At 36.5% G+C, this 72,089-nt stretch overlaps 6 protein-coding genes across 6 annotated transcripts; 2 read left to right on the forward strand and 4 right to left on the reverse strand.

The window, feature by feature from the left end:
• The first annotated feature begins 85 nt into the window (after positions 1-85).
• Positions 86-1,033, forward strand: LOC136174938 (olfactory receptor 52A1-like). Its single transcript, XM_065945203.1, has one exon. It carries the CDS (start codon positions 86-88, stop codon positions 1,031-1,033), a length of 948 nt encoding a protein of 315 aa, XP_065801275.1.
• Positions 1,034-7,438: 6,405 nt separating this feature from the next.
• On the reverse strand, positions 7,439-8,383 carry LOC136174303 (olfactory receptor 52K1-like). Its single transcript, XM_065944365.1, has one exon. It carries the CDS (start codon positions 8,381-8,383, stop codon positions 7,439-7,441), a length of 945 nt encoding a protein of 314 aa, XP_065800437.1.
• A 9,188-nt stretch (positions 8,384-17,571) lies between these two features.
• LOC136175271 (olfactory receptor 52P1-like) lies at positions 17,572-18,516 on the reverse strand. Its single transcript, XM_065945587.1, has one exon. The coding sequence runs from the start codon at positions 18,514-18,516 to the stop codon at positions 17,572-17,574; it is 945 nt and encodes a 314-aa protein (XP_065801659.1).
• An 8,147-nt stretch (positions 18,517-26,663) lies between these two features.
• On the reverse strand, positions 26,664-27,608 carry LOC136175801 (olfactory receptor 52M1-like). The gene has a single exon (XM_065946016.1). It carries the CDS (start codon positions 27,606-27,608, stop codon positions 26,664-26,666), a length of 945 nt encoding a protein of 314 aa, XP_065802088.1.
• Positions 27,609-41,275: 13,667 nt separating this feature from the next.
• Positions 41,276-42,214, forward strand: LOC136174943 (olfactory receptor 52A1-like). The gene has a single exon (XM_065945211.1). The coding sequence runs from the start codon at positions 41,276-41,278 to the stop codon at positions 42,212-42,214; it is 939 nt and encodes a 312-aa protein (XP_065801283.1).
• A 17,174-nt stretch (positions 42,215-59,388) lies between these two features.
• On the reverse strand, positions 59,389-60,984 carry LOC136175803 (olfactory receptor 52D1-like). The gene is made up of 2 exons (XM_065946017.1): positions 60,960-60,984; positions 59,389-60,341 (listed from the first exon to the last, which is right to left on the reverse strand). Exons 1-2 carry the CDS (start codon positions 60,982-60,984, stop codon positions 59,389-59,391), a joined length of 978 nt encoding a protein of 325 aa, XP_065802089.1.
• Between the last annotated feature and the right edge of the window lie 11,105 nt (positions 60,985-72,089).

Raw genomic sequence — 72,089 nt, forward strand, 5'->3', positions numbered from 1 at the left:
AAGAGAATTTCCTCTTCCTTCCCATCCATAGTTTGTCTGTAAAGAGGTATCAAGATCAGTGGTGAGGAAAGGATTCATGAACCTTATGGGATCTACTAACATGTCATATCTGAACCCGAAGACAGTGATCCTGATTGGGATCCCTGGACTACAACATGTGCAGTTTTGGATTGGATTTCCCTTCTTTAGTGTGTGCCTGGTGGCTCTTCTGGGGAACGTCATTTTAATAATCATTATTGCAGCAGAACGCAGTCTTCACCAACCCATGTACATCTTCTTGGCAGTGTTGGCAGCCACTGACCTAGGACTCTGTGTAGCCATTGCTCCCAAGATGTTGGCTATCTTCTGGTTTGGCTCCTATTCCATGGCTTTTGATGCTTGCCTCACCCAACTCTTCTTCATCCACGCTTTGCAGGGCATGGAATCTGGCATACTGTTAGCCATGGCCTTTGACCGCTATATTGCCATCTGTGATCCTTTGAGGCATGCATCCATCCTCACACCTCTCTTTCTAACCCAGATGGTACTGATGGTGGCAATTCGGACAACGGTGCTTGTTGGGATTTTACCCATTCTACTAAAACGACTGCAAACTTTCCAATCAGTGGTTATTGCCCATTCCTACTGTGAGCACATGGCTGTGGTCAAGTTGGCTGCAGAAGATGTCCACATTAACAAATCATATGGGCTTTTTGTGGCCTTTGCGATTCTGGGTTTTGACCTGATTTTTGTCTTCATTTCCTACATTTTTATTTTTCGAGCTGTTTCTCATCTTCCTCAAAAGGAGGCACGACTCAAAGCATTCAATACCTGCACTTCCCATATTGTCATCTTCCTAGAGTTTTATATACTTGCATTTTTTTCCTTCTTCAGCCACCGTTTTGGACATGTATCACCCTATACTCATATATTCTTATCTACCATCTATCTTCTTGTTCCCCCTGCCCTTAACCCCATTGTCTATGGTGTGAAGACCACGGAGATCCGCAACCGAGTTGCTCAGATTTGTATTCTGAAGCATGACTCCCAGTAGTAATCCAAAAATAATATTATACAGGAAAAAATATATTTTTAGGTTTAAGATGAAAACTTCTTGTACAATGTCTATTTTGAAGAGATTTTTACATCATAATGATCTCCACTAAAGAATGTATACTACCAAAACAGAAACAATCAGAATATGAGATAAACTTAGGTGAAAAAAATATATGTATCTCATAACTTCTCATCATCCCTTCATCTCTCCCTTACTTTCTTCATCTTTTTGCCTTCCTTCCATCATTCTTTTCTCTTCTTTTTCCCTTTCTTTTCTTGTTTACAAGGAAACAAGACACAAGATCCCTTGTATCTTCCTGTAATATCAACAGGCAGTTTATCTTTTGGATGTGCAAGATTGACAAAGATATATCCATTATTTAAAAAGATTAAATCTAATTTAATTTTACTTAAGCTTTGTTAAGAACAAAATATTTTGGTTCACACATGAGAAGTAACTACTTTAGATTTTTTTAGGGAATCAGAGAAGATCTCATATAGAATGTCATGGCAAATGTGAGATTTGAATGTTTCATTTAAAATGATGAAATTGTGTTAAACATAATTTAGTTTTTAAAACATTATTACTTAGTAGTTATGGAGGAGTATGTGCAGATATGTGTGAATCTAACTTTCTTGAACATTTGATTCATGAAAAGCAGAATCAAATATGTCTTCACCAGTTCTTCAGGCCAGAATACTGAAGTGGGTAGCCATTCCTGTCTCCAGGGGATCTTCCCAACCCAGGGATCAAACCCAGGTCTCCCGCAATGTAGGTGGATTCTTTACCAGCTGAGCTACTAGGGAAGCCCCTCATCAGTGATCAAAGTTATACAAATCATTCTGCATTATTTAGTTATGTATTAACATCCAAGTAATAGGATACTTGACCCCATTTAACAGCCCAAACACAGACATTTTTATTGGGTAGGTGAACAATTCAGCTTTTCAAAGTTCCCATTGACTAGCATTGCTTGTGATGGCTTTAGAAGGAGTTCATTTTCTGTCTGTATTGTTGCAACTCACTATGAACTTATTTTTTTCCAAAAGGTCATTAGGAGACCCTGACAAATTTTGAGATGCTGTCCATTAATCTGAGCCAGTTCTCTGATGATGCACATGGAACCGTTTCTTTTTACCCCACTATTTTTATCCATACAACTAAAAAAACATTTTAAAAAAACCCCTAATACTCTGATGTTTAGCCATCTCTCCCTTAGTCTCACTTTCACATCATATCTTACTGTCCAGTGTCTACAGCTTGAGAGCATATATGCCACCACATGAACACCAATAAGTCTTAGCTCAGGTTTGTCATTGACCACAGCTGTTTGTCTCCTTCCCCTTGATGATCAAGGTAAGTTCAGTTCAGTTCAGTCACTCAGTCATGTCCGACTCTTTGCGATCCCATGGACTGCAGCACACCAGGCCTCCCTGTCCATCACCAACTCCTGGAGTTTACTCAAACTCATGTCCATTGAGTCCATGATGCCATCTGATCATCTCATCCTCTGTCATCCCCTTCTCCTCCCACCTACAATCTTTCCCACCATCAGGGTCTTTTCAAATGAGTCAGTTCTTCACATCAGGTGGCTAAAGTGTTGGAGTTTCAGCTTCAGCATCAGTCCTTGCAATAAATATTCAGGACTGATTTCCTTTATGATGGACTGGTTGGATCTCTTTGCAGTCCAAGGACTCTCAAGAGTCTTCTCCAACACCACAGTTCAAAAGCATCAATACTTCGGCGCTCAGCTTTCTTTATAGCCCAACTCTCATATCCATACATAACTACTGGAAAAACCATAGATTTGACTAGATGAACCTTTGTTGGCAAAGTAATGTCTCTATTTTTTAATATGTTGTCTAGGTTGGTCATAACTTTTCTTCCAAGGAACAAGCATCTTTTAATTTCATTGCTGCAGTCACCATCTGCAGTGATTCTGGAGCCCAAAAAGATAAAGTCAGCCACTGTTTCCCCATCTATTTGCCATGAAGTGATGGGACCAGATGCCATGATTTTAGTTTTCTGAATGCTGAGTTTTAAGCCAACTTTTTTACTCTCTTTCACTTTCATCAAGAGGTTCTTTAGTTCTTTTTCACTTTCTGCCATAAGGGTCGTGTCATCTGCATATCTGAGGTTATTGATAGTGATCAAGGTAATGACCTATACTATTTCTTAGAGAAGGAATAAAAGATCAAAGTTTTACCTCATGATGGTCTCAAACAATAAACAGGTAAGTATGACATTGCTGCTGCTAAGTCACTTCAGTCATGTCCGACTCTGTGAGACCCCATAGACAGCAGCCCACCAGGCTCCCCCGTCCCTGGGATTCTCCAGGCAAGAATACTGGTGTGGGTTGCCATTTCCTTCTCCAATGCATGAAAGTGAAAAATGAAAGTGAAGTTGCTCAGTCGTGTCCAACTCTTAGCGACTCCATGGACTGCAGCCTACCAGGCTCCTGAGTCCATGGGATTTTCCCGGCAGGAGTACTGGAGTGGGGTGCCATTGTCTTCTCCCAAGTATGACATTAGAATGGCCCTATCAAGAGTTCTCCCAAAAGCAAACCAAAGCAAGAATTTTAGTGTATGTGGTATAACTGGGGATTGATACATGAAAAATCTTGCGAGAGAAGAAGCAAGTAAGACAGTGAAGAGAAGCTAATAAGGTAATCATGACTGAGCAGATTACTGCTGTGGATTACCAGAGTTTTTTCCTGCTAGGGGTACTGGAAAAATGTAAGAAACACACCTACAAATTGTTCCAATGGGGGCCCAGAAACATGGGATATTTATTTAATAATCTCTTACTCTCCATATAAGAAAAACACAGAAGCTTTAAGTATTACCACTAGCTGGGTTGAGTCAAAAGCATCAGAAATGATTGCCAGCAATTAATTTATTTTTAGTAATTCTAAAGACACTGTCTGTCATAATATATATAGTGGAAAGATATCACATTCTACAAAATTTATTATTGGCAGATGCTGACAATGGTTTTAATTACTTTTTGTAGATGAGAATATGAACTGATAAATGAATGGTTTGTGAGGTATTTAATTAGAGAAAAGTGCTTCTTTCTTCTATATAACTTACCATTCCATACCTGTTACCAATCCACTTTTTTTCTGGTATACTACCTGGAATGGATTGAGAGTTTTTTCACAGTGGAGCATGGGCCAGATGAGAACCTAACCTCTTACATTATGAGGGGAGAAAACTGTGCAGAATAAGCTGTGTTGTCTTGGAAAGGAACAGATGTGTTGGTGTGTCCTGGCTCTCTAATCAATTCCTATAAATTCCTGTATATGTAAGTGACGGTATATTGACTACCTTGGAATCTCTATAGAAAAAAAAAATTCAAAAAACTGAGAGTACACTACATGTATGATATTAATGTGGAAGCACTGAAAATAATCATCGGAGACAACGCTACAAATGTTTGGGACCATAACATAGAAACTTTGATAGGGGGTTAATAGTGGTTTTGCATATCAATTGATGATGTAATTGGTGTGTACATGAGATATATGTGCATACAGAAGTTCCTGTGAATGTATGCATATCTCAAGTGAGGTGTATAGATGAATACAAATATGCATATGTTATCATATTCCAGAAAAAAGTTTATAGACAAATAAAATGATTGCAAGGCTGTTTATGAAGGAAATAGCATGTCTATTTGTACATATTTATGTGAGTAAATATCATCTGTGTGATATTTGTTCTAAACAGATTTGAGGCTGTCTATACTATAAACACTAGAGGTATGAAGATGGGTATGATTTGCATGTATAGGTCCCTTGGTTTATGAGTTGGTGTTTAAAATATTTTTTAAAAAACTAAGACAAGGGTTTAGAACTGGTTTGCATGAGGTGAAAATTTCAAAATCTGGGCATGCCATTGCCCTTAAAGAAATGTCAATGTAAGAGGGATAGGGTGAGGAGGGAGGTGAGTTCAGGACAGGAGGGACATATGTTTACCTGTGGCTGATTCATGTTGACATATGGCAAAAGCCATCATAATATTGTAAAGCAACTATCCTTCAATTAAATAAATTAATTAAAAATAAAGGTAAAGAGTGCAGACTAAAACTGAACTATAGAACAGATCAAAGATGACTGAATGCCAAAGAAACTGGCAGTACAGACTTGCATGTATTGTTTGAAGATAAGCATTAAGGAAAACAAACTGAAGAAAGTCTCTTGAGGTGGTAAGAATTTTGACAAAGACCAAGGAAAATGTTTCCTAAGTACCCAGAGAAAGAGCTAAAACAGTAATGTGTTATTTCTTTACAAATAAAGCAGTCAGGTTTGGCTAGACTGATGCCTATTCAGTGATTTAGTGAAAGTATAACACCTGACATGGCAGTTTGAAGTCAAGTAATGTATAACTTGAATGCCATGCTGTGGAGTTGAGCCATTATCTTAAGGACAGGATGTTGAAGATTTTAACTTGACAAAATGAGACATCTGTTTGAAAAAGATGACTCCAGGTGGGTGAAGAGTTAATGAAAATTTTGAATATGAGAGAAATTGAATATAGGCAGGTCAGTTAGAATTTTGTAGCACAGAGATTGAAAGTAATGAAAATATAAGATAGGAAAAAGACAAAGGAGATGTGCAAAGAAATATTGGTCACTGGTTGGATAAAAGGTAGGAAATAAGTAATTCAAAGGTTTTGCATTTAATTTAATTCAGGTCAAAAGAACAAAAATGAAGACCACAGAGGAACAATCTAGTTGGCAAGGAGATAAGGAAATATTTTGGAAAGATTTACATTTAAGGTGCATATGAAGAGAAGAGTGGTTCACAGCATTGTTGCAATGTTTTCTGGAACACAGCTATAACTCAGGGTTTAAGACACAGATCTGGGTGTTCTGGTTTGTGAAAACTTGTGAGGTTGGACAGGTGGAAGGAAAAAAGTGAAGTTAGAGTAAAAAATAGCTTCTTTGAGTCACTTAAAAATTGGTTTATAACACTATATAAGATGTGCATGTACAATATTTTATTTCATGTTCTGTATACACTACAGTGTGCTCACCACTTAATACTTATTTTCTGCCCATCATCATACAGTTGACCTTTGCCCATTTCACCCTTCACCCACCCTCCTTCCTTCTTGTAACCACTACTGTGTTCTCTGTATTTCTGTTTTTGTTTTCATTTTATTTACTCATTTATTCATCTACATTCCTCATATGAATGAAGCAATATGGTATTTTTCTTTTTTCTTTGCCTTATTTCACTGAGCATAATACCTTCAAGATCCATCCATGTTATCACAAATAAAAAGATTTCACCCTTTTTTATAACCAAAAAGTGTTTAATTATAGGTGTGTGTGTGTACATGTGTATGTATATATATGTATATATACACACACCATATCTTTATCCATTCATCTGTTGATAGACACTTAGGCTACTTCCGTATCTTGGTTATTGTAAACAATGCTGTGATGAACATGGGATGTATATGCAGCTTTTAATTAGCATTTTCATATTTCTTTGATAAATACTCAGAATGGCTGGACCACATGGCAGATGGCCAACAGGCACATGAAAAGATGTGCAACATCACTAATTCTATGGGGAATATGAGTCAAAACCATAATGAGACACTACCTCATACCAATCAGAATGTCTATTATCAAAAAGGCAAGAGATAATAAGTGTTGGTGAGGATATGAAGAAAAGATAACCCTCATACACTGCTGGTAGGAATGTAAATTGGTGGAACACTATAAAAAACAGTATGGGAATGGAGGTTACTAAAAAAACTAAGGCTGTCTTTTTTTTTTTTTTTTTCATTTGTAAAGTCTTACCTATCACGTCCAATCTACTGTATATTTGTTCTATGTTCTGACACAGAGTAACTTTCTAAGGATGACACTTCTCTATTAACACCCTTCAGACAAAAAAAGGAGCTCAGTATTTATTGATATGGTCATGGATACTTATACAAATTTATTTCAATTAGGATTATTTTCAATGATATATAATTCTGTTGGTGAAATATCTGAAACATAAATGCAGAAGAAAAATCATATCAGCAAAAACTTTGGATAATTGTTCTTATCCACAGGTCTTAAGATACATGCCTAAATTCATTTTACCTCATTTGAAAAAAATAATTCCAATTTATGTTATGTGATAGAAGTAGATAAACAATAAAATTAATTACAAAATGTTCTCCTGTTTTATTACACATAAGCATTTAGGGAGGATTGCCTGTCATGATTTCATAACAACTACATCTTGATGGAAAGGACATGCCCCTGCTACATTCCCACATTGACCAATCCTTCTCTTGCCTTGGTTTATACCTTTCCTCACTAAGCCCAATTATGACAGGAATTATCTCTACCTACAACCTAACATGATTTCCAGCTCCATAGGTACCAACATCAATCTCCTTGACAATGGAAGATTCGTAGCACCCACTCCCGCACTTGCTTGGTCCGAGCCCCATAAATCAAAGGGTTGATCATGGGAGGCACCAAGAAGTAGAGATTGTCAATGATAATCTGTAGGTGGGGAGCCATACGATAGCCTAAAATCTGAGCCAAGACAGAAAAGATAACAGGGGAATAAAAGAGAGAAATGACACAAAGATGAGAGCCACATGTGCTGAAAGCTTTGCCCCGTGCCTCCCAAGAGGGTATCCGAAAGACAGCATGAAGGATCAGCCCAAACGACAGAATGATAAAAAACAGATCAAATCCCGCAGATGCTGCAATAACCATGAGGCCGTAGACAATGTGATCAGAGACGTCTCCACAGGCTATCTGCACCACAGCCATGTAGGCGCAGTACGAGTAGGCAATGATGTGAGTTTGGAAGTTTTCCACTCTTTTCACCAGGATGGGTGCTGGGGTCAGCACTGCCACGGCCCTTGCCAGGACAGCCAGTGCCATCTTCACAAGCAGGTTGTCACTAAGGACAGTTGTATATCTCAGAGGGTGCCGGATAGCCACAAATCTGTCAAAAGCCATAGCCAGAAGGACCCCAGACTCCATGACATAAAACAATGGGATGAAAAACATCTGTGTGAGGCAGGCATTAAAGCTGATTTCCTTGGCATTCATCCAGAAGATACCCAGCATGCGGGGCACAGTGACACTGACAAGAGACAGGTCAACAACTGACAGCATGGCCAAGAGGAGAAACATGGGCTCGTGAAGACTCTTCTCCACCCTGATGATACATAAAATGGTAGCATTGCCAATGACAGCAACAACAAATACCAAGAAAAAAGGCACAGAGAACCAGCCATGGGAAGATTCCAGGCCAGGAATTCCAGCCAGGACAAATATCAAGGGCTGAGCTATGGAGTTGTTGCAAGAGGACATCCCTCTCCAGACCTCCTCAAGGTCTGATTCCTAGAGAGAAAGAAAGAAGGGATATTTTGAAATCACTGCATCATTTGAAGATAAAATGCTGGGTACTATAGTAGTTTATGGTGATAGCCAAAATTTACCAGCTAGTGAACAAACAAATGTTGCAACTAATGGAATTAAGGAGGGAGATACTTCTCTGTTATTTTATCTGCAGGAGGGAGAAGCAGTCTCAGAGAAAAATTCTCAATAAAAACATACCAACTCTGTTGTGTAAATTCTCCTGTTGACCTGATCCTGTTTAATATTCAATGTATATAAACCTATAGGAGAGTCCCCACCACCCCCCCCAGAGAATAGGACCTGAAAGGAGACCCAAAATATTCATTACAGGCATGACGTGAGGATGTGGATGAGCTAGAAAGCATGGTTTTCACTCAAGAAGTTGAATTTCATCATCCGAAGGTCCTCAGTTCTTGAGATTGGCCTTGGTGCTTTAGAATTCTTCTCTGGAGTGTTTTTGATTATGACCAATAACCTAGGAAATTTGCTTATCTGATATCTGAAAAACATGGTTTTCTGGAGGAATAACTGATTTTTTGAAGGACAAAGGTAGAGTCAAAAAATACCTCAATAGATAATAATTTTGTATTAAAATTTTATATATATATATGTATTTATGTTTTTGTATAGTGACCATAATTTAGAAGCTAATGGTAACATATTTCTATATAAATAAGATTATATTTGTTAAATATGTTAATGTACATAACTATTTTAAATAGAAATGCACATTTACAAATTATTTGATGACAGCTATAGGTTAAAGATCATACAATACAAAATTTCACTATTAAGGTCTGGACTTCACATTTTATTAGAAGTATTCCAATTTTATAAATGGCAATCACAGAAAAAATAGAAGCTTCAATAGATGCTTAAAATACAGAGATGGAAAAACATAACACAAAGTTGCTTTAAAAAATAAAAGTACATGGCATGGGGGAGTGGGAGGGAGGCTCAAGCGGAAGGGATATATGTATATATACAGTCCGTGAAATTCTCCAAGCCAGCATACTGGAGTGGGTAGCCTATCCCTTCTCCAGTGGATCTTCCCGACCCAGGAATTGAACTGAGGTCTCCTGCACTGCAGGTCAATTCTTTACTAACTGAGCTATCAGGATACCCATGTATACATATAGCCGATACATACTGAGGCACAGTAGGACCCAACACAACATTGTAGAACAACTGTACCACAATCACAAAGTACAGCAATATTAATATGTGTCCTTTTTTGTTTTGACAAACTTGGATAATTTGTCTTTCTGCCAATTAATTTACTCTAAATACTTAGGATCCCAAAACAGAGTGGCAAAAAGCACAACTTTTATACATCATAAATTGAGTTATGAAGACCTAAGTATTTCATGTATCAACCACCTTTGGTAAAAGGCAAGCCACAGCCAAATGATAGACAGGTCTCCTAGAAGGTAACCTGGTATGGTAAAAATAATAAGGTCTTTAGATAAAGGTGGCTGTGATACAATTTCAACCCTGCCACTAATTTAAGTGACTTGACCATAAAGTGTTCAAGGCTTTGAGCCTCTTTCCTCATCTCAAAAATGACATGAGGTTTACCTTGCAAAACTTGCTGTGAGAATTAAGTCTATCATTAAATCCCAACATTGTATAAAATAAATGTGCAATGTTTCTGGCCTAATTCTTTCAATGTTTCTGTGCTCTACAAATGCAAATTTTCTTCTTTTTCAATAAAGTACAAAGATTAAGTGAGATACGCCAAAAATAAAGTCCTTTCTGCTTTGTGTTTTTCTTGGAAAGAACAGTGATCAGGATAATAACTAGTCTTGAATGTATACCATAAGAAGGAATATGTGATGGCCCTGATAAAATATGTAATTTTATCCTTAATCTTTCTTTTTTTTTTTTACCGTAGAAGTGTATTATTTATTTTACCATAGCTATTATCACTAGGTTCTAACGAAGTACAAATGACTTGGCAGCCTGTAAAATCCCATTTCCAAGCCATCTTTCTAAAAAAGCATTTTAGACAAGGTTGGAAGGGCCATAACCTTACATTCAACCTATGTACACTTCTACCATAGTGTGTTTCCATAAATAACCTTTAATCAGTACTTTATAGATCCTTACCAGAAAGTCATTTCCTCCTGATCTCAGCATTCCATCTCTAATAAAATAGGAGACCTCATCTGAAGGCCTGAGTACACTAGAAAGCCAGAACCCAGAAACCTGGCAGTGATAATAGAAAAGACAGTGTACTTTAAGCACCATGTCAATTTATCAGCATCCAAGAGAAGGCGATTTGAAAGTTTTCCTTTTGCTCATGGCCACTGAGGTCAGCATTAAACATTTCATAGAGCTGCCCCAAAGTAGCCTCCTCTAACAACTTTTCATAAATCTGTCAGGTTCAATGTGTTCAAAATAAGAACTGTGCATTCTATGTCTCTACTCAGTGTTATTGAAAAACATCTTTTGAAAGTGCATTGATGGTTTTAAAAATACACAAAGAGAAAAAAATTGAAACATACCTTTTCTAAGAAAAATGATATTAAAGAGTTTGTCTTTTTTTAAATTGAAGTATAGTTGATTTATATTGTTAAGTTAGTTTCAAGTGTACAGCAAAGTGATTCAATTATATATACATATATATCCATTTTTACATATTCCTGTTCCTTATAGATTATTATAAAATACTGAGTATAGTCCCCCATGATTTTTTGATTCATTACCTGCTATGGGGAAAATATATACTTAGTGTCACCAGACAGATACCTGGCCAAATAAAGGAGGCTAAAATATTTTTAAAGGTGCATTTTAGTTCAGTAGGGGAAAGAAACCTACCACAAACTCAGAAGAAAAAACAGCCCTGGGAAATTAGAATCTCACTATCAGTGGGAGTTTTCAGGTAGAATTTAAATGGTCATCTATGAGGAATAGTATAAATAAAAATTATCCATGTGGTGGTGACATTAGGATGTTATTTGGGCTAAGTACTGCCAGCAACAACTATATAAATATTAATCTGAGCAAAGGAAGCATAAATTTAGATTTAAAAATTAGGAAGATACTACTTATTATTTTCTAATGGATGTCATTGAGCAATTTAAAGATTACAGATCTCAACCATAACTGTATAAGGGCTAGTGACTATGGTATTTAGATGAAAAGATTTGAGAATCTCTTTATCCTATATGACTGTGCACATCTCAGGATTTTGTATTCTTTTCCCTCCCCATTTTTCTCTCTTTTCCTAGCATAGTACCTGTAGATGGTTGTGAATTTGGTCATAGGGGGACTGGGGCCAGCAAAGCCACTGTCCTCTTGAGGTGTGCAGAAGATCTGTTGATGTCCAGAATAAGATGACTGTCTGAGTTAGAGGTAGATTTATGCTGGTTTGTCGTGGACCCCCTGAGTCCTTAGTGGCCTCTGTGTTAAGCAAGGGACATTATTTACCTTTGCTATTCTGGAGAACAAATCCTAGAACCAATTAGTGAGGAGAGTGCAGATGGGTTAGAATTGCTCAGAAGCACTGCAAAACTAATTGCCGGTGTGTTGTGGCATGTGGTATGGTACGGTTTAGGAAGCCAGGGAGGAATAAGGATTGAAGAATTATTTAGAATGAAAATTAAAGAACACCTGGGACAACAACAGGCAGGGCTAACTGCAACTATAATTGTATGTAAATTACTATGGCTTGCTTCAAAACCAACAGTTTAAATCATTTTAATTTCCAGTGGCACTGGGACCTCCACAGACAAAACTGAAACTGAAATTAGAAGTCTTGATTCCCTAGATACAAAAAGGATCCATAAAAAGCTGGTAAAAAAGTACGCAGTAAATAAAATATTAATTGACTAACTTAAGACCATTGTTTGGTAAATGAGATATGTAAAAAGAAAACAGAGAGAAGTGAGATTCAAGTAGAAGAAAGAGATGAGCGCTATAAAAAAAAAATGCACAATACTAGTTTTAGGAGAGACTGAGTTTCAGAAAGACTCTTGGCAGAAGTCAAAAGCTCAACTTGAGAGTAAATATAAAAGCGGAAGAAATTGCTAACAACTATTTTGTTGCAAGAAGTAGTCAAATGTAAATATCCTGGAGACAATGACTGGGGAGCTATTTGTTCACTATTTCCTCACTGCCTGGCAAATTGTATAAGTTTTCAAATATTTTTTAAATCAGTAAATGCACCACACACACACACAAAGACACATAAATATACAAAGGTTCTTCATCAATCATCTACTCAAACTTTAGGCTTAGGGTAAGCAACAGTCATAAAATGTGTGAGCTTGTCAAAGTCTTCATTAAGCCAAGTCCTAAAGTATATTCAGGGTATTCAAATCAATTTAATTCTTTTAATCATGATGCCCATCAACATGGATCAAGTTATCATCATATTGTCCTTGAAAATTTTATAACCTCCTAAAAGTTTTTCTCTAGTCATTCCTTCTACTCTGCCTCAACCCATTTTCTTCATTGCAGCCACAATGATTATTTTAAAACACAAACTTGATTATGTCACTCCTGTTCATAAAATTTCCATTGTCTTCCTTTTGTTTTTAGGATAAAATTGTGAATTCTCAGCAAGCCTACCCCACGTTCTCATGATACTTTCTTAGCAGTCCTCACTACTCTTCATTCCACTCTGTACTCCATCCCATGAATGGACTTCCTTCAGTTCTTCAAATGTAAGATGACTCTGCCTACCTAAATATTTATCTAAAAATCTACCTTAAATTCACACATGTTCACATATACTGTTCTCTTTCCCTTTAACACCACCCCCACGTTTTCCCTTGCTTCCCTCAGCTAGTTATCTCCCATTCAACACTCACATAAATGTCTTTTTAAAGGAAACTTTCCTTGATTCCCCTAGACCAGATCAAAACTGATGTTAGTTGCCTTTATAAAAGTCCATGTTTCTACTTGAGAGCACTTGATATCCAATGTAGCTATGCATTTGAACATCACTTACTTAAGTCATGTCACCTCAAACAGAATATAAACCCCCTGACATATGGATTTCTTTTTTGCTCACCTCTCGTTAGAATCTATCACAACCTGGCACATTTTAGCCACTCCATAAATACTCTTTTGTTGTATGAATATATGAATAAGTTTTATATCTTCTCCCCATTGACTAGAATTTAATGCAGGGATCTTGGTTATATAGTTATGTGGTTGTTGTTATGTTATAGACAAATGCCCCAGGAAACAAGCTCACTCAGAAGGACAGTGTGGATAGTGGAGTACAGTTTATTACACTGGTGGGTCTGAGGCAGAGGTTCCTCTTTAGCCAGGGACCTCGACTGACTTTTGTGAAAACCTTATACACCTTAAGTGTAGTGCGCAAGCCCACACCCCCAAATTCCTTAAAACTAGGCTGAAAAGTATTAAAGGGTGTTACAATCAGTTACAGCCATGATTCACAGTCAGAAGTGTCAGCTGGTTATACACTGTAGCCTACATCAATGGGAGCCATAAAGATTACAAAGGTGATTGACTACATAGGGGATATTATATTCTTTTTGGCGATGGAAATCTTGGTATGGAATCTGGTGTTGATCAGTCCGGGAGGCCAGTTCAGCCACAGGTATGCTATCCCCATGGTTACCAGGCATGTAGTCCAAAGTTCACTGAAAGTGTAAGATGGAATTTCCTTCTTTTTCAAGATGGAGTCAGTTCGGCCTGTTCCTTTCTTCTTTCAATTACTGTTGAACATTTGCAATTTGAGAGCCATTGGTAGATAACCTATAAAAGCTAACTGCTTAGTTCATATTTCCTAATCTAACATATAAACAACCTTGTTTAACATATAAAGATATATTACCTCATCAGGAATCATATTTTAATTAGATTCAATGATCTATCTATCATACCATAAAATTTAGTTAAAAAATACATCTTGAAGGTCCAGACTTTTCAATTTACCTTCTGGAAACATCCAACATAATCACAAATAGTCTTAAAGATTAAATTTCCCTAGAGATTCTCTTAGGGAATCTATCCCTTTTGTCATCGAATTTTTCTCCATTATCTTACAAAAATATCACTAAAACCTATCTTTATGTTTTTAATTCAGTTCTTTAATTATAACTATCACAAAACTAGGAGCTCTGAAATATGACAAATGAATTCAACATCTTATGGCTTCATTGATTCAGAAGCATTCATTGAACACACATGGTCATAGGACACTGAGAGGTGTTAGAGATAAAAAGTAAATAAAGGACAGTCTTTAACCATGGGATTAACTACTTTCACTTTTTTAAAAATATATACTTCACCACCTTATCAACAGGTGATGTTGAGAAAATTACTTAATCTAAGTCTAAATTCCTCATTTGTGAAATCAGACTAACATTCTGATGATTATGGTGATAACTATATAATTTAAATCACATGTATGTGTGTGCAAACATGTAAATATATATATGTGTGTGTGTGTGTGTGTGTGTGTGTGTGTGTGTGTGTGTGTTGCATTTGTTTCAGTTGCTAAATTATGTTGGACTCTTTTACAACCCCATGGACTATAGCCCACCAGGCTCCTCTGTCCATGGGATTTCCCAGGCAAGTATCCTGAAGTGGGTTGCCATTTCCTTCTCTAGGGGATCTTCCTGACCCAGGAATTGAACCCACATCTCCTGTATTTTTACCACTGAGCCACTAGGGAAGCATATATATGTGTGTATGTGTGTGTATATGTATATATCCATATATTTGAATGAGACATATATGTCTCACAAAGTCAGGCATTCAATATATAAAAATTATACATGTCTGTACAATCCACAATGTTAACTAATGTATGTTTATTAAAAGCTTACTGTGTGGAACTATTTAATGTATCTTACATACTTTCACTCATTCAATCCTTAAAACTTTATGGAGAAGGAAATGTCATGACCCTGTTTTATTATGAAAACAAAGCCTAGAAAGTTTTAGCAAAGTGCCTGGGTACATGCAGATGGCAAGTGGTAAAGCTGAAACATGAAGCCAGGCACTCTCATTCTACAGTCAATGCACTTAACCTCTAACTATACTGTGAGTTGAAGTGGCAGAAGTACAACGTATCATTTCATTTTTTACAATAATGATAGGGAGAATTTCTGTTTAGTTTGATTCAAGGAAACAATCTTTCTGAGGAGTTTAAACAGGAGCTGTATCTTGAAGGATAACTGAACACTCTCCAGGTAAGAAAGAGGATGGGACAGAGAGAAACATTCTAAGCAAAAACACAAGATATGAAGAGAACTACTGTTTGAATAAAAGTGAGGATTTTAATGAATAGTATAAAGAGTATAAGCAATATATAAGAAGGAAAAGAGAAACAGTAGAAAAGGTAATTCATAAAGCTCTGCTTTACCATCCTGGAGCTTCCATGGGTCTGACACAATTACTCATTTGTTTGTTTTAAATTGTTAGGAGGATAACTATGGTCTCAATGTAGAGAAGGTACTGAACGTAATAATCAAAAATTAGTTCCTTGAAGATACCAGTGGAAACTGTTGAAATGCCATAGTGGAAATGATAAAAGCTTAAACAATGGCATTTAATAGAGTCAAAGAGGAATGGAGAACCTAGATGTTAACCTCTATGAAGCTCTGAGACTAAAGAGATGGAAAATAGTGAGAAAAGAAAAAAAGTACAAATAATACTTTAAAAGTAGTAAATCACACAGAGAAACCAGATCAGGGAAGTTCAGCATGTAACTCTAAGTACCTCTGTTACCAAACCAAACTAGAGTCCGCTTACACACAAGCAGTAAAGCCAATCTACAGACACCAGGTTGTGGTGAAGAAAGCATTTATTGTAGGGCACCAAACAAGGAGTCTGGGATAGTTAACATTCAAAACGCCCCAGTGGGTTTCTGCAGATCATTTTTAAAGGGAAGATGAGGGAGAGGAGCTGCAAGGATCTTGGTTAGCTCATGCGCAATTCTCTCATTACTTGATGGTGAGGTAATGGGGCAGTGTCACAAGGGTTAACATTATCAATCCTCAGGCTCTGGTAGGTCTGGAGGCTAATGCCTGTGGTCATCAAGTAGTTAATTTCTTCCATTTGGTGGGGGTTTTAACATCAGTAAAGCAACTCAGGAAATGTGCATTAGATACTGTTATCTAGGTACTTCTGAGAGGAGCTAAAGTAGAGGATATGGGGGAAGGGTCTACCCCAGAAGGCCCCACAAGGTACTGCTCAGTTACACCTCTAGAGTAATTTCCATTTTGTATAAGCCAAGAAGTGAAGGAATGAAAAGTAACAAATATTTGAACTTTTCTGGTAAAATATTTATATTCTTTTTAATAATTTCATTTTCAATGTCAGCAGTAGCATTATCACTAAAAATTTAAATTATTTGTAATGATAGACTTCGTCCCTGAACAAGGACTTATTACATATAAATACCAGCATACTTGAATCTAGCTCAGTGGGCTGCCTACGCCCTGGGCAAACTCCCAAGTATGTAACATCAAGCATAAAGTGATTTTTGTTTTCAGGATAAAGGTTTAGAGATCCCATGCTGGTTCAGGTAGCAAAATAATTGCAGACATATGTTACTCTTGGTGGAGAGAGAATACTCTGAGCAATACAGTGTTTACAGATCTGTGGACTTGATTATTTATAGCAATGTTGAACTTTTCCACATTTCTATTTGACAACTTGCCCAGATTGTCGATTCGTAGGAATAAAACACAATTACTTGTTGTATTCAGAGGACATCAACCCTGATGTATTGCCTCTTCTATGGATAGTTACAGTCATCATTAATTTTTCAATTGCCTATACTTTATGTGGAATTCTTTGAGGTTCTCATGGATTTCCTTCCTTTTAAAATCATTCCCTATTTGAAAATAAACTACTACCCCAGTTAACGCCACAAATGATCACCAGCAGCATAAAAAGAGCAGAGTCCCTTTAAGTTCATCAGGTTCTAAGTAAGCTCCCCCATATTCAAAGGCACACAGAATATATTAAAAGCACTAGTTAAATTAGAATTGAGAACTTTATATCATGTATGGTCATTCTTCCCCATTAAAATCTGATAAGATGTCTGATACCAGTGGAAAAAGACATCATGTCAGTTATGAAAATGGGATAAGTCATTTATATTCTTCCCTCCTTATCCTTATACATCTGTGCAAACAATTTCAGTATAATCAAGCAACCTTTACCATTAGAGAATTAAGAACATGGTCTCGAATTTTCTTGGTCCTTATACCATAAACAATGGGGTTAAGAAAAGGTGGTACCAGAAGGTATATATTGGCAATGAAGATATGAATTTGGGGGGCCACATTGTGGCCAAAACGGTGAGTGAGGAAGGTAAAGACAGCTGTGGAGTAGAAAACGAGAATGACACAGACATGGGAGCCACAAGTGCCTAGAGCTTTAAGACTTGCTTCCCGTGATGGAAGACGAAAGACTGCACGAAGGATTAGGACATAAGACACAGCAATGAATAACCCATCACAGGAACCAATGACAGAGGCCACACTGAGGCTGTAACGCTTGGTGGGCCCCGTGTCCACGCACGCCAGCTTCACCACAGCCATGAACTCACAGTAGGTGTGGGCAATGATTCGAGTCCTGCAGTAGGGCAGCTGGCTGAGCAGCATAGGATGTGGGGAAAAGAAGGCCACTCCCCGCAGGACCACAGAAGCTCCCATTTTGGCGATGCGAGTGTGGGTGAGAATGGTGGAGTGGCGCAGTGGATGACAAATGGCCACATAACGGTCAATGGCCATGGACAAAAAGAAGCCTGATTCCATAGCAGTAAAACTATGAATGAAGAACATTTGGGTCAGGCAGGCATCAAAGGCAATGTCATGGGCTCCAAGCCAGAAGAGACAGAGCATGCGAGGCAGGGTAGACGTGGAGAGGACCAGGTCAGTGACTGAGAGCATGCACAAAAAGAGGAACATAGGCTCGTGGAGGCTTTGCTCTGTCCTTACCACGGCCAGAATGGTCATATTCCCCACTACTGCCACCACATACATGGAGCAGAAGGGAATCCCAATCCAGACATGCAGGTGCTCCAGTCCAGGGATGCCCATCAGCAAGAAAGTGTCTGGAGATGTTTGGGATTTATTGGCTGGTCCCATTGCTCTGTTGCTTTCTGTCTCTTGCTGATAGAATCCTCCTTTTTACAGCAAAAGCTTTGTGCCAAGATCATCACAATCAAATCTGGCAACAAATGTAAAACAAGTCTGGAAGATTCGAAAGCATCACATTAGAAAACATCCAAGAGTATACTTCAGGGTGAAAAAATTTAGTAACACTAGTTACTAAAATAAAAACCTTGCAACCAGACACAAAGTGCTAATCCTAAATCAAGTCATGAATCTCAGACATTTAAGAACAAAACAAACTGTAAATCTGTTAACAATCTATGTATAGTAAAATTCAATACTACTTTTTAAATTCACAATTTGCTTTCAACTTAAGTCAAATCATCTTTTGATAAACAATGTCAGGCATTATAAATGGAAAGGATCTTAGAAATCATCTAACCCAACTTTCTTCTTAATATCATTCTGAGATGTAATATTCTAGGACATGTCTGAAGTACTCTCTGAGAGTACATATTTTCAGGTATGATTATTCATTTCCTAGTTCATTACACATGCTCCTTTGTACTGTCACAGAACCTATCCTCAGGAGGTGTGAAACAGTACTGCCCTTTCCATGGAGCTCTACAGATTTATCTGTCTTGTGCATAAAAGTCTTCACAAAATTTGAGCTTTAACAGTCATACCTTCATTAAGTTCTCTCCTTTTCAGTGAAATAGTCCCAATTGACATACCTGCTTATTTTAAGCTTAATTTTCAAAAATCCTAACTTTCTACCTTAATTCTTCTATAGATCCCCCAATATGCCTTGTTTCTTACTTTGGTCACTTATATCTGAACATACTAATCACTACAAAGATTCATGCACTTGGTACCACTTTTGATTTATACATTATTAGTGTGATTTCAGTTACTATCATTGTTTAAGTGAAGTAAGGAAAGAAAGTAAAACTTAGCGATCCTAACATGAAAAATATATATATATATATTTTCCTGGAATCTTTGTATATGTTCATTTGTAGCTGGAAAAGCAATGTAAGCTAAATAACATTTTTCAAATTTTATCAGTTAAAACATAGTACCCCAGAGTGTTATAGATAATGCAAAGTCCTCACAGAAAGAATGGCTGAGACATCAGAATTCTAACATAACTCTGCATGACTGTAAAGTTCACATTATTTCCATTACACCAAAATCAGTATTTGCTGTCACAGATGTTAAGTAATAGTAAAATACAACCAACAAAGAGTTTTCATAATTTTAAAGTCATATTTGTTAAGACACTTTTGAGGGAGTGTTTCAACATTTGCCTTTTTCATTTAAACTTGATAATCTATAGAGTATTATTTTAGATATTACTTTAAATAACTCTTGTGTTTCTTTTATTATTATTAAGCATCTATCAATATTCACACTCTGAATTAAATGATTATTGTCTATCGATTTTAAAGGTATTTATTCTATATCTACAATGAAGCAATTGAAATCTAATTTTGAAATAAGAATAGACCAATAACAAGATTCTTTTTATCATCCTAGAAAACTGTGTTTAGCCATTCTAACATACTCTATATAATATCCATAAATTAGAAATGGATCTGTTGAGATAAATGTAATTACAAATATTGAGTTCTATTTACTCCATTGTAATTTATAGTCTGATCAAGTGTCATCAAAACTGGAATATGACTTACATTATCCAGCATTTTGGGAGGAACGTAGACCTTGTTAAACTGACCATACATTGTATTAGAAATATTCCCAGTGTCTTCTGAAAAATTTTCCAGCCTGACCTGATCTCTGTAAATGATCATTTACATAGTACTTTAAATGACCATGATATTTGACTCAGAAGAAATAAAGTTCAATAAATATTGAAATGTATCACTTATCATAAGTAATGGTATAACTTGTTTTCATCTTTTTTTTCCCGTCTGATTATTTTCATTCCTATCACAGGTTCTTCCTATGCCCTTTTATTAAATGCATGTATTTCCATAAAAACTTTTAGTTGTGTTCTATATATTGATTATGAGCTTCCCTGGTGGCTCAGATGGTAAAAAATCCGCCTGCAATGCGGGAGACCTGGGGTTGATCCCTGGGGTGGGAAGATCCCTTGGAGGAGGCAATGGCAATCCATTCCAGCATTCCTGCCTGGAGAATCCCCGTGGACACAGGAGCCTGGTGGGCTACAGTTCACGGGGTCACAAAGAATCAGACACGACTGAGCGACTAAGCACACAGCACAGCACATACACTGATTATATTTTTTTCTTGGTTTCCTCAACTGTAAAGTGGAGAAAATGAAATGCTGTTAATGCACGTTAACAAATTAACACATTATCTTACACAGAGCATTTTAAGATATTATTTCTATACCTCCCATGGGGGTAACAACTAACTTCTAACTATTCCCCAAATACAACATGCTTCTTTGTGAAACTGTGCCTTTTTCACATACTTCTCTGATTGTAATGTTCCTCCCCCTCCTTTTTATTAACTTCCTTTTGCAAACCAGCATTCTTGCAGTATCTAGGTCAAAAGTAATATTCTTTCTCCCACAAACATTTGCCATGACTGATTAACATCTAATGCTGACTGGGAGGAACATGGCTCTTCCTTGCTCAGAGTTGAATCTGACCTCAAAGCTTATCCTGGTCAAGGAGTTTAATGCTACTTTAACTTTTATTTGGAGTATCTATGACCATATGCTCCATATACTTTAGATAATCAACAGAGTTCACTATACTTTCTTAGTGTTTTACATGTCTACAAGATTTACTCTTAACTTTACTAAGGATATTTTTAAAGAGATGGACATTACTTTTTGAGGATCTCATAATTTAAATGCAGATGTTTGAATGTAGCTGCCTTCTCTCTTTTTCTGTCCTGTATCTCTATCAACTCATCCAAATGAGAAGTTCAGAGTAATCCAGACAGTCATCTTACATGAGAGCAGGTGCTAAGAAGTGTGGTCATTGAATATCAGCTGGATTATACCCAGCATCACATCCCACTGGATTCAACAGTGTAGGTGGCAAGGGAATCAATAGTCCTCCAAGATATGGGGCCTTTTCCCAAATTACAAGACTTAAATTACTCTAATTAATATTAACTATTCCTTAAGATAACAAATAAGGATATTATTATTTCCCAAAGGTTTGCTGAGTGTTTTGATATGAAATATATTTGTGGGAAAATATTAGGAAACCTCAGAACCATAAGAAAGTATTATGTTCATATACTGAGAAGTCATCATTTTCTGGGCCTATGTTTAATGCTAAAAATCCCTTCTTTCATTGATCTTCAAAACAACCTTTGTAAATAGGAAATTACCACTAAAAAGTCAAGGAAGCAGTGAGACCATCAGATTAAATGATTTAAGTAAAAATTTTACAGCAAATGAAGGGCGATTTTAGGAATTGAATTCAGATATCTCTAGTTCCACATTTTATTTACTTAATCACTATATGACTAAAATTTAAAACTGAAGTATGCCCGAATTAAAATCTATAACTTCCATGGATTATAATTGACAGCATCCCAAAGGACCAACAAGAACCTTTATAGTCTTGTTGGTTTTTAGTATCACTTTCTGCTAGACAGCTCTTCTTTAAGTTTGCCTGAGTCTCAACAAGTCCAGACTTTCTTTAAGATTTCTTTAAGATGTCTCCTTTAAGATTCTGATTCATGTTTTTGCTTCAATGTTTGATGCTTCCCTAGGCCTTTTCATTTCCTATTCATTTTAAGGTTATGATGGAATGTCACTGCTTCAATAAGTACTATTCTTTTACACTAAATTACGTTTATATGTTATATTTCTACAGCAATTTGTTTTCTTCCACTTTCTCATTAATCATATTGGTAAATATTTTTAAATGACTGTGATGCCAGTCCAGATGTGCAGCATACAATCACACAGGTTGTGATCTAAATAACCACGGGGACACCAATCTCATAGCCTCTGATATGAATGGTCCCTAGGTCAGAGAGGCCCAGGTACACAGGCAATCTTTGGCTTATTTTTATAACAGAAATCTTAAGCATACACTTTTCTAAAAAGATGGCTAGAGAAAAATATCTTCTACAACCAAGTGACTGGTCTTACTTTAAATTCATATTCACTATAGCAAGTGGGCCCTTAATACTACATTTAATTTTGAAGTCTTTCAATTTCTCAGTCTCCTCAAAGTTATTTCCTGTATTCTTTTAATCCAAACCTCTGTCACACTTCCCCTAACTCCACTCTTAGATGATAAACTAGATTCCACTTTCACTGAGAAAAAAGAAGCAAGAGAAGATCCCATCAACACGTTTATCAACATGTCTATCTGCTTCTGAGCTCATGTATTACTACTGACTTGCTGCTACTATGAATGAACTGTCAACTTCTCCACTTGTGCAATATATCCTTCCCTGTCTTGCAACTCAACTATTTTGCTTTTGCTTTTTGTTATGCTTTCTCATGGGTAATCATCATTGTCTTTCTGTGGTCTCATAGTAGATGTATGATATCTAAGTAAGATAAGTTTTTTAATTGATCTCTGTCACTGACCTGGAAGAGAGTGATAATTAAGGGAAGGATTACAGTGCTAGACTTCAGGTCATGCACAGACAGCATGCTCAGGAAGAGATATGTGGGTTTATACCATGTAGGGTCTGTCTTGATGATGAACACAAGCACACATTTCTCAACCTGAACCAAAAGGTAGAAAAACAAGACTAGGCAGATGGAAACCTCCTGTCCTGAGTTTCTAGGGAGTAGAAAGGTGGTTGGATGAAAATTGATTCTATTAAGATCTAACATCAAAGGAATTATTTATCCTTCTCTGCTCTGAGCTTGGGAGAGATGGTTGCATGCTCAGTCGTGTTCAACTCTTTGCAACCCCATGGACTGTAGCCCACCAGACTCCTCTGTCCATGGGGTTTCCTAGGCAAGACTACTGGAATAGGTTGCTATTTCCTTCTCTAGGGGATCTTTCCTGACCCAGGGATTGAACCCGCATTTCTTGAGTCTTCTGCATTGGCAGGCAAATCTTTTTCACCACTGTGCCACCTGGGAAGCCCACTCTGAGCTTAAGACTGTTAAAAAATGCCAATGTATAAAACTAGAAATTAATTTTAGTCATGGGATAAAAAGTGGAGTATCTTAATGAATGTCCTGAATCTTGACCTCTTATATAGACGATCTGAAACTTAATAGCTTGACTTACAATTTTTGTTTGACTCTATAATAGTGCAAAGCAATATACATTCAGTAGAAACAGTACAGTGAATATTGAATTTTGATTTTTTCCGAAGCTAGCCATATGTGGTAAGATACCCTCCTGCTGCTGGGCAGTACAGTGAGCCGCAGCTCCGACAACCATGTGATCATGAGAGCAAACATGTTTACAAGCACTGTACATCCACACAACCATCCTGTTTTTCACTTTCAGTACAGTATGCAATAAATTACATAAGATATTCAACACTTTGTTATAAAATATTCTTTGTGTTAAATGTATTTGCCCATCTGTAGGCTAATGTAGGTGTTCTGAGCACATTTCAGGTAAATGAGGCTAAGCTATGACATTCCGTAGGTTAGGTGTATTATATGCATTTTTTACCTATGCTATTTTTAACTTATGATGGATTTATAAGGATACAATCCCACCAGAAACTGAGGAAGATATGTACAGGATTCAGAGCAATACGGATGACTAGCCATGTCTTATCAATCTCAGTTTTGAAGATAAGTGAGTAGTGAACTGAACTCTGGAGAGAAGAAAGGGCAAAATCTCCAAGTGTGTGTGGGTTGGGAGGGTATGACTGTCACTTAGAATAGTATCTATATTAAAATAAGTTCTCCATATGTGTGATATGTCTGATGAACAGATTAATATATCATTATGACTAAAATAGAGCATTTCAGTGCATTAAAAAAGCACTATTTTTGCATATTTATAATTTCTTTGAAGCTCTAAGAGATGGAATAAAGGCATATATTCATGTTTTTTCTTTAACAGAGGCAAAATAGTCAGTTATATATCTTGGTATAATAGCACTTGAGAAATAAATGGAAGAATTCCAAGATTAAAGTATATGTATATCTCTTGTTTGTATTTCTAAGTTTTATGCCCCTAAGGGGAGATAAAGATATAGATATACAGATATAGCCATACACGCATAACTTTTTCTCTGTGGGAAATACACTGAACCTATCAGAACTATTGGATTATGTGTTTTCCTCATTGTTCTTTGTTTCAAACTAAGAGGTCTATCCTCATTCTCATAAGAAGTCTATCCTCATTCTCATAAGAAGTAACAGGATCTCTGTTTTATGTGAGGAAAGAATGCTAAGAAATTCTAATGGCTCATACTATTTCAGACCTGTAGAATAAGAACTGCCAGGCCCAGAAAGAAAATTGTGGAGAATGGACTCATACAATAAGATAAAGTCTAGTGTCTTAAATCCTGATGATCTCTGATGCTGTAGCACCTACCACGATTCTTTCTCATATGCAGCAAGGTTTTTTCACATTTCTCAAGTTTTTGTTCAAACCCCACCACCAGTTGAATGTCCTTTCCCCTTCCCTCTACACAGTCATCATTTTCTGTTCACACTTTTCTCTTTTTCTATGATCTCTTCTGTTAATTCTACCCACAGTGAAATTCACATATGGTGAAATCCCATATCCATGATTGCTAATTTTGATTAAAAAACATACTGATTATTATCAATGTTTCCTGAATAGGAATCTTAATCACTGTGTTACCTGGAACAACTGACTGACATAAATTTTAAACATCACACATTTTAAAATTGAGATTCTAATATTTAAAGTACCTTCTAAATGTATTTAGAATGTGATTATGTGATCTATGAAATTTTGATCAACTTTAGGGGAAGTGGATATAGAAATCTTGGTGAGTCCAAGGAATCTGCTGGCGTTTTACAAAGTCCAGCCAAAGGATCAAATTAGCTCTCCTACTAAAAGCTTCTCTGTAAGGCATACAGTTGATATATTTCTTAGACAACCTCCGGAGCAGTATCCAGAGACTACCATCCCCACAGAACTTCTCATCTGCTAAAATCACCTTGGGCTATGCTATGCTAAGTCACTTCAGTTGTGGCCAACTCTTTATGACCCTATGGGCTGTAGCCCACCAGGCTACTCTGTCCATGGGATTCCCCAGGCAAGAATACTGGAGTGGGTTGCCATGCCCTCTTCCAAGGGATCTTCCTGACCCAGAGATCAAAGCTGCATCTCTTACATTTCCTGCATTGGCAGGTGGGTTCTTTACCACTAGTGCCACCTGAGAAGTCCTAAAATCACCTTATCTACCTTCTATTGGAAGCACTGAGTTATTACTAAGCAAAACAACAGTGTATGGGATTTGTACTCTTACCCATGCACCTGGTTATTTTCTCTTCCTGGTAATGTGGCAGTTTGACATTTATAACTACTAAATCTGTAATATATGAACTACATTCTAGCAGTCAGTAGAATTCAAGATATTATTTTTTTTAATATTCCTGGCTCAGTCATAATCACTCTAAAAAGCCACTGAAGCTCTAATATCAATGTTTGACACCTTCACAAAAATTCACATTTATGAGTTTATTAGTTTATTTTTGTTTCTCCTTGTTTCCCTTGAGAGGAGTACTCATGTCTTCTTAATTAAATTTATTTAGTTTTGGGGTATTATTAGTACTGCTCATTTTTCTCAAGCCTTTAATTTCATTCAATCAGGCCAGAGATACAACACTTATTACTGGTTCTAAATATTCACACACATATATATAGGACTCAAGATTTCTTCAAAATGTCTGGTCTATAAAATTCAGCATGTAGATCTTAGATAACTTTTCCTTTTTTGGAGGGGGTGTGCAGGGAGAGATGTCTATTTAAGTTTTCTATCCTTCTATCTACTTTTCATTCCCTGTTGTACCTACTCCAAAGGGTACATATTTAGAGTGAGATTAACAACTTAATCACTAATATTTACTAAATAAAAAAGTTACAATAATGTGTTGAGTTAGAATCCATAGATATTCTACACATCTGATAAATAACAACTTTCAGGTGTTAAGTACAAATCAGCTGATAGGAGTGAGAGCACTTAATAATTTCCCCTATATCATCTCTTGCAGTTCTATATATCTTAAACTATGTACTTCATTGATCCAACTAAAATCAAGCAACTTTTACACTTAGCGCCTTAATAACATGCTCCCGTATTTTCTTGGTCCTTACTCCATACACAATGGGGTTGAGAAAAGGGGGCACCAAAAGATACATATTTGCAATAAAAATATGGGTATGTGCAGGTATATTTTTCCCAAAACGGTGAGTGAAAATGGAAAAACCAGTTGTGGAGTAAAAGACAAGAATAACACAAACATGGGATCCACATGTGCCCAAAGCCTTAAAGCCAGCTTCTCGAGATGGCAAGCGGAATACAGACCGGAGGATGAAGACATAGGATACAGCAGTAAGAATCGCATCACATGAACCAATGATAGAAGCCACACTGAGGCTGTAACGTGAGGTGGCTCCTGTGTCCACACACGCCAGCTTCAGCACAGCCATAAACTCACAGTAGGTGTGGGCAATGATTCGTGTTCTGCAGTAAGGCAGCTGTTTGAGCAGAATGGGGTGCGGAGAAAAGAAGGCAACTCCCCGAATCACCACAATGATACCCATCATAGTGATGCGAGTGTGGGTCAGTATGGTGTTATGGCGCAGTGGATGACAAATGGCCACATAGCGGTCAATGGCCATGGTCAGGAAAAACCCTGACTCCATGGTAGTGAAGCTGTGAATGAAGAACATTTGGGTCAGGCAGGCATCAAAGGCAATGTCATGGGCTCCAAGCCAGAAGAGACAGAGCATGCGAGGCAGTGTAGACGTGGAGAGGACCAGGTCAGTGACTGAGAGCATGCACAAAAAGAGGAACATAGGCTCGTGGAGGCTTCGCTCTGCCCTCACCACAGCTAGAATGGTCATATTCCCCACCACCGCCACCACATACATAGAGCAGAAGGGAATCCCTATCCAGACATGCAGGTGCTCCAGTCCTGGGATGCCCATCAGCGAGAAGGTGACAGGAGAGGGATGAGAAGTGTTGAGAGGAGGCATGATGGTTTTTTCTTTGATTTTTATCAGTTCGTCTGAAGATAAAGTTCCTATGCCAAGATGACCACAACCAGAAGCTGAAAACATGGGAGATTTAGTTGAGGAAGACCCTTAACGATCTGTTTCTAAAACAAATCAAATTCATAACCACATGAATTTTAATTCACTAGAAATAAATTCAGAGAAATAAAATGTGTAATAGCATACCAAATACTATGTTTGCAAATACATAAAGATCATTCATGTGCCACTGCATATTATCATAGGTGCGTATCGGTCATCTTATCCATTTATTTCCAAGAAAAAGTTTCTCTATTTACTTAATTCAACAACTATTTGTTAAGCAGTTACTAACAATCATGTCCTCGGCACTGGGAATAAAGTAACATGCATCAGATATTCTTCTCGAAGTGATTACACTCTACAAGAAAAACATCACAATAGGATGGTGATGAAAATGTTACATAAACTGATATCTAAATTTTGGAGCTCACAATCTAGGATATCAGACATTCTTGGAATGGAAAGAGCAAGAAAAATTACTGTGAAGCAGGAGCAAGCAGAAACAGACAAGAGTGTCAGTGGTGGGAACTTAAAAATCAAAGGAGAAAGCAAGAGGCAATGAAGGCAATTTTTCCACATCAATGAATTTATCTTCACTTCCCCACTGTCCATTTTAGCAAAACATCAATTTTATAAATGACTGTCCTGAGAATATTCTAAAATTATCTGCTTCAGTTTCCTCTGTAAAAACTTTATGAAAAACATTTAATTTTCCAATGATTATATGGTTCCAAATTTGTTGTAGATAAACTGGCTTGGTGTATTTTCATCCATCACGCATAAGTTCTCCATACCACCAGTTCCATAGGATTTATTTTTCCTTTCCACTCCTTCCTGTGATAGTTGCCTGAAAATTATGCTGCTAACATATTCACACTTTTCCAAATGCAGTATCACAATGTGAAAAGTGCACAGTTAATATTTAAACTATGGATTTATGACTTGATAAAGTGGAGTCTAAAAACAGCATGCTCAGGTTCCCCAAGGTGAATAATACAAGATATTATTCCTCAGAATGCAGAAGTATCTTCCAAAGCCATCTTGGGTTTTGACTTCCCTCTTCGAGCTGCTTTTATGTCAGTGATAAACAGAAACTATGCTCTTTGGAGCAAGACTTAGAAAAGTCCCCCTTAATCTCTCAGTCAGTATTTCTCTCAAGAGAGAAGACTTTTCATGGCTGTAATTGATTAAGCAGAGACATTGTAAAACTTTTGGGGAGTTATTGAAAATTCATGTTTCACTAGAAGACTGCATAACCCACAGTCTAGGTAATTTAAGTAATAGAAATAAACAATCTCCACCGCCTGATTTAACAGAAAGAAAGTTAAAATGCAGGCAATCAAGCTCCTGGAGTTACATATTAAATCTGGATAACTAAAAATTCATAGGACTGCATGCAGTAAAAATGTGATATCAGTTGGAGTATTTTCAAAAGAGAAAATGATCTTGACACACTTGGGTTGGCTTCTTAAATGACAATAATATATCTCATGCCTCTGGATCTCATTTGTCACACTGCCTATGTGTCTAATATGAAGCATGGTGTATTATGATGTCAGTTTTTTCCTGTTTTTTCCTACTGTATACCCTTTAAATAAGAACATTATTATATGTTCTTTGGAAAAAATATAAACAAGAACTATACATATACATACATATGTGAATATATACATACATGTGTACATGTATACTAAATCACTTCAGCCATGTCCAACTCTGTGCCACCTTATGGACTGCAGCCTGCCAGGCTACTCTGTCCATGGGATTCTCCAGGCAAGAATACTGGGGTGGGTTGCCACACCATCTTCCAGGGGATATTCCCAACTGCAGAGATAAAACTCAGGTCTCTTAAGTCTCCTGCATTGGCAGGCTGGTTCTTTACTAAAGCCATCTGGGGAGCCTATAAATATATATGCACACGTATACACATGAACACACACACACACACACATATATATGAATATATATGAATGTCTATTAAGGTTAAAGTTATTCAATATTTTCCCATACTCAATACTTCAAACAGGTTATTTCACTGTAGAGATAGGCTTTTTTGTGCTCCTTCATTTATTCCTCCAGAAACCCACATTCTAATACAAGCAGAATACTTCATACTTGATTGGTAAATTGACCTGCATGTGTGCATGCTCACTCACTCAGTTGTGTCTGACTCTGTGACCCTGTGGACTGTAGCCCACCAGGCTCCTCTGTTCATGGAATTCTCCAGGCAAGAATACTGGAGTGGGTTGCCATTTCCTTCCAACCCAGGGATCAAACTTGTATCTCCTGTGTCTCTTGCATTGGTAGGTGGATTCTTTACCACTGAGCCACCTGGGAAGCTCTCTGTAAACTGTCCTAATGATGTCCAAAATATCAGTTACTGAATAAATTATATTGCTTTATGCTTCTCATAGTTCTAGCGGAGGGCTAAGCTCACATGGCAAAGAAGCCTTTGGGACCCCCAGATAAAGGTGATGGGTGTGGAGGTGGGGGTTAAGAAAGTTAAGGAAAAGAAGGATTCTTTATATCACTACAAATTATTTTGTTGTAGAGAAGTCCTTGGTTACTAGTTATCTGTTCTCCCCCATCTCCCATCAAGGCAGCTACACTGAGTAGTACAGCCATCAGCTCTTGAGGAGAAATATGATTTTCTTATGTCTCAAACAAGGTCTTCTGAAGATAATGTGAACTCATAAAGAAGCAAACAATTATCCCTTAATATGCTTACCAAAATCATGTAAACACACCTAAGTGGTCCAAATACCACTAACCGAAGAATTATTTTCTAGGCATCTACATTTACCAAAACTTTATTCTAGTGAAAAACTCTTGAACTGCATATACGTGGCTTTTTGAATGATTTACCTTATAAAGCACACCATAAAGAAGCAAGCTGTAATGCAGTAAACTATTGAGTGGGATATGAATTCTATAGCACTAATAGCAATAATTAATAATACATCTATAGGCATGTGTGTGTATATATATATACACAAAACATAGACATGGGTATAGATACAGATATAGATATCAAAAAATCAAGAGCACAAAGTTCCATTAGGAAGAGCAATCATAACACAATGAATTGAACATTTTATGTAATTTGCATTCAATGAGTACACAACAGATGAGATTCTATGGGCAATAAAGTACATGAATACATATATTGTATAACCTACAGAGAATTTTATTATCCAATGTTTACAATACCGTCTTTGACTTAATATATGTTGTATGCATAAATACAAAATAGAACATTGGAAAAGATGAAAAGTACACACACTGATGGATATACACATCAGTTTTCAAAGTGCTTTTATCTACAAGCATACATGATATGATCATAGGATGACATCTGCTTGAAAATACCAACCTGTGAGTCCAGATGACACAAGGTATCTATTTTCTTGTTATCCATGTTTTATTTCTTTGAATAAATTATGCAATATACAATAAGTTAAAAAAGAGAGATAATCCTTACTTCTATGATATCCTTAGAAAAGATCTATGCCTCCTAAAATCTGGTTCTTTCAAAATTTCATCCATTGAGAATAAGTGTGTATTTCCTCTGCTCAAAGACTATTTCTCCTTCTTTGAATTTAGGTCGTTCATAAAATAAGATGGTGTGTATTATGGAATCTCATGTCTTATAAAGTTATACTGAGATCACCCTTTTCTCCACCCTTCCCTACTTTCATAACAACCCTAAGTCACTTGTACAAGAAACTGATTTAAAGCCAACAAGAAACTCAAAGACCTAGCTTTTATGTATAGCAGCCTCAACTTATTATTCTCAGAGGATAAGCAAGAATTACATTTGTCACAAAGGGGTCCCTATGGAATCAATGCCAGAAGGAAGACTATTTTGTTATACTTGAAGCAATTGATAATCTACATAATTTGAGAGCTAGCAGTTTATTTCTGTATTTCCTCAGATTTTAGTTCCACATGTAGCCATTCTTCAAAAATATGATATAATTTAATGTCAACCACTTAACAGGACCTGAAATCCTGAAAAAGGTCAAAGAGGCAAATAACATATTTTTATTCCTTTGATTAACACAGTTTAATTACAACTTGAAACAAAAGTGAGTGATTTGATTTCCTTTGGATATATTCCTAAAAGTGGAATTACTGAATAATATGGCATTTCTGTGTTTTGGTTTGTTTAAATTTTTGAGGAACCTCCATACTGTTTCCCATCATTACTGCAATAATTTATATTCTCACAAGCAGAGCACAGGGGTTTCTGTTTCTTCACAGTCTGCCCAAAATTTGTTGCTGTTGTCTTTTTTTTCACACTAGCCTTCATAATAGGTGATATCCATTGTGACTTTGATTTGCATTTCCCTTATGATTAGTGATGTTGAACACCTTTTTCATATAAATATTAGCCATTCATGTCTTCTTTTGAGAAATCTCTCTTTAGGTCACTTGCCTAATTTCTAATGGAGTTACTTTACTGTTGCTGCACTGACTTACATGAAATATATGAATTTCTCACATATTTTAGATCCTAACCCCTAAACATATCCGTGGCTTTCAAATATTTCCTCCCATTCCATAGACTATTGTTTATTCTGTTGATTGTTTCCTTTAACAGGACAGAATATTTTTAGTTCCTCACAAACCCATTTGATTATTTTTGCTTTGCTGGCTAATTTTTGATGCCACATCTAAAACATCATTGCCCAGACAAATGTGAAGAAGCCTTTTCCCTCCATTTTCTTCAAGGAGTTTTATGGTTTCAGGTCTTTAATCCATTTTAGTTCATTTTTTGTATGATCCCAGATAGAGCTCTAATTTTGTTCTTTGCATGTGGGTGTCTAGTTTTCTCAATACCATTTACTGAAGAGAATATCCTTTTTTCCATTGCGTTCTGGCACCCTTGTAGACTGTATGGGTTTATTTCTAGGTTGTGTTCTCTGTTACATTGATCTGCTTTCTCTGACTTTATGTCAGTTCCATACTGCTTTGATTACTATGCTGCTGCTGCTGCTAAGTCGCTTCAGTCGTGTCTGACTCTGTGTGACCCCATAGACGGCAGCCTACCAGGCTCCTCCATTCCTGGGATTCTCCAGGGAAGAACATTGGAGTGGGTTGCCATTTCCTTCTCCAATGCATGAAAGTGAAAAGTGAAAGTGAAGTCGCTCAGTTGTGTCCATCTCTTTGTGACCCCATGGACTGCAGCCTACCAGCTCCTCCATCCATGGGAGTTTCCAGGCAAGAGTACTGGAGTGGGTTGCCATTGCCTTCTCCATTTGATTACTATAGCTTTGTAATATATTTTGAAACCAGGAAGTGAGATGCCTCCATCTTTGCTCTTACTCAATATTGCTTTGACTATTTGAGATCTTTTGTGATTCCATATGAATTTTAGATTTTTTTTTCTGTTTATGTTTGAATGCCATTAAATTTTCAATAGGGATTACACTGAATCTGTAGATCACTTTAGACAGTTTGGAAATTTTAACAATACCAATTCTTGTAATCCATGAACATAATGTCTTTCCAATTACCTGGATCTTCTTTCTTTTTTTTCTCAAAAACTTGATAATTTTCAGTGTACAAGTTTTTTGCCTCTTTGGTTATGTTTGTTCATAACTATTTTATTCTTTTTATTGGTATTCTGAACAGAACTGTTTTCTCAATTTCCTTTTAGAATTTACTGATTTTGTACAAAAACAAAATGATTTCTTATACTGATTTTGTGTTGTGCAACTAAGTTTATTAGTTCTAATAGTTACAATTAATAAACAAGAATACTAAACTAGTCACTAGTATCAGGAGTAGTCATACATTCTGCACTTTATTCTTGCCATCTTAATCTTTCTTCAATTGGCTCTCCATCACAGCCACCAAACTCACTTATGTGCATTGTACTGGAAGACTCCATCCCATATCACCCTGAATTTTACTAATAATTTCCCTCATTGCCCAACTTTATAATGATGACTCATTTCATACTCTTTAAAAAGAAAGAGAAAAGTGGTTTACATTACACTATAGACTAAAGTTGAGGTTAAGTATTCAGACACACACACACACACACACACACACACACACACACACACATGCATTTATTCATTGAGTATTTAATTCAATATATATTCTTCCCAACCTGGAAATGAGGGATTTTTATTTATTTATTTGCCAATTTTGGAACCATCCATTTTCCAGTCACATAGAGAGAAAAGATGTATCTAAGGGAGCCTCAAGTGTATGGCTCACAACAAAGGGTTCACTACCTTTTAAAAGATTGTGTTTAAAGGATAAGTAAGTTTGTGTATATATGCATATATATATATATATATATATATATATATATAAACAGGGAGGCTGCTTCATTAAAAGATTGTGTTGTCAGAGAGCTCGAAACAACTCTGAACATGGTGGCTCCTTGCTCATCACAGCTCCAAGCACCAGGTAAAGAAGGTCTCTGCCTAAAGGAACATCAATCCAGACACAGGAAACAGGTATGGCCAAACTAAGTATACATTCATGTAGTGACTTAGAAGTTTTAAAGAGTATTACATGGACTATATGGGCCAGAGATAAATAGTAAGAAGGCAAAATACCAAGAGAGACCTGAGGAAATAAGAAGAGGTTTCCAGTGTGTCCTACTGATCCAAGAAAACGTTGACACTAATTCTTGCTTAAATGACTTCACTTTCAACTCTAATTAATCAATTTTAACAATTAATTCTTTCCTAAAACATTTTCTCCTTCAAATCCACATATTAAATACTTTACCATTCAAAATATATGAGGAATATTGTGAGAAATACAGCTAGAGAGGCAAGATTTTATATATATGTGTGTGTGTATAAGTGTACATATATACATGAATGTGTGTATATATATATGCATTGTTATACATATGCATATATACACAAACTAACTTCTCCATCTCTCACAATATTCCCTATCACAATGAATTGTAATGACATGTAAATGTATGTATGACCTTTGTTTCAAAACTATTTTGCTATATCCATCCCTTTGCTTGAATTTCTTCATTATGTTTTTCACTCAGTAAGCTTCAATTTGCAATTTAAAATTCAAGTAAAATCTTTCTGGCTTACTTCACTCTGTATAATGGGCTCCAGTTTCATCCATCTCATTAGAACTGATTCAAATGAATTCTTTTTAACGGCTGAGTAATATTCCATGGTGTATATGTACCACAGCTTCCTTATCCATTCATTTGCTGATGGGCATCTAGGTTGCTTCCATGTCCTGGCTATTATAAACAGTGCTGCGATGAACATTGGGGTGCACGTGTCTCTTTCAGATCTGGTTTCCTTGGTATGTATGCCCAGAAGTGGTATTGCTGGGTCATATGGCAGTTCTATTTCCAGTTTTTTAAGAAATCTCCACACTGTTTTCCATAGTGGCTGTACTAGTTTGCATTCCCACCAACGGTGTAAGAGGGTTCTCTTTTCTCCACACCCTCTCCAGCATTTATTGCTTGTAGACTTTTGGATAGCAGCCATCCTGACTGGCGTGTAATGGTACCTCATTGTGGTTTTGATTTGCATTTCTCTGATGATGAGTGATGTTGAGCATCTTTTCATGTGTTTGTTAGCCACCTGTATGTCTTCTTTGGAGAAATGTCTGTTTAGTTCACTTGGCCCATTTTTTGATTGAGATGGATGAAACTGGAGCCCATTATACAGAGTGAAGTAAGCCAGAAAGATAAAGAACATTACAGCATACTAACACATATATATGGAATTTAGAAAGATGGTAACAATATCCCTATATGCAAAACAGAAAAAGAGACACAGAAGTACAGACTTTTGAACTCTGTGGGAGAAGGTGAGGGTGGGATGAACAGCATATATATTATCTATGGTGAAACAGATCACTAGCCCAGGTGAGATGCATGAGACAAGTGCTCGGGCCTGGTGCACTGGGAGGACCCAGAGGAGTCGGGTGGAGAGGGAGGTGGGAGGGGGGATCGGGATGGGGAATACGTGTAACTCTATGGCTGATTCAGGTCAATGTATGACAAAGCACACTGAAATGTTGTGAAATAATTAGCCTCCAACTAACAAAATAAAATTTAAAAAACAAACAAACAAAAAACAAAAAAAATAATAAAATAAAATAAAATTCAAGTAAAATCTAAGACAAGGTAAAACTAATCTGTGGTAATAAAAACAAAAAATATTAATAGTTGCTTGAAGTGAAGAGAGGTTTGGATGATTGGAATGTGGCATAAGGAAGTCTCTGAGATACTGAAAATTTTCAGTACCTAAATATTAGGTGATGATTACATAGTAGTATACATATATTAAAAGTTCATCATACTGAGAAACTAGGAATCATTATCCTTTTGATGGACATTTCAGTCATTGGGGTTAGTCTGAAAAAGACTACTACAAAAATTACTATACAAGACTTACTGTGGACTTATATGTGTTACTTTTTAGTAAATACTATGTAGCAGAATTGTTGGGTCATGAGGGAATTTTGTATTTCTTTGAAAGTAAAATTCTAATAGAGAAAAAAGATTAAACCATATCAATATGGGACATACAAAGAATATACATATATGTACATACATTTATACATATATATACTACTATTCAATAACATAGCTATAAAATGAGAAATCTCTCTTTTTCTTGCTTTATGCTTTAAAAATGAATATTTTACCATTCAATGTATATGAATGGCTTCAAATTCTTTGTAGAAGACAATATTAAATAAATAAATAAAAATACACATAAATATATATAATGAATAACATTTCTGAAATGTTTTTCACCTAAAGAAGATTATATTCTTTTAAAGAAAATCTCAAATTGATAAATGCATATTGGAGAAAGGAGAGAGTGGGGAGGCAAATATTCCAGAAAGAGTGGACAACTGATGAAAACCTAACTCTGAGAAAACATTGCGGTAGGCATAAAAAAAGAGAGTGATTAAAAAAGAGAGAAAGCGGAAGAAAGGAAGGAAAGACACAAGAAAGAAGTGAAAGACGAGCAATTATAAAGGAATAAAATGAAAAACAATCAGAAAGTAGAGTAAAGAAGGTAAGATAATGAGATGGGAAGAAGGGAGAGATGTCAGCCTTTAAAATAAATTCCTGAGGAAACTGTGAAGAAAAAAGAATAGGAAAAGCAATGAAGATGATAACTGTTAGTGCATGAAAGCATTTTCTTCTTCTCATAATTCAAATTGATATTTTGTATACTGAAGCTGGATAAATAATTCTGAGTCTGGACAACTACTGACAACTTAATACCCAAAATAAGCACATAAATAAGTAAATAAACAAAAATGTGATGGCATCATGTGAGGATTGAAAGTGAGTGCAGACAGTTGAGCCTCACTCAGAAGAAAACTACCTAGGTGGACATCCTCACATTTTGGTCATTGTTACTTAAAACCCCACAATCTACATGCTTGCTACAGAAAGGCAGTTTGCCATCTTCACATTGCAATCTTAGTTAATTAATGATTTTTAAAGTAAGTGAGTGAACTACTAAAGCTCTGGGTTAGGAAACAGTCTACATTTGCAACCGCTGAGAGGGAAAACCCATTACTGACAGTCTTCTTAGATCCTTACCTCTTCAGTTCAGTTCATGTCAGTCGCTCAGTCATGTCTGACTCTCTGTGACCCCGTGGACTGCAGTATGCCAGGCTTCCCTGTCCATCACCAACTCTCGGAGCTTACTCAAACTCATGTCCCTTGAGTCAATAATGCCATCCAACCATCCTTACCTCTTAACAACTATCAAACCCTTCTGTGACAGTCAATTAGTATAATTAGCTTTGAATAAAACATTTTTAAAACCTGGCTACTCAGCAAATCTCCTTTAAAATAATGAATAACTTTAATGTTTTTTTTTTTTTTTAATATATCTGAGATTCAGAGGGTTTTCAGCACATACCAAAGCTTTGTATACCTAAAACAGTAATTCCAAAAAGTACTTTAAGCCTTTAGAACTCTAAGCCCTTAGAGTAAATGGGACAGAAAAGAGCCCAGCAATCACCTGCTGGGCAGTGTGCTCACTCACACTCAGCCTACTGCTTCTGCTAGACGGAAATAGACTAACATTTTAAAATGCTGCTTTTGTCATTAATTTTTCTGTCCATTGCCATGTCATTTCTGTTCTCAGTGTTTAGAATTTTTCATCAATAAAAAGAGAATTGGGGAGCTAGAGTAATATAACTTAGATTTGAAATAATTTTGCAGATAATTTAGTCTCATCTTGTTATTTATAGTCCTCAAGTAATTTATTATGTGTGAAAAATGGTCCCCAAGATTCTGGATTCAAGTCACCTGGAGGCCTGTTGACTCTAATGTTCTTTGGCTTCCTGAAAACTAAAAAGAATAATTATGAGCAACAGACCATTTATGTCTGTGGAGATATGGTATATCTTTGAGTGATATGGAAAGTAAGACAGTATAGGAAAATTGTAAGCTTTCAAAAGGCTTAGTATCTTATTAATTTATACAAAATATTAGTCTTCGTTGTGATGGGGCAAAAGATATCCCAATCTCCTTTCTGGCTGTTTGCTTCTATTGGAGATCATCTGTTAGTACCTTTTATTCCTCTTCTTCTCAATAAGTAAGAATTAGATGAGCCTCTATGTGACTAGATTATTTAAAAGCTATGGTGCACTGAGATGACCCTGAGGATGGGATGGGGAGGGAGTTGGGAGAGGGTTCAGGATGGGGGCTACATGTACAACCATGGCTGATTCATGTGAATGTATGGCAAAAACCACTACAATACTGTAAAGTAATTAGCCTCCAATTAAAATAAGCAAATAAATTAAAATAAACAAAAAGCTAAAGATCATCAAACCCAAGCCCTTATTGTTTCTCATCCTAATTGCATTCAATGCAATTTAGATGCATTGGGCTCACAGCATTTTATTCCTACTAATTCACAAAGCTTGTAAATGAGTAATTATTACAAATACACTTAAAAAATTACGTGACATTTCCTAACTATATGATACTAAAGATATCACCTTAATATTTTGGCTGTGGTCAATGTTATATATAGGAAGATGAAGAAAGCTCTTAAGCTCTGGAATTTTCATCTTCTTGTGATTTTTTTTTTTTCTTTTCATTTCTATAATCAAGGAGTTTTCAGTTGTGGGTTTTGTTTTGCTTCCTCAATATTATTAGCTTGTTTCTTGGTAAAATAACCATTTTTTTCATAGCTACTATAGATAATACCTAAACTGTGCCAATCACCAATCTATTCTATATCTCATTTAGCACTGAGGTAAGTGAGGCTATTATTCCTTTATAGGCAAGTGAACTCTAATATTCCATAAAATCCTCAGCAAGATTCTATAGTTAAGTGTGGGAGGGTGGGATCTAGGATTAGTAGCCAGGTCATCTTTCATATTTTCAAGCACTTAATTTTGACTTGTTTTTCAGTCACTCAGTTGTGTCCGACTCTTTGTGACCCCATGGACTACAGCACACCAGGCTTTCCCTGGCCTTCACCATCTCCTGGAGTTTGCTCAAACTCATGTCCGTTGAGTCCATGACACCATCCAACCATCTCGTCCTCTGTCGTCCCCTCTCCTCCTGCCCTCAGTCTTTCCCAGCATCGGGGTCTTTTCCAGCGAGTCGGCTCTTTGCCTCAGGTGGCCAGAGTAGAACTGTGTTAACTGCGCTGTGCTATGCTTAGTCGCCCAGTCGCGTCAGACTCTCTGTGATCCAATTACTGACAGACAATTAATCTGATAAAAGCATTGCCGTCAAGTGGGTGTGACTATTTATTTTTGCCTTTACAATTCAGGCAGTTTTTGAATTGAGGAGATACTGATTTATTTGGATTCGGAGATTTCCTTTTCTCTTAGCTTCTATCATTTCTCACAACTCACACTCATAATTATTAGCAACATCTTCCACACATTTCATCATTTCTCCCACTACACCCTTCCAAATACTACATATAAACATTAAAGAAAATCATTTGTCACTACATTTATTGCTTTAATCCATATCTTATGACTATTCTGCAGTGTTAATATCAGTACAGTATACAGCATTCACATTGGTGCAGGATCATAAGCAAAGAGATCTCAGTGTACCTCCATCATTCTTTTTTCATTCATATGAGAATTATTACACCAAAAATTCCTTTTATACCTCTACACATGTGCTTTAAGTGATGAAACAGCTACTTATATGATCTTTTCAAGAGACTAACAACACAGACAAACAAAAAATAGAGACTTCCACTTCTATTCATAAATGGCTTCCTTTTTCAGGGTATATGAATATGACCAGATCAGAGGAAACCTCTTTGTGGGAGTAGTTTCAATCAGTTTTTAGGCATGGACAGACAGTAGTAAAATGTGAAATGGTCCAAATATTATAGAATGATTAGTGAAATAGACATTAATAGGAAATAAAAATAAATTTCTTAAATTTGAGGTTAGGATCTTATAAAAGGGAACCCAAGTCAAATACAGAAAAGAGTATAAAACTAGAGAGGTACTAAGAGTTGGTCATTATATTCAAAAGTGCTTCAGAATCCAAGATACAGCTAATTAACCACAGTATACTGTAGAGAGACATAGTACAACTTGAGATCACAGTACAGTATAAAGCTATTAAGAAGAAAAGAAGGATTCCCACTGCATAAAGCAGAAGGATATACAACTAGTTATCTACTGAACTTTAACTTGTGGGGGAAAAGCATAATATCATGCATCCAGCTATATGTTATATGTAAACTAGCTTAGTTCTGCTTTTGACTCAATTCTACCCTATTTTTAGCTATTAACACTTCTTGAAATATTTCTATTCATTTTTTTTAATTTCCTAAAGCCTCCCTGTAAAAATATCATCTGTATTTCACCTTCCTTATTCCATGCAACAGTTCTCCTTAAACATAAATGAAGAATAATTTATAGAACCAACAACTCCAGAAGCCTTTAAAAACAGATCACCTTCTCCAAATCTTCTCTAAGGGGCATGCTACTTAATGCCCTGCAAATTAGTGACTTGTTCAGCATTTTGATATTGGAATAAGTGAATGTAAGATAGCTAAACTCACTCCTACTGATCTATAATTGAGAACTAATGTCAATGACTTGGGGATAAATAGCATGCTCTCTGGGACCAGGAATAGACTGCTTAAGGGTGAAGATTCCCAATAGGATTGTGGACTAATGCACATGGGTGATAGCAACAGTATTTTCTGGATCCTTAAGAATCCCAGGGAGAATTTGCATTTACAGCAAAATTGGGTCGGTATCTAGAGATAAAGATAGAAAGTCTGACGGTTTTGCAAACAGCCCAGACTCTAGGTCATGGAAAATTCATGAAGAGTGTGCTGAGTCATAGTTTCTAATTACATAAATGGTAGGTTAGAAATCCTGAGACTTTTTCCCTGTTGTCTCTAGTAAAGGTTTTGTAGGATGGCTTTCTACCACCATCCTGTCATCCTGCATAGAACCTCTCAATATTCTGGCCTGATTTTCATCTAAAGCACTACATTTATTTCTTTAATGTCTGATATGTCTGAATGATAGTGAGGTCAGTGTCCTGTTTCACTTTGCATTCATTCTCTTCTCTAGGTATGAGAACCAGCGGTGAAAAGAGATCACTAACATCCATGGAATCCATGAACAAGTCATATATGGACCCCAAAACAGTGACACTGATTGGCATCCCTGGACTGGAGCATGTGCAGTTTTGGATTGGGTTTTCCTTCTTTGCTGTGTGCCTAGTGGCTCTTTTGGGAAACATCATTTTACTGATCATTATCCCTACAGAACACAGCCTGCACCAGCCCATGTACATCTTCTTGGCAGTGTTGGCAGCCACTGACATAGGACTCTGTGTAGCCATTGCTCCAAAAATGTTGGCTATCTTCTGGTTTGGCTTTTATTCCATGGCCTTTGATGCTTGCTTAGCGCAGCTGTTCTTCATCCATGCCTTGCAGGGCATGGAATCTGGAATCCTGTTGGCAATGGCCTTTGACCGCTATGTTGCCATATGTGATCCTTTGAGGTACACATCCACCCTTACACTTTTCATTCTGGTTAGTATGGTGCTGGTTGTGGCAATCCGAGCAACAGTGCTCGTTGGCATTTTACCCATTTTAATCAAAAGATTGCACCTTTTCCATTCCATTGTAATTGCCCACTCTTACTGTGAGCACATGGCTGTGGTCAAGCTGGCTGCAGAAGACATCCGTGTCAATAAAACATGTGGTCTTTTCGTAGGTTTCACAATTCTAGGATTTGACATGATTTTCATCCTCATTTCCTATATCCTTATCTTCCAGGCTGTTTTTCGTCTACACCAAAAGGAGGCATGGCTTAAAGCGTTCAACACATGCACAGCTCACATTTTTGTTTTCCTTGAGTTTTATATCCTTGCCTTCTTCTCCTTCTTCAGCCACCGTTTTGGACATGTTGTGCCCTCTACCCACATTCTTCTGTCTACCATCTACCTTCTTGTGCCCCCTGCACTCAACCCTATTGTCTACGGTGTGAAAAATAAGGTAATTTGCAAGCGTGTGGCACGGCTATTCTTCCTGAATCACTGATAATAGCAGTAATCCATCAAATATTAAGCTCATAGGAAGAATATTTTCATTTCCTAAAGACAGAGATGACATTGGCTAAATTTTGTGTATTCATTGTTAAAGACTTCACTTCATCAAACTCAAACTTTTAGACATTTATTTCACAAACCTCAGCTAGAATAAAATAAAATCTATTCAGGTTAATACTGATATTAGTTCCATTTAATAATTTTATTTCTAATTTAATATTTATTGCTTCCTTTTAATTTGTATTTAATTTGCAATTATGTTACTTATTGATAGGAAAATTAATATTTTTCAATATTTACCTTTTGCAATATTTGTATTTTAAACTACAGTTACATCTTAAACCATTGTTTCTGCTGCAGCCCAGAATTTTGGCATTTTGTCTTAAAGAGCTGTAATAGTCCAGTAACTAATATCAAACTGTCATTCACATCTTCCTGGCTTAAACTTTAAAAACACCAAATCAGAGTCCCTCATTTGGAGTAGCTTCTTGAGTCTACCTACACTCCTAATATATCTTACTAGGTGAGAGGAAAGGATGTTGGCTATAGTCTAGGATAGATATCCTAGTGCAGCAGTTATAGCTAAAGAAGCTTTTGTCCAGGTGCACAGTTGCTACCATAGACTTTCTACTGGTGCCATCGACATCATTTCTGTTACCCCTAGAGCATCCCTCAAATCGAACTGCCACCTTAACCACTGTAAGCTAGCCTTGAAATCTGGCTGCCCTATCAAAACTCTAGTCTTCAAGCAAGCATAGAGAAATTTGTAGGTGATTCTCCATGAGTCAGAGCTTTCTCAGAGTAAGAGACAATCAACCCACAGCTCAGCTTCATTTCCTACAGTTCTGCCTAGCCCTGTGTTCTGGCATCTAGATGTATGTCTAAATTGTTTCATCTCCTGGGAGAGATTCACACAGTCTTAATAATGATAGGAGTCAAAGTCTGTTGACCTTTTCGTATATGGGCTTGCAGGTATTCTCACTCAAGGTCAGTCAGGTGGCATGGCTTAGTTTGGCCTGTAACCATCATTTGCTCCAGTGGCATTATCATTCATATCAGTTCAGATATGGCTACACTCATGGGTAGGCTCATTTTATGTCCAGAATTGAAGAAGATAAATCTTTCTTCCAATACAGATATAATTTCACTCCAACTTTCATAAATTCTTCTTCTGGATTTGGATCCTTAAATGTGAGTAATAACCCAGTCATGGTGATGCAAACTGTGCCTGTACAATCTTTCTCAGTTCACCAGTTTAATCAGTTGCATACCTAAGGTTACTTTATACCATGGTGTACAGTACTGTTCTGTGCTAGCAAGGCACTCTTCCTGATCCATGGACACAAAACTGGCATTCCTGCACTACTCAGATAATCAGTTGCTTCAATCCTATAGTGCAGTTACCTCTTTAACTTGTACTATCACAACAAGGCCTTGAACACAGAAAGAACCTTTACACTTCTAGCCATCCTGGGAATATTATTAACCTGAATCTATTCATCTAATCTCCTTCTCTAAGCCAGTCATATTGTTAGGTCAACCTAGTCTGGTTAATGCTCAAAGTATTAAAAAAAAAATGTGTTTTCAAATATCCCCATGAAATGCAATTTACTTTAGAACAATAATATGATCCAATTGAAGATAGTGTTATCCAGAATGTTCTAGGATCCCTCATATTTTTTTCACAATCCTGAATGTAAAATATATCTTCCTTATACTTCTGAAATAGAGGTAGCACAAGAGTTGCCCCTCAAAAAGTCCCAGATGACTTGTTTCAATTAACAAGAACTAATAGAAATTATGTCATGTCCTTAACAGATTTTTATCTAAATATGCATTCTGTCTGCTCAGTATAGGGTACTTATATATATCTGCACACCTACAATGTAACTTAGCTCCAGGTCCTCAGACAATTGATTACAATGGATTAAAACTATGCATCTCTACTCCTAGTAGACTACACTATGTTCAAACAAAAATTTATACTAATTATGACAAAGTGGTATTGATACAAAGATTTTTTTTTAAATGACCAATGCAATAAATATGAGGTCTACAATGGACAGTTATCTGTCCATTCTATGAACAAATATGTCACACACATGACATATGTGTCACATAGTGCAATAGAGAATGTTCTTTCCTTTTAATATATGTTGTTAAGTTGAATATTCATATTCATTACTCTAAAGATTAGTTCCTACAACTACACTATATACAAAAAGCAGACTGCAGATTTATTTTAGATTTTAATAGAAAGGCCAAGTAATAAAGCCATAAGAAGAAAATATGGGAAGGAATGTATCTGTATTATATTACAGCAAGCAAAGTTTTCTTAAAGGGTATTAAATAGGCCATTAAAAATAGCCTTTGGGAAATATTAATAAATTGGACTATGTTAAAATTAAGCTTTCTATATTAATCTAAAAGCACTACTAATTAAAGGAGAAAGATACAAGGAGAAGATATATACATTAAATTGCACTAACTCTATTGATTACTCTGGTAAAAATTGATATCATATATTCTTAAAACACAAGACTATAGTTATATCTCCATTGATTTAGGTCTTTTAAAAATTTCTTTCAGCAGTGTTTTGTAGCTTTGAGTATGTACTTTTTACACATATTTTGATATATTTTTTGAGCTATTTTAAATGACGTGCATCCATGCTAAGTTGTTTCAGTCATGTCTGAATCTGTGCGACCCTATGGACCACCAAGCCCACCAAGCTTCTCTGTCCATGGAATTCTTCAGGCCAGACGACTGGAGTGGATTGCCATGCCCTACTCCAGAGGATCTTCCCGATCCAGGGATCGAACCCTCATCTCTTAAGTCTCCTGTATTGGCAGCTGGGTTCTTTATCACTAGCGCCACCTGAAAACACCATTATAAATTACGCTTATTTTTAAATTTTAGTTGCAGTTGTTCATTGACTGAATCTTGTATATGGATCTTGATAAACATTATTTCCAGAAGATTTCCTTAAATTCCTTAGTATTTTTTATGTAGATAGCATGTCACTTGCAGAAAGGGATAATTTTCTTTCCAATCTGAATGTCTTTTTTCCTACTCTTAATGAATATACAAAGACTTCAAATGTAATATTGGACAGAAGTGGTCAAAATGATCACCTTTACTTTGTTTCTGGTAATAGACACTACTTAATCTTCAACCATCACTTATATTGTTCTTTATCAACTTGAGAAAGTTTGCTTCTATTTCTAGTTGACTAAAGTTTTTTTTTAAATCACGATTGGATATTAAAATATTTTCAAATGATTTTTGCATGTATCAATAAAATTATATTACTTTTTTTCTTGCTACACCTTTTAATGTGGTGCGTTTCACTGTTTGAGTGTTCAATCATGTTTGCATTCCTGAGACAAATCCTACTTTTAGTGACATATTATTTGTCTTTATTTTGTAGGATTCAATTTACTAATGTATCAGTTCAGTTCAGTCGCTCAGTCATGTCCGACTCTTTGCGACCCCATAAACCACAGCACACCAGGTCCCCCTGTCCATCACCAACTCCCAGAGTCCACCTAAACCCATGTCCATCGAGTCAGTGATACCATCCAACCATCTCATCCTCTGTCGTCCCCTTCTCCTCCTGCCCTCAATCTTTCCCAGAATCAGGTTCTTTTCAAGTGACTCAGGTCTGTGGCCAAAGTATTGGAGTTTCAGCTTCAACATCAGTCCTTCCAATGAAGCCCCAGGACTGATCTCCTTTAGGATGGACTGGTTGGATCTCCTTGCAGTCCAAGGGACTCGCAAGAGTCTTCTCCAACACTATAGTTCAAAAGTATCAATTCTTCGGTGCTCAGCTTTCTTTACGGTCCAACTCTCACACCCATACATGACCACTGGAAAAACCATAGCTTTGACTAGATGGACCGTTGTTGGCAAAGTAATGTCTCTGCTTTTTAATATGCTGTCTAGGTTGGTCATAACTTTCCTTCCAAGGAGTAAGCATCTTTTAATTTCATGGTTGCGATCACCATCTACAGTGATTTTGGAGCCCAGAAAAATAAAGTCAGCCACTGTTTCTACTGTTTCCCCATCTATTTGTCATGAAGTGATGCGACTGGATGCCATGATCTTAGTTTTCTGAATGTTGAGCTTTAATCCAAATTTAGTTGAAGATTTTAACATCTATATTCATGAGTATTGATCTATAGCTTCTTTTCTTGTACAATTTTCATCTGGTTGTCATTATGAGCAAATTTGGCCTCATAAAACAAGTCTGAAAGTTGCTTCCTTTCCCTGTTAGTTTCTAGATGACATTGAAAGAATCTGGTGTTATTTCTTCCTTAAATATTTGATAAAATTCACTAAGATATAGATGTAGAAAAAACAGATTTATTTATTTATTCTTGAGTGTATTTTGAAAGTTTGTTCCTTCAACAAATTGATCTGTTTCATCTACATTGTCATATTTATGTGCATAGAATTGTTTGCAATATTCCATTATCTCATTTTGCTATCTGTAAGGTCAGTATTGATATGCCTTCTTTATTAGCTTTTGATGTTGGTAATTTCTCTCTGTGTCAATTAAGTTACAGATTTATGAACAAACCAGGCTTTGATTCCATTAACTTTTTTTTCTATCTTTTGTTTTCAATTTAGTTTTTATTTTTAGTATTTCTTTCCTTATATTGTTTTTTATTTATTTTGGCCTCTGTTTTCCATTTTTTTAAGATGGAAATACAATTTAAGTAATTTTGTTATTTTGGTTATTGCTATTTGTTATTGTTATTGTTATTTTTGTTATTTTGTCTAATATAAAAATTAATGCTATCATTTGCCATTAAGAACTAGCTTACCTACCAAAGAAATTCTGGTTTCTTGTATTTTTATTTCATTACATTTGAAATATTTCCTAATTCTCTTTGACACTTCTTCTTTGAGCTATGTATTACTTAGATGCTCTTTAATTTCCAAATATTTTAGAATTATCTTTTTCTGGATATCATATAATTTTGTCATTGACAATGAGTTTAACTGCATTAGGTCAGAGAACATATCAATACTTTGAATCATGTGCTAATTTTTCTTAACAATTGTATGTCTACTTTAAAAGAACATTTATTTTTAGTTGTTACACAGTCTTTTTATTTCAAATACTTTTGCTCATGTTTATTTATTCTCAGTTTTCAGTCAACTACATTTTTACTTTTGCCTTGGTTTCCAGGAAACTAGACCAGTCAAAGGAACAGCAGCAGTAGAGAAAGCAATATGTGGGCTTTTCTGGACAAGCATAGTTGCAGAGGAAATTTGAATATACTCTAAGAAATGTTCAGGTAGTAAGTAATATAGGGATAATCTCCATAGAAAAATAAGAAAATATGGGAGAAGCATGAGACATTCTGCTTTTCTGAGAAGATATATACATTTTATTTTACTTAAAGTATTACCCTTGACTTCAATCATTATATTATCTTTCATACACCACCTGTTCAGAAATTTTGTTACCTGTGTCTCCAAGACATATCTAAACCTAATTTCACAAATTCATTTCAACCAACCTTATCCAAACCATTATCATCTCTTCTGAATTACTGCAATATCTTCCTAATTTGTCTTTATCTCTCAGTTTTCCTCAACTCCTACAAACTTTAACTGACTCTATAAATAGCAGTCAGAGCAACCCCACTAAGATTTAACTTAAATGCTGCCATTACCTTGCTCAAAATCATCTAATTATTTTCCATTTCATTCAATGATAACCCAGAATTCATAGTACAAGCTATACATGGCTCATGGTACAATACCATATCATTTTCTATTTTATTTTCTACTGTTCTCCCCACATCACCACTCATCATCCCAGCCTCACTGTCCCCTCATCCCACGTTTTTCTCCAGCTAAAGTCACCCATGTGAACCTCTGATTTGCACATTAAACTGTCTATTGGGTATTAGCCTTAGAGTATTTGACATTCATCTTCAATTAACGTATCCAAAACTACTTTTCTCCAGTGTTTCCCATATCACTAAGAGCAAATACATCCTTACAATTGCTTATGATATCATTTCCCAAATTCTTCTATATAATTCTTTCTTTCATATATCCCATTCAAATCAACAAATACTAGTCACTTTTCTACCAAAATATCCAGAACACATATTTATCTGATAACATTCTTGAAAACTATTATTTATTTCCTGGATATTTGTAATAACAATGTAGTATATTATTAGTTCAAAATATTCACTGAATCTGCCTCATAGAGCCTCTTACTGTTGGAGTATTATTTTTCAATCCTAGTGACATTAGTTTTCACCATGTGATTTGCATTGGCCAATATAATATAAGATTTAACTGTGTTATTTATGAATGAAGATTTATAATTCATAATTTACTTTCAGAGTCTCTTTTTCTCTATGACACAATAGCAGTAGTTCATTATAATGGCATCACCTTCACAATAAATTCCAGACTGAGGCAACAAAACTGAAAAATGAGTGAGAAATATATTTTTGCTGTTATTATTATAAGTTCATGTGAGCTGAGAAATTAATTTTAATATAATATTACTTAGCTAATGTTACTTGATACAATAATGATAAATGATCCCTTTTCTCAACCATTTCCCTCTTTAGCCAAAGATCAAAATAACAATCAGAATTATCCTCTGAAAATACAGCTCAAACCTTACCTATTTGAAAACTACCCTGGTCTTCTCATTTTACTCAAAGTAACAGACTAACTCTTACATCTGTTATAAGGGTACACAACTTCTAGACCCCTTTTATGCCTTAGAATATGCTTCTTACAAGTGATCCCTCCATTGTATATTTCTTTCTAGTTACCTCAGCTTTCTTACAGATAACAAAAAATGCAAGGTATGTGCAACTTCAGAGTCTTTTCATTTTCTGTTTTTGTTTTATTTGGTTTTGCATGTAACATTCTTCCCCAGATATTCAGGAGGCTCATATTCACCAAGCATTGGGACACATTATTATAAATCATCTGCTCCCCAATTCCTGTGTCTCCTAAAAGACACTCTACATATAGAACACCATAAAGTAGCCACTAAAAAACTGTAAGACTAATAATATATGAATTCAGTTAAATAAGAAGATGTTAAATCAATGTACAAAAATACGCTACATTTTCAAAAGGTACAAACTAACTATCCAAAAATGATATTAAAAATCAACCCCATGAACAACAGTGTCAGCAAATTCCTTGGTGGCTAAATAGTAAAGAATCCATCTGTCAAGGCAGGAGACACAGGTTCTATCCCTGATTCAGAAAGATCCCACATGCCATGGCACAACTAAGCCTGTGTACCACTACTATTGAGCCAGTGCTCTACAGCCCAGAAGCTTCAGCCACTGAGTCTATGAGCTGCAACTACTGAAGCCTGCAAGCCCTAGAGCCCATGTTACACAACAAGAGAAGCCACCGCAATGAGAAGCCCATGCACCACAGCTAGAGAGTAGCCCCCCACTCTCTGCAACTAGAGAAAAGTCTGGGTAGCAATGAAGATCCAATGCAGTCAAAAATAAATAAAATTATATATAAAAGCAATAGCATCAAAAACAATAAAATAGCAAGGAATATATGTAACTAAGTAGATGAAAGGTAGGTACATTGAAAATTATAAAGCAACGATGAAAGAAACTGAAGAAGACACAAATAAGTGAAAAAAAAATCCCATGCTGATAAAATGGAAGAAATAACACTGTTCAAAGATCCATAATATTCAAAGTGATCTCCAAGTTAAATGCAACCTTGCCTTTCAGATTTCCAGTGGAATTTTCACAGAAATAAAAATAAATAATCCTTAAATTTATATGGAAACACACAAGTTCCTAATATTTTATAATTTATATAAAATTATATATAAAAGCAATAGCACCAAAAACAATAGAGTAGTAAGGAATATATGTAACCAAGTAGATGAAAAAATATCAAAGCACTCTAGAGCAGGAAGAACAAAGCTGGAAGGATCATACTGATTTCAAATATATTACAGAGCTACAGTAATCAGATCAGTGTAATACTGGCACAAATCAAAAATACAGACACATGAAAGAGAGCCCAGCAATAAACCATGTATAGGCAACTGATGTGTGAGAAGAGAATCAAGAACAACATACAATGGGGAAAGCATGATCTTTTCAATAAATGGTTTGGAGAAACTCTCCTACCTGATCCAGTGGCACTGCAGATATGGACCCACTCGCTTAGGGCATTTGCTACCTCTTGCAGAAAGACATCCAATCTTTGTTGGTATTATCTCCAAATCAGCAACTCAGCAGCACCATCAAAACCTGTTTCATCACTTAGTTAGGCATACAACTTCTGTGTCCTGTGGTATGTAAGATGACCAGTGGATGCCATGGCCATGTGCCCACAGCTGCATCCCATTACTGTAAACTTTGTTTGTTGTGATAGTTTGTAAGGTCCTTTCCTTGCACATAAATTATTTTGTGAATACTCAGCTTTGCTGGCCGAGGTCCTGCAAGCAGAGAAGACAATCTCATAAAGAAAACTGGCTGAATATATGTCAGGTCCAATCATGATGAATTGTTGATTCTTTCAGAATGAAAGAGGTCCAGTGTAACTAACATGCCATTAAATGTCTGGATGGTCTTCTCAAAGGATGGAATTGTATCAGCTCTGTCTGGAAGGTAGGACATTCTGCAGTAGCAGTAGCAAGAGTAGCCTTTATATGTGGGAATCCAAGGAATTGAGACCATGCAAAACCTCCATCTCTACTCCCAAGTCTACTGCATACATTTGACATTTGTTCCAGCACTGGAGGTAACCAATGACAGATGATGACTGCCAGTCAATCCATTCTGTCTAACTGGTTGTGCCATGTTCCTTCTATGCTCAGTGCTCTCTGCTGAATATTAATGGTAAATGCAAACATCTTTACACTTGTGCCCTCTGCTTTGACTTAACCACACATTTATTTCCCAGATTTCCTTTTCCCAAGGTTCTATTATTTCTCCATCCAGCCTTCTAAGCAATTATTCTTTCAAACTTCCTAGGAGTCTGTAGACATTTTTACCTCAGGGCACTTTTTTAACACAAAATGTATGACCAGGAATACCACTTGAAGCTATAACTATTGGGAGCACTTGCTGTAGTCAGATGTTCCAAATGCCAGGTGTATTTCTCGTTATTATTATCTATCAGGGTCACTCTTGATCCTAATAGAGTGGAACTATAGTACAGAGCCAGTCCATTTCAAGGTTGTACTGATATATGCATTCAGAAGTCAAGTTTGACTTGTTTTCTTTTCCTTTAGCTGGTCACAATAAACCATCCTGAGACAACAGATGTGACTTGGAGAAGTGATGGTACAAAAGTGATAGGTGACAGGGGCAAGTGGGAAACTGGTTTATGGTGATTACTTGTGTCTTCTGGCCCTGCTTGTATCTGATCCAAAAAGTAGAATTTCCATCTTACAATGAACTGTGATGGGCCATATGACTCACTTGATACGACAGAATTTAGGTAATAATGGGTAGTCTGGATACAGAATCACATTTCATTCCATGGTCAAGTGCTCTGTACCTCTGGCACCTAACAAGGTCAAGTAAAATAACAAAAAAGAAAAATCTGTGTTAGTTTCATGTTACAGTAACTCTGAGTTGGCTAAGGATTCTTTTCCAAATCAGTTTAGAAGTTTCTCCAAATAAGTCATAAAATAGTGTCTATTTCCAAAATAAAGCACATGGGAAGGGAGATTCTTTTTCATGATGCCAAGTATGAAATATCTTCTTAAGACTCTCAATCAGACTCATTATGATGGGGAGTCGTGTGGTGGGGGATGGAGTGAAGAAAAGGGAAAAAAAATAGTGAAGGATTTCAAGGAGAAATTAGTAATGGAAAATATAGGGTAGAAACTTTGCTTCCCTACTACTAAAAAATGATATATAAAAAAAAAAAACTAGCATCACAGCAAGAAATATATGAGTGCAGTATATACGGCAAAACTGTTCAACCCATATTTCCACACAATCCCATGTTTCTTCAGTAGTACTCACTAAAACCTGATGCATACTGATATTATCTAAAATCCTGCAACACACAGAAAGAAATACTCAGGCTCTATGTAAGAAGCAAGAAGGGCAATGTTATTCATTGAAGACTGGAGAATAGTGCCACAATAGTGCCTCCTAGACTAGGCCTGGAGAAGCAAACAGCAACCTACTCCAGTATTCTTCCCTAAAAAACCCTGTGGACCGAGGAGCCTGGTGGGCTGCCATCTATGGGGTTGCACAGAGTCGAGCATGACTGAAGTGACTTAGCATCCATTGGAGGAGGAAATGGCAACCCATTCCAGTATTCTTGCCTGGAGAATCCCAGGGACAGAGGAGCCTGGTGGGCTGCCATCTACAGGGTCGCAAAGAGTCGGACAGACTGAAGCGACTTAGCAGCAGCAGCAGACCAGGCCCTTGTGAGGCTGTGAATATCGGAGAAAGGCTATGAACAGAGATGGAGATCACAGGCCTCAGGCATGGAGCTCCTGTAGCTCAATCCCCTCCCTGTCTCCTCAAGTTGGCTTCAATGAGGACCAGGTTTTTCCCATGGACAGAGATGAGACTTTGGGGCAGAGACTTAAGACTGCCTGTCTTCCTTGACCCTATTTTCTATCAAACACTTCAAAAATATTTAGTCCTCTACATGCTCTTGGATCATACTTGCAGCATAACTATGTCCTTATTTACCCCCTTCATGAACACAGTCACTTTGCCAAGAGAAAGTTTAACTGAAAGTCTTAGCTTTCAGTTAAATGGGACTGCCCACAACCTGTAGAAATTACAAAGGACCACAGTTGAGGGGAAATGGTTCAGTGAATGGCTGCTTTGCAGGAAATCCAGCATTCACTTCTAGGAGATTCAAAATTCACCGTCTGACCCTCACCCCTTGTGTGCCCCCTCCTCCGTGACCTCAGATTATAGGCAATGATACTATAGGTGCGAGAAAAGGATTCTAAGAAAGATGACCAGAAAGGAGAGCTGAGGAAAGAGAGGCGGCTGGTACAGAAAGGTGGGTGGAGGGACAGCGGTAAGGAAGAGAGAGTGCCAACGGAGAGAGGCAGGCGTGGAGGAAGAGAGTGAGCCAGAAAAGAGGGTGCTGAAGAGTAGAAGGGCGGAGAGCCAGGGGTGACAGTCCAGGGCTGGATCCAAGCTGTGGGTATGGAGGGGTGCGACAGGGCTCCAAAAGTCGGCCAAGAAAGAGTTGTTTACAGAGTGGACAGAATGGATCCTACTCTGCTTCGCCCTCCCTCAGAACTGTGCTCACCTGCCTGCAGCATCCAGTCGCGCTTCCAGTACAGCTAGAACTCTCATGACCTCTTTTCCTTGCCTCGAAGGCCAGAGCCTTCCCAGAAGCGCTACCTCCAGGCCCCGCCCCTCTACCCTGCCGCACCTCCTCATTGGTGGAGAGGACTGTTTCCGTTAGTCAGTCGCATTAGCCCTAGCACCGGACTCCACCCACTCAGAGTTCTGGGCTTACGCAATTGGTCAGAAGTGGAAGCCTACTTGCTCTGGGTGCTCCTGCTTCCGGTTCATCTCAGCAATTTGCCTGACAGAGGTAGAAATACTATTATTACTATTGTTATTATTCTTGTCCTGGACTTTGGGAACTCTGTATTGCACGCAAGGGAAGGGCAATAACCTGTATTCGCCACAGGCAAGAGAGAAGCCCCCTGTTTTGGGGGGTAAAAATTTCTGCCGCTTATGCGATGGCTTTACTCAACTCTAGAGGTCCACAGTGCCTGTACCTTAGCAGAGCTGACCATAAATTCCACATATCTTTCCACCACAAATGTTTTAATCCATTAGAGACTTCCAGGTTGTATGTATCACAAACTGTTGGGCTATGTACAATGCAGCCAAGGCCTGCTTCATAACTCTTTCTTGCTTTGCAACTAGCACAAAGCTTAAAGTCTTTCCTATCACTTCATAAATGCTTTGAAGATCTAATCCCAAGCGTGGTACATGTTTGTAGGAGATGAAAAGGTGTACCACAAATTGTGCTTTATTTTGGCGATGGGAGGTGTGAGAGGCAAGCATTCATCCTTTATTTTAAAACATGTCTTTTAAAAAAAAAATCTCAGTGCAAAGGGCTTTTTAAGAATTCACTGATGAGATAGGCCATTTAATATTCATAAGGTTTATTTCCCACTCTTTGAAACAAATGTGTCTTACCAAGGCCTCCAATAAAATTTCTATTAATGGTTTGATTATTTCATTAAAATAAACTAGTTTTACATTATCCAGAATGTATTGATTGTTCAGCATCCTTTGAACTGTATCAGAACAGTAGGAGAATTAACAAGTCTTGAGTATACCTGAATTTTTATGCCATTTTTGTTCTTTTTCCCCATTAATGTGAACTGTTTAACTTTCTTCCTGATAGAATTGGAAAATAATGAATCTGCCAGATCAATTGTCATTTGTTATATACCCAAGCAATCTAGCAAAAAAAAAAAAAAAAAAAAAAACTTGTGGCACAGCACTGCAATTGCTGCCGTTCATTGGTTGTGTTTTCAGTAGTCCATTAATTCCTTCTCCACCTTCATGATTTCTTTAAATAGAGACAAAACGTTTGACTGTGTTAGACTTGTGTGGGGATCAGATTGGTGAATTAAATGAGGATATGAATAGGGTAATCATTCTTCAACATTTAGGTTTGTAATGAGCATTTTGTTCTCTACCTTTCCTCCCAAGAAGCAGTGTTGTTTTTATTTACTATCTGCAGAAGGACCGTTGGAAAGTCTCTCACTTAATCTTCTCTTGTACAGTCTCTTACCCACTGTTCAAGAAATGAATGTGGAGTTTCTGCTATCTGCTACCTATGTCCTTTTAAATTATAGTTTTGAAAAGGAGTAAATAATTACTGGATTTTGTGAATGCAATTGGATTTTGATTCCTCTGTGAATCAAAGTTGAAACCGGCCTCCATTTTAACCTTTTCCCTGTTTTTTTTTTTTTTTTTTTTTTCATTGTAGTAAGGGGGTATAGTGATACTTTGAGTTTCTGGTATCATGTCAGTTACAAATATCTTTGTAATAAGACTGGACTCCACTAGGAGATTCATTTCCAAGAAAACTTGCAATACTGTTGCAATATTCTTGCTATTGGAAACACAGCTTCTCCTGTAGTCTGGATTTGGATTCTGGATCTGGAAATTGTCTCAAGTTGAAAACTGAGCAAAGTATTGTGACATTTCCACTGAAGTAGTTGCTCTCAGCCTCCTGATGACCTATCTTTGGTTTGTTTTGGTTGTATACATTGAAAAATAGGTTTTTTTTTGTTTTTTTTTTTTTAGCTGACATTTATCTGCCCCCTGGAATGCCTTATTATATTAACCGTCTCCATGTTTCTTTCTGCATCAGGACCCTTGACCATTACTGTGGCCAAAGAAAAATTTACCACCTTGTTTCATATGACTTAAGTTCTATTAAGATGATATTATTTTATCTTGTATTTCCTAGTTCTATAATAGTATGTAGGAAAAGGCAATGGCCCCCCACTCCAGTACTCTTGCCTGGAAAATCCCATGGATGGAGGAGCCTGGTGGGCTGCAGTCCATGGGGTCGCTAAGAGTCAGACATGACTGAGCGACTTTCACTTTAACTTTTCACTTTCATGCATTGGAGAAGGAAATGGCAACCCACTCCAGTGTTCTTGCCTGGAGAATCCCAGTTATGGGGGAGCCGGGTGGGTTGCCATCTATGAGGTCTCACAGAGTCGGACATGAGTGAAGCAACTTAGCAGCAGCATACGTAAGGGCTTCCCTGTGACTTGGCTTGTAAAGAACCTGCTTGCCAATGCAGGAGATACAAGAGACGTGGGTAGGAAAGATTCCCCTGGAGAAGGAAATGGCAACCCACTCCTGTATTCTTGCCTGGAAAATTCACGAGGAGCCTGTCAGGCTACAGTCCATGGGGGTCACAAAAAGTCGTACACAACTAAGCAGGCACACAGTCCATAATAATACGTGCCTCCTTTATTCCAGGCTATAGAGGCCAGTCATCGCTATATTCTCAGTGGTGACAGTCCCTCTCTCATCAGTGTATTACTTCTGAATTCACTTGATAAATCCTCTCTATTGCCTTTCATAAAATATAATTGGCTACTGGCTTATTGGCATTTTATAATTTGTCCATTCCATCATATGCAGATCTCTGAGTGTTTTTATACATTTCTGTGTTGTGTGAGATGATGGCATTTCTAGCATCTTTATTTCAGTTAGTAAAATAAAATTTCCAAGAATCAAACTAGCCACATAATAGTACCATTTCAAAGGTTCTTGCAAAAAATGTTATATCATAGGGGATTGCTCCTATATCAATAATATTTCCCCAACCAACTTTTAATTTGTGTCCCCCAATTATTGATATTGTCATTTTTTCTTTTATTTTTTAAGCAAAAGTTTCAAAATTTTTAGGTGTGACAGCTCAGATGTCTTCATTCTGTGACTCACTGCCCCACTCTTTTCCAAACATAGCCCTGAAGTAGCATAGAAGACTTACTAGGTTAGAGAATTTCATCTTCCCTGGAGCTTCACTATTCCTAAGCATTCTCAGTTCTCCAAGTATGGTAATGAAAGTCAGTCACCTTCTTTCAAGGATGTCCTCTGACTTTCCAGTTTTACCTTAAGTTACTGGACAGCAGTGTTCTCATTTCATTGTTGTTTTTCCATGTCATCATTGGTCCCCAGGATGATCACACAATTCTGTGGTCTGAATAATTATGATTAATGGTTTTGGTTTCTGTAGCCATCTCCAAATGCATATGTTATGACTCTCTCCTTTGTCCATTTTGTCCCCCAAGCACAGTTCTTCTAACTGTCCTTAAAGAACCTATTCTCTACCTTCAGGTCTTTTTACTTTTACCTTTGCATGAATTTTTCTTTCCCACCTTTTCAAAAAAGTGTTTTCATTATATTTTAAACCTATTCTCAGAGGGAATATGAATACACCCTCTAGAGAAGAACCCTCTTCTGTTCTTTCAGAGCACTACTTATATTTTTTATATTATATTTCCATAATGTGAAGTTATTTTCCCAATGTGTATTAAATCACTTATTTTAAGCACCTTCTCAAATGTCCCTTCCTTCCAAGATACATGTTATATAATTCAAGGGACCTTTGTGCTTCATATCAATCTTGTGTATTACTGTTCGCATGTCTGGGCCATAGTAGAATTCTAGTGTACATTCACTGAATGAATCTTCTTCAGTTAAGCACCTGGCTGAACTACAGTGTAACTGGTAGCTTAGGTTCCTGACTACTCCAGAATATGTGTTGTCATTGATCTAGAAATAAGTGAAGATAGTTCTTCAATATTAAATAAAATTCACACACATAAAAACTACCTATAAGAGCTGATCCATGAGTCAAAAACCTCATTTTCTTATATAGACCTGTATAGACTCAATATAAGCATAACTATGATGATGGTTCTAAGAACTCATCAGCCCAGCTTTTCTAATTGGACTCTTTTCCTTTTCTTTGAATCTATTATTAATCATTGCCAAATTTTCATCATTTGGTTTTGAAATTATTGAAAATAGATCCCAAATGGTAAAATTACCTCGTTTACTGGATTCCAATTTAAACATTCTTGCTGGATAATGTTTCTTAATTTTAGGCTTTAAATTTTAAGCTCTTGATAAATTAACCACAATGGAACCAAATTACAACAGGCATTTTTTTAAGTGTTAGAATTATATTCTGAAATAGCTATTGTCAATTTTCTCCATTTTACCACTCAGAAAACTGAGGCAGACAGGTGGTATAACTTAATGAGGATCAACACAGCTAGTAAGTGGTTGTTAGAGTCAGCTGAGCAATATGACTTGAGAGCCAGTTGTTTTAAATGCTACCTTTTATTACCTTTCATAATTTTAGATATGCTGGTCTTTTCCATCTTAAATAAGACAATTTGACATGGACAACAATAAAATAAGTTTAGATAATCAGAAGTAGTAGCACAGAGTTACACTTTCATTTCAAAGGAGAAAGTGTGAAATCATAAGACAGTCAATAGAAATGGGTCAGGTAGTACCCAATATCTAAAAACCCACTTGCTTAGAAAGAGTAAACTAAAACTCAAAGAGAAAAAGTGGCATGATTTTGAATAACTATAACTGAGAAAGCTACTCAGACCGAGAAGAGACTAGTAAAATATACTGCTGTGGCCTAAAGACAAAACTGTTTGAATCAAAATCAGGGAGAGTTTAGATCTTAAGGGAAACATAATTGTAATATATACTCATAGTGACTTGGTGTACCCATAATGACTTACATACCATTAATAAATAATCCTACACAATATTCTATACAAATATGAGTCAATAGTAGCAAGAAAGATTATTTATGAGGAAATGCCAAAAGAGAATATTTCTCTATTTTACAGTACAATTTGGTAGCAAATAAGATTAGAGTATGGAAGAAAGACAATAAATGGGAGAGAAAGCTATAAAAATTTTCAAAGAATATACTTAATCAACTTGAAACAAACTGAAGAAACAAAAAAAAGGAAAATTGGTGGGGCAGTTTTAGAATTCATTAAGCATTCTGAAGGAGTATTTGTGGGAATGTATATTACTTAGAAAGTTTCAAAGATTCTAGTAACATAATTAAATAAGTTAAACATATAAGAATATGTCACAGAGATTACAGGAAGGCCTCTGGAAGATGTATCATGACAGTTTGTTTTTTAATTTGCATCAGCCTTCTCCGAAGACATTTTGCTAAAAACCATCTCAATTTCCAAAGTTATGGAGTTAAAATAAATTCAGTCTTATTGTTCCAGAGATAGCCCAATTAACTGAAACCTACAAATGCATGGCAGTTTAATGAAAGCCAGAGGTAAAAGTCAATAACAACACTTCTAATAAAGCTAATAAGACTGAACAACAGAGTAATCTTGTATGAGTGAGCATAGTGAATAAGATCACATAATTGTGGAGACATTTCATTACCAAGCAAATATATTAAAAATAAATCATCTAAGTCAGCTATCATCTAAAGCAAGAATTTTAAGAATAAGTCTTGTCAGTGCTAATTAATACTTTATATTACAAATAGCAGATGTAGAGATTTAGTCTTCTAGAAAGAGGGTTAATGTCTCCTTTCTTCATAAATCTTAGAAAATTATTACAGAAAGAGTTGATTGTGTTAGAATTTGTGAGAAGTCAAAACCTGGAGGAATCGTTCTTTGATCCTCTTGGTTCTTATGCCATAGATCATTGGGTTCACCATGGGTGGAACAAGGACATAGATGTTAGCCACAAAGATGTGAATATGAGGAGCCACATGGTGTCCAAATCTGTGAGTAAGGAAGGAGAAAAACGCTGGAGTATAGGCCACCAGGATCACACACACATGGGATCCACAAGTGCCCAGGGTCTTGAGCCGAGCAGCCTTGGATGGAAGATGGAAGACGGTGTAAAGGATGACAACATAGGAACAGAGGATTAATATGAAATCTAAACCTCCAGTGAGGAAGGCAGCAGTTAGGCTGTATATTCTGCAGATCCTGGTGTCTGCACAAGCCAGCTTGATCAGAGCCATAAATTCACAGTAGGTGTGAGGGATGATATTAGTTCTGCAGTAGGGAAGCCACTGAAGCATAAAGGGTTGAGGACTGAAAAGCACAACTCCACGGAAGACAATAGCCAGCCCCAAGTTCTGGATGACTCTGTGTGTCAGGATAATGGAATGTCTCAGAGGATTGCAGATTGCCACGTACCTATCAAAGGCCATGGCCAGGATAAACCCTGAGGCCATGCTGCATAGTGAGTGAATGAGAAATACTTGGACAAGGCAGGCTTCAAAATAGATCTCCCTGTCATGGAACCAAAAAATGCTAAGGATTTTGGGCATAGCAGTAGTGGAAAGGATCAAGTCAGTCACAGAGAGCATACAGAGGAAGAAGTACATGGGTTCATGCAGATTGGAGTCTGTTCTGATAATAAATAGAATGGAGAAATTTCCAAGGAGAGCGCTTAAATAAATAAGGCAGAAGGGTATTGATATCCAAGTATGGATGGCCTCCATCCCTGGAATGCCAAGGAGAAGAAAGGTACTGGGATGGATACTGGTATTATTTGGCAGTGACATGATGAAAGAATGCCAGTTGTGTTCAACTGCAGAATGGATTAGATTGTTTCATATCCATTTCTCCATCACTTACTGATGACTTTGTGTTATTTTTACATATGTATATTGTATATACATTATATTTATTTGTTATATAAAATACTTACAATGTTTCAAGGATAAAATGGATAAATAGGACTCAATCTCTAAACTTAGATGTTAACATTCTAAATAGGGGAGAAACTGGTGCAAACCAATGATTAAATTCACATATGATTAAGCAGTAAAAGTTATATGAATAAATAATTTTATGACCTACTATATAGGGATTGGAGAAGGAAATGGCAACCCACTCTAGTATTCTTGCCTATAGATTACTGTGGACAGAGGAACCTGGTAAGCTGCCATCTATGGGGTCGCACAGAGTCGGACACAACTGAAGTGACTTAGCATGCATGCATGCATTGGAGAAGGAAATGGCAATCCACTCCAGTATTCTTGCCTGGAGAATCCCAGGGACAGAAGAGCCTGGTGGGCTGTCATCTATGGAGTTGCACAGAGTTGGACACAACTGAAGCGACTTAGCATGCATGCATGCATTATATAGGGATATTTATTCCACTTGTGTGCATCAGAGGATTTGTAGATAAGATGCATAACCTTGGTTCTCATAAATTCTGTACCTTTAAAATAGATAAAAATAAGAGAAAATTATAGCTTGCATCAAGTTCACAATCAGGAAACCCTATTATCCTCTTTACTCTGTTACTCCAGTTTAAAATTCATTTGTCCAGAACTATTTATGAAATATATTAAAATGGAAATCACGTTGTAAAATGAAGCAAATAGAAGATTCTCTCCTAAATTTAAATTGCCTGTCTACTCTGCCACATGTAATTAGCATGTTTTGAAAAAGAATTTGATTACACATATTCTTAGTGCTTTTTCCAATGAATGAGAACTTTAAGAATGACAGCAAAGACTGTAAACCAGGGCATATCCATCTCCTCAGACTAAGTACAAATTAGGAGCTACCCACTTATGGCAGGTAACTAGTTTGAACCAGGCAGTAATCATTTTTCAACCAGTATCTTATTCCTCCTCCAAACCCCCTCTCTTCTCCATTCTTTCTGTCCAGCAAATTCAGACTGTAGATTTCCGGAGCTTGCAGAACTTAACATTATATAGCTAAGTTGTGCCATGCTCAGAAGTCTCACTGTTAACTCTGAGGACAGTTTATAGATCATATATACAAGAGTGATGTGTTCCAGTGGCAGCACATTGTACCCTTAGAGTAAAACAAGTCAAAAACAAGAGAAAAATGGCTGAAGATACAGGAACTAGAAAGCTCACAAAAATAATGTGCAAATTCTATCACTATTGTTCCAGTATGACCAGAGAGGTCATTAAATAAAAAAGTCCACTTCCATTAGGAAATATATAAAAGATGCATAACTTCTCAGAGCTGTGCTACTCAACAACTACTTTAAATGTAGGTCAGAGGGCTAAAAAAAAAATTAAAGTCCTAACACCTATAGAATGACATGGAAGAAAAAATAAATACAGCTCTAAATTTTGAAGTTGGCAACCTCTGAGCATGTATAGATGATTGTTATTTGAAAATGAATGAGAGAAAAGACAAAAAGAGAAATCTAAAATTATTTGGTAATGAAATTGGAAATTGAGTCAATATATATGGTTCAATATTTACTTTGAATAATAACTTCATTTTAGCAGTAAAATAGAAGTTTAGAAACTAGATATTAGTATATAAAGGATAGGTAAAGCATACCCACAATTGTGCAATTAAATTTGCTTTTCAGAATAACTCTTTGCTTAAAGAGCAAATCAAGTTCAAAGGAACATCCCCTTATAAAATTATAAAATATGAGAACATATGCCATCTGCATGGCATAGTTCCAACTATGAAACCTACAATAAATTTTTAGATTATGTTTAGTTCAGTTGCTCAGTCGTTTCCGGCTCTTTGCAACCCCATGAGCAGCACTCCAGGCTTCCCTGTCCATCACCAACTCCCAGAGCTTGCTCAGACTCATGTCCATCGAGTTGGTGATGCCATCCAACCATCTTATCCTCTGTTATCCCCTTCTCCTCCTGCCTTCAGTCTTTCCCAGCATCAGGGTCTTTTCCAATGAGTCAGTTCTTCACAGTAGGTGGCCAAAGTTTTGGAGCTTCAGCTTCAGCATCGGTCCTTCCAATGAATATTCAGGGTGATCTCATTTAGGATGCACTGGTTGGATCTCCTTCCCATCCAAGGGACTCTCAAGAGTCTTCTCTAATACCACAGTTCAAAAGCATCAATTCTTTGGTGCTCAGCTTTCTTTATAGTCCAACTCTCACATCCATACATGAATACTGGAAAAACCACAGCTTTGACTAGATGGACCTTTGTTGGCAAAGTGATGTCTCTGCTTTTTAGTATGCTGTCTAGGTTGGTCATAGCTTTTTTTTCCAAGGAGCAAGTGTCTTTTAATTTCATGGCTGCAGTCACAATCTGCAGTGATTTTGGAGCCCCAAAAATAAAGTCTTTCACTGTTTCCATTGCTTCCCCATCTATTTGCCATGAAGTGATGGGACTGGATGTCATGAACTTAGTTTTCTGAATGTTGAATTTTAAGCCAACTTTTTCACTCTCCTCTTTCACTTTCATCCAGAGGCTCTTTTTATATACATTTATATTATATATTTATATTAATGATGGATAGAAATTTTAATAAAGAAAATTGAATTTAGTAAAATTTAGAAATTTAATAAAGAAAATCTCCTATAAAAATAGGAGAAAGATGAGGATAAGAAAAAAGGATGAGATTTAGTGGAAAAGTAAAATAATTTTTAAAAGCGTGTCATTTAAAATAGGACCAAACCTGAAAAAATAGTCTACCAAGTTCACAAAAAAGACAGAAATGAATGAAGCAAATTTAGAAATGCAAACCAGCAAACAGCATATTTACTGTGAAATTGCACGTTAGGGAATTAAATGATCCCTAAAGTAGGCTCATTGTTCTTCTGGCAAAGGGATATTTTTTTGTGCACAAACACTTTCCGCATAAGTTAACCCTGATTCACTGTTTTTTGGTCTTCACTTTCTTCTTGAGAACTAGTGACTAAGGCCTGAATTAGAAATTCATATTTAGATTTTTTATAGCTGTACAGTAGCTAAGTCGTGTCTGACTCTCTGTGACCCCGTGGACTGACTGCAGCACGCCAGGTTTCCCTGTCCTTAGAGTGTGATAAAGCAAAGAAGTCAGACAGCCTAGATCCTATTTAGGACACCCTCATTCAGCCTGTTTCCACAGAAGCCACATGAATTTAATACTTGCTTGGAATTTCTTTCTCTTTGTCCTGTTGCCACTACAGGAACTGACATTTCTTCAGTGGATCCCAAAGCTCCTGCTTCTTACTTCAGCAGCAATAACATGTACTTTAGACATGACACGTGCAGGTAGCATTCCTGAGCTTGCAAAATCTGAAAAGAAAGTAAACTCACAAGATCTGTCTCCTCCCAAGTGCTTCTTTCTGTAGCGCAGCCTAGAATTTTCCTTTTCAGCTCCTGGCAGGATATCGTCAATAACCTGGTTTATTCTTGAGTCTGTTGTATATATCAAATGATGATGTATGTACTTTGCCCAAGGGTTTCATTAAGCAGGGGATCAAAGAGCTGTTACTTTTATGTCTCTCTTCATTGGCATAATTATCCATAGAGAACTTCAACTGAATGTCATGACTTTCCTAAAGATAAGATCAGATGGGAAGACTATAAAGCTCCTGGAGAAAAGGAAAATCCTAGAGAAGTAGGATTTGGTGATCAAGAAGTACTTACCCTAGAGATTCATTTTAATCATCCAGTATCATTCTGTTTTCTGATCCCTTTCTCCTTGATGAAGTACTTAACACCTTCTGCTCCAAACCTTTGGGCATAAAGGGAGATATTGTGGTGGTTGTGTTATCTTTACCTTACCTGTCCTATATTACCAGAATCTCCTGACCTGTCTTTATTATAATCCACTTTTTCAGCTAACCTTAATTATAATATTCCTAGACCCACAGCCTCCCAGGAGTCAAGAAAGTGGCTCAGGTGTGCATGGATTCCTTGTGGAGCCCAATATATGCCTGAGCAGAGATTCTTGAACCAAAGATAGAAGCCAGTCTTCAGCATTATTCTCCTCCACTTTTATTAAATATCCAAGAAAAGGGGAAGAAAACATAATTTTGTCAGTGTAATCTGTCTCACTCTGAGATATTTTCTTTGGGACCCACTGGTTCATTAGAAATACACAGTTAACAGATATGCTTCTTAGCTTTAAATTCTTTCAAATGTATAATCACATTGGCTTTACACAATAATTTTTGACTTGGTTTATTATATATAATTTTCTGTGAGAAAATGTAATGCAACAAAGACCTTATGTTGATACAGAAGTCTCCATGATTACATTATGAAAACATATATTATTTTATGACCATAAAATATATCATTTAATTTATGTTCCATAATTTACTTAACCAGTCTTCAGTTCCTGGATATATGTGTTATTTTCATTGTTCCACTAATTGCAAAAAAAAGAGAAAGAAAAGATCAATATTTTTGCAAGTGTGATAGGAACATAATAGAAATAAAGAAAAAAAATAAAATTATCTATATCTACTGCTAAAACATTACTGTGCAAAGAGGCTGTATAATCTCTTACTGAACAACCATGTACATAGAATTTTTTGCATTCCTATGTTTATTTATTAAACCAATTCCTTTCTTTGCATCAAGAAATAGGTAATATTCTAGGAACTGAAAATGTAATAATCAAAGTGGGAAAGGTCCTTTATTTTAGAATATTTGTTGTAATGAGAGAAAACAAATAAAAAACATAATATTTCAGGGAATAAAATATTCTCTTATGAAAGCTCGGAGGTTAATGTGATGGAGACTGACTAGAGGTAAGAAGAAAGATCAGGAAAGAACTCTGTTAGAGATAGTGACTGAATTGAGATCTGGATGATAAGAAAATACCAGTCATTCAGAGAGAGGAAGAAAAGTATTGCAAGAAAAAGAAATGATGGAAGGAGTATCTTGCTTACTGGGAGAAATACTTACTAAGTGTTTGAGGAGGAAGCAAAGAGTAGGATAGCTGAAACAAGTTATGTAAGGGAAGAGTGGTACTTGGGAAAGTTGAAAAGAGGCACGTGTCAGGTCATTTAGGACTTTATAAATCAATGAAAAAAAGCTTAAATTTAATCTATTTTAATCGGAAACCTTCTTTTCAGCGATGTATACTGATCTACTCTATAGATCTACTTCCGTGGTAGCTCCGATGGAAAAGAATGTGCCTGCAATTCAGGAGACCCAGGTTTTATGCCTGGATCAGGAAGGTTCCCCTGGAGAAGAGAATGGCGACCCCCTCCAATATTCTTGCCTGGAGAATTCCATGGACAGAGGAGTCTGGCAGGCTACAGTCCATTGGGTCGCAAATTGTTGAACGTGACTAAGTGACTAACACTTTCACTTTCATAGATCTACTGATATAAAATTAAGACTGTTTTCAAAGAGCAGGTTTAAGATAATGTCAGGTTTTCTAAGGAAGCTGAATATGTAGAAACATAAATGGATTATGGAGTTAAATTTGTGGAATGATTGTAAAAAACAAAAAAGAATCAAGGATGACTACTAATTTAGGAGCAGAAGCAAACAGATGATTGACTATCAGGGTATATGCCTCAAAAAAACAATAGCAGCTTGGATCCTATGTGACGATTGTCAAAATAAAGTGAATTAAGAGGTGTGAGACCTGTTTAAGATATAATCAACAGAACTTGCTGTTGTACTAAATATAGAGGATGAGGAAAAATAGGATTGGTGAAAATACTTTGTATCATCTGCTTCCTTACATGTTTCTCCAGTTTCTCCTTCTCTTTAATTTTCCCTGTTCTGCCTTTATCATCTGCATATTTGTCATCTTTCCTTCTATGGCCACACTTATTTCTATGGCTACAAATAACAGCTTGTGCATTGAAGATTTCCAAGTTTGTATCACCATGTCTGCCCTATTTGTTTAAATAAAACTTCTCTATCCACCCAACAAATTGACTTCTCTATCTGGGTATGTAATATGCATTGCAATTGAATACTTCTTGAACTCTAATCTCCACAATCCAGTTTCCTTCTAGCCTTCTTCTTCTCCCTAAACTGTGTGAAAATATGCCAGTAATAAGCTTCTCAACCCCTCCCCTGTCCTCATTTCACCCACCACTTCTACACTAAGAGCTATTCCAGGGACATATTAGCCTTGGGAGAGAGCAATGTTTTGTTGAGACCTTCTGTATGGAACACATGACTGAACCCAGTTAAAGCCTCTATATAAACTTTTAAGACTCAGAAGAGTGGATATGAACATCTGTTTATCTTGTGGCTGTCCAAGGCATTGACATTGTGAACAATTATTGGGAGGTCACATTTAAAGGTCATGATATACAAGAGCAGACAAAAGAACATGACACTGAATTGAAGTTCCAATTCCTCTATAATCACCTAGCAGTAGAGTTGGTATAAAGAGTAAAATATCCAACAGCTAGATTAAAATACTAAGTGTAAAACCATCTTGGTCAGCTAGACTAAAGTACTATCCTAGACTTTAATACATAAGAATGATCAACCAGTAGGATCTGTTGACCCATATGGCAGAATAGGGACCTTGCAGAGAGATCAAACTCCATAAAGATATGGATGTCACAGAGACAGCCACCACCCCAACTCTCATCATGGATCAATGTGCTATGCAAGTACTCTGATTGACCTGACTTCTAGCCTAGGGGAACTTAACAAGTCATGGTCAGTTTATGTGGCTCTTCATGAAAACAAACAAACAAACAAAAAATCACGTTATTTTGTTATTATGTTGACCTGTGTTTTCTCTTGCATATGACTATACTGTTGTTGCATTTGCCTTTAGTGTATCCAGATAGTCACCCAATAGGCCACCTCCATGCTAGTGAAACCCCTTACTGAGCACTAAAAGCACAGTGCAGAATAGAGTGGGCATATAAAATTGTAAGAACCCATCTCAAGGTATAGATTGTTGGAAGAGGTCTTTGAAAAGATTTCACTGCTAACTGACTGTGAAGCTAGACTAAGGGAGTCAGAGTATCCTTACCCTCTCTGCTGCTCTTGGAATGTAAAATCCACCCATCATTCTCATACCAGGAGTAACCAAGGACATATCCTTGAGAGAATAATGTAGTACCCAAGGACATATCCTTGAGAGAATAATGTACATTTAAGACCATATGGTAGAGAAGGAAATGGCAGCCCACTCCAGTGTTCTTGCCTAGAAAATCCCATGGACAGAAGAGCCTCATGGGGTACAGTCCATGGGGTCCCAAAGAGTCAGACATGACTGAAGTGACTAGCACAACTCAAGACCATCTGGACAATTTTGGTGACTGATCCAAGTGCTCTGTATTAACTTCCAGATTCTGGAGGGAGATGCATGTTAATATGTATTACCTTGTTAAAAATACAAAGGTGTTATGTAAAACAGGAACTAGACATAATCTTTCCTTTTCCAATTAATACACAGAATATTAAAAAAAAAATGCTGAGACTCAAGCAGTCCTGCTGAGGGGTAGGTTCCAGAGACAAGGAAGACTCACTTCCCTCCATACTCCATCCTAGATTCTGCTGTTATTAAGACATTGCCTTTAAAGTCTTCAAACATGAATTTTGAACTAAGATCTTCAATTCCCAATGGCTTCTTTCTCTGACTCCACAGGGAGACCAGCCACATGCAATGACCCTGGGAGTCTTACACATTAGGAAACATGTCTATAACTGAGCTCATTTGGAAAAACCTGTGAGTCATGAGAGAACTAAAGGCTTCCTCAGTAAGGTGGGTGCTCATCCCCCAGAACCGCTGCTGACTTCAAGCAGTGAGCAGTTGTTCTCATTTGTGTCTTGGGCTGAGTGGACAGTAGCCAGATGGAAGTTCTCAAGTCTCCAGTTAGAGCAGACCGGCTTTGAAAAACAGGCTTGTATATGATTTCTTGAGGCAATTGAACCTATTTGAAATTGTGGCCCATGAAAAGACTTCCTCTGGCCTAGAAGCAGCAAAATCTATACTCTGTTACAGGTTGTGACCAGGATGCAACTTTCCTAAAAGTAAATTTCTGTGTGAACTTCCCTGCTTAGTTCATTCCTTCAGAGGAAGGCTGATGAAGCAAAGGATGAGAGTATGGAGCTAACAACCCTATATTCTAAACAGACCTTAGAAATAGATAATATGTGATCAATGGTCCATGATGTTCAAAGCCATCTTAACTGCATTGTGTCAATTTACATTTACAAAACCCTATAGAGTGTATATTCTAATGGCTAATACAAAGATTCAAAATTTTGTATTATGCTTGGTTTCAAGTTATAGTCCATGAATTCATATAGGGTAGGTTTTGGCAAATGAACATTCTTAGCTTCTTTTCTTATTTGTGTCATGATAAGAAAACCATCTGGTGGCTCAGATGATAAAGAATCTGCCTTCAGTGCAGGAGCCATGTTCTATCCCTTAGACAGGAAGATCCCCTGGAGAAGGAAATGGCAACCCACTCCAGTATTCTTGCCTGGAGAATTTCCATGGACAGAGGAGCCTGGTGGGTTACAGTTCCTTGTATCACAGAGTCAGACATGATGAGGCATGTTACAGTTTCCTTAAGGACTTAATGGGGTAACACCTGCAATGCAACTTATATAGTTCTAGTAGATACTCAATTCATGTTTGATTGTTTCCTTGTTTATTGTAAAGAATGATAGAGGAAGTAGGATTTACCCAGAAGACATTATAGGCTGTATATTTAATTCTTCCATCAGCAAGTGTGAGTTTAATGCTATTTCCTCTTCCTCTCCATCCTATTATCAAATAAGAAACAAAATATTGACAGAATTAAATTTTTCTAAAAACTTATCCCTTGGTATGTGCGGAAGAGTTAATATCAAAATCAGGAAATGGTTAATGAACAAAGTTTGGGGATAGTGTCTGGTGTCATAAATTTGTAACAACTTACTCGTTATCCTTTATTGAAACTACTAACAAAAAATAGTAGCATTCCCTTACATTCTGTTTCTTTTTTTCCTTTATTCATTAATTGAAAAAACAGCAAAAATCAGAAAAGATATTGTCTCTGCCAAGTAACAATGTGCAATATAATAAAGGAGAAAAATATGCAGAAATGTAAAATACAGTATGATAAGAGATAGAAGGCAGGTAAGTGCAGATACCATAAGGACACTGAGGAGGGATGTCAATGATGAATCAGAGCTTCTAGAAAGGTAATCTCAGGGTAGCTGACATGTGAGTAGACTCTTCAATTTTAACCAAAAGTTACTGAAGGTTGGATATGTAAAAAAAATATGACCAAAGACACAGGGTCACCACCTTCATGAATTGAATAAGTGACCAATTCCTTATGCAGAAAGATGTGAGAAAAGTTTCTAATTCAAGAGGTTAGAAAAATTTCATGATGTTTTGCAAGACACGGAAGATCACCTCTCATTTGTAATTCTCAGTTTTTATTTTTTTCTGAAGACTACAATTTAGCTCTGCATTACTGATTTATTTACCTTAACCTTAAACTATTCTGGTAACACATGTATATGCTGAGTCCACAGGAACTATTTAGAAAGTCGAATCTTAGTGATACAGCTAAATTTTATTCTTTCTCCACTCTTTTCCATCCATCATCCATTTTAGATGACTCCTAATTTGAGTGTGTATCCTTTCATATTGTTTTCAGCATAAATTATCAGTATAAATTTGTTTATCTTTTTTTTTCTTTTCTTTTTTTTCTTTTTCAGTGAGTTTTGTCATACATTGATATGAATCAGCCATAGAGTTACACGTATTTCCCATCCCGATCCCTCCTCCCACCTCCCTCTCCACCCGATTCCTCTGGGTCTTCCCAGCCCACCAGGCCCAAGCACTTGACTCATGCATCCCACCTGGGCTGGTGATCTGTTTCACCATAGATAATATACATGCTGTTCTTTCGAAACATCCCACCCTCACCTTCTCCCACAGAGTTCAAAAGTCTGTTCTGTACTTCTGTGTCTCTTTTTCTGTTTTGCATATAGGGTTATTATTACCATCTTTTTAAATTCCATATATATGTGTTAGTATACTGTAATGTTCTTTATCTTTCTGACTTACTTCACTCTGTATAATGGGCTCCAGTTTCATCCATCTCATTAGAACTGATTCAAATGAATTCTTTTTAATGGCTGAGTAATATTCCATGGTGTATATGTACCACAGCTTCCTTATCCATTCATCTGTTGATGGGCATCTAGGCTGCTTCCATGTCCTGGATATTATAAACAGTGCTGCGATGAACATTGGGGTGCACGTGTCTCTTTCAGATCTGGATTCCTCAGTGTGTATGCCCAGAAGTGATATTGCTGGGTCATATCTTATATACATATGTTGAAGGTGAAACTCTAATATTTGGCCAGCTGATGAGAAGAGCTGACTCATTTGAAAAGACCCTGATGCTGGGAAAGATTGAAGGCAGGAGAAGAAGGGGATGACAGAGGATGAGATAGTTGGATGGCATCACTGACTCCATGGATATGAGTTTGAGTAAACTCCAGGAGTTGGTGATGGACAGAGAGGCCGGTGTGCTGTGGTCCATGGGGTCGCAAAGAGTCGGACACAACTGAGCGACTGAACTGAATTGGATATACATATGTACTTATGTATATAATAGTTTACATTATAGAATGTATCTTATATATATTACATACATATTTATATGCACACACACATGTATGTATATTAATATGGGAATATAAAACAAATTTAGCTGCATTTTTAAAATTTCGAATTTCTTCTATATTAGTTAAGTATACTTTATTTTGATTAATAATAATTAATAATAATAATTAATAATAATAATTAATAATAATTAATATAAATTTAATAAATTTAATAATTTTAATAAATTTAATAAATTTAATAATAATAATAATTAATAATAATAATTAATAATAATTAATATAAATTTGCCACAACTTTTAACTTAATTTTGTTGAGAGACGTTTTGAATATTGTATTTTTTCTTCTATCACTGGCAGTTTTACAATGAGAAACACTGTATATATCTCTGTGTATATATAGAAAATTATTTTCTAGGATGGCAAGTGGTTAAAATGTTCTACCAAAAATATTATTTTTAGTAAAAAGATTTAGTAAAAAAGTTCCCTCTAAAGTTGGTTCAGTTTGCACCCCTACCAACTGAGTGTAAGAGTTGTCCTTTAACCCAAATGTCACTACAACATATCATCACTCTTAATATTCTTTTGGTTAAGAATATAATATGTGTTTTGTATCATATTATTTTAATTTTCAATTTCCTAATTGCCAGTGAGATTTTATTTTCCATTAAGAAATTATTTTTTAAATGGTATATTTAAATGGTACAGTGAGACAGAGCAATAAAAGACAGAATGCTAAGGTGCCTGATAAATATGAAAGTCTTGATAGATCCACAAATACAGATAAAAGGAAAGAGATATATGTATATCTATGGCTGATTCATGTTGAGGTTTGACAGAAAACAGTAAAATTCTGTAAAACAGTTATCCTTCAATAAAAAATAAATTAAATATTTTTTAAAAAAAAAGGATATAAATAAATGTTCATTGTAGGGAAAAAAAGAGGGGACGCTCATTAGCTCAAAATGCATGAGCTCAGAGTATATCTACACTATCGATAGAACAGGAT

The sequence above is a fragment of the Muntiacus reevesi genome, chromosome 9 (genome assembly GCF_963930625.1).
Source record: "Muntiacus reevesi chromosome 9, mMunRee1.1, whole genome shotgun sequence".
Taxonomy (NCBI): domain Eukaryota; kingdom Metazoa; phylum Chordata; class Mammalia; order Artiodactyla; family Cervidae; genus Muntiacus; species Muntiacus reevesi.

Coding starts and splice junctions, on each gene's coding strand:
- LOC136175801 (XM_065946016.1), bottom strand. CDS start 27,608: ATGCCTCCTCTCAACACTTCTCATCCCTCTCCTGTCACCTTCTCGCTG.
- LOC136174938 (XM_065945203.1), top strand. CDS start 86: ATGGGATCTACTAACATGTCATATCTGAACCCGAAGACAGTGATCCTG.
- LOC136174943 (XM_065945211.1), top strand. CDS start 41,276: ATGGAATCCATGAACAAGTCATATATGGACCCCAAAACAGTGACACTG.
- LOC136175803 (XM_065946017.1), bottom strand. CDS start 60,984: ATGAGAACCAAGGTTATGCATCTTA. Junction 60,342..60,959: donor AACCAAGGTTATGCATCTTA/TCTACAAATCCT, acceptor ACAACTGGCATT/CTTTCATCATGTCACTGCCA.
- LOC136174303 (XM_065944365.1), bottom strand. CDS start 8,383: ATGTCCTCTTGCAACAACTCCATAGCTCAGCCCTTGATATTTGTCCTG.
- LOC136175271 (XM_065945587.1), bottom strand. CDS start 18,516: ATGGGACCAGCCAATAAATCCCAAACATCTCCAGACACTTTCTTGCTG.